Below are 72,089 nucleotides of genomic sequence, written 5' to 3' on the forward strand. Positions count from 1 at the left end.
CTAGGAAACTGGGATCCAAAGGCAGGCAGTGTAGTCAGACACCTAGACCTAGGTCCATCCCAGGCATGCTTTTTCATTGACAGTTCATTCTCTGTGAACACCTTATGGGCCCGGGTTTATTGTTTCTATAGGTTTTCTTGTGGAGTCCTTGACTTCTGTGGTTTCTTCAACCTTTCCCCTTCCCTTCCACAGGATTTCTCAGACTTCAGTTTATAATCGGCTGTGGGTCGCTGTATCTGTTTCCATCAATTTCTGGGTGAAGCCTGTCTGAAGACAGTTATGCCAGGCTCCTGTCTGCAAGTATACCAGGATATCACTAATAGTGTCAGAGGTGGGATCCTTCTCATTCCCTCAAATACTGATCTATCTTTTACCCCTATATATCTTGTAAGTAGGACAAATTGTGAGCCTAAGGTTCATATGTGGGTTGGTGTTCCAAACAAAAAGTCTTGCCTGGTTCAAGTTCCATATCCCTCACTGCTAGGAGCCTTAGGTAGGGTCATTCTCATAGATTCCTGGGAGTTTTCATTGTCCTAGTTGTCGTGGTTTGAATATGCTCAACCCATGGAAATTAGCACTATTAGGATGTTTGGCCTTGTTAGCACAGGAGTGGCTTTGTTGGAGGAAGTGCATCACTGTGAGAGTGGGCTTTGAAGCTCTGCACAGTACAGAAGAGAGCCTCCTCCTAGCCACCCATGAGGCAGCTTTCTTTTGACTGCCTGAGATCAAGATGTAGAATTCTTGGCTCCTTCTCCAGCAACATGTCTGCCTGGATACTGCCATACTTCCTGCATGATGATAATGGATGGAACCTATGAACCTGTAACCAGCCCCAATTAAATGTTGTCTCTTATAAGAGTTGACTTTGTCATGGCCCCTTTTCTCAGCAATGGAAACCCTAACTAAGACAGAAGTAGGTAACAGGGCCTGGGATATTGCTGTGAAGACCTGACCATCTTTTTTTTTTTTTTTTTTTTTGGAGGAATGTAGATTTCTGAGAAGCAGTGTGATGCTTTAAGTGGGGTATAATGGAACATCCTAAGGGGTATATGGAAGACATCAGTGATTTGAACCATGTAGCCTTGCTCTTGATGTTTCACAGGAGAGGAATTTAAGTATGTTGCTTGGAGACCTTTGTTAGGGTGTTTTGAGGAAAAATGTGGCCTCTTTTTGCCCTCCTCTGAAGAGTCTGAATGAGGCTAAGGCTAAGGTGGAAAGAATTAGATTAATTCCATTGAGGAAAGAAGTCTTAGAAAAGCCCACCATAAACTTTGAAATTTTATTTACTCTCATGAAGAGGATTTTGATCAAGTGTAGCAAGCTTAAAAAGGAAACTTAGAAAAGTTCAAATAATAAAGTAGCACCAGGAAGCAAAATGGAGCCAAATCCTATTCTTAGGGAGATAAACAGATTAAGGGAGTGGTGACTTCAGGGCAAGATCCCAGCCAGCTAAATGTATACACTGGCATTGATACGAAGGGGTAGTTATGTCATGTTAGGCATCATTATGATTTGGTTATTGTTTCCATTTGGACATAAGGAGATATGAATATATATCAAATTGCCAAGGGATAGATTGTGATGGCTATTCTTGGTTTGCAACTTGATAAAGTTCTATAATGTAAAGCTTAGGTCCAGCCATGGTGGCATGGACACCTTTAATCCTAGGAAACAGAGGCAACCATGTCTCTAAGTTCAAAGTCAGCCTAGTACTGAGCAATTTCCTCGTAAAGAACAGCTTACGTCAAGGTGTGGAACTGTCCTGGAAATTAACCTTGAACTCAGAGATCTGCTTGGCTCTGTCTCCTGAATGCTAAGATTAGAAACTATGACACTAGGTTTCTAGCTAGTCCCAGAGATAACCGACCACCTAATATATTTGACTGTCACCATGACCTCCCCCTACCTCATCTCTCCTGTTTCCTTTCTTAATCTTTCTCCACCTAATCCATCTATACCCTATGTGTAAACTATTTCTCTTTTTCAGTGAGTTTCAATCAACCACCATGTGACTCCTTGCTATATAGCTTCTTGGGGTCTGTGGTTTATAGCAAGGTTATCCACTATTTTATGACTTATATTCACTTATAAATACATACCATTTTGTTCTTTCTAGGTCTGGGTTATCTCACTTAGGATGCACTTTTCTAGTTCCATTGACTTACATGCAAATTTCATGATGTCATTGTTTTTAATGGTTGAGTAATAAATACTCCATTTTGTAATGTACCACATTTACTTTATCCATTCTTCAGTTGAGGGACATCTAGGTTGTTTCCAGTTTTCTGAATACTATGAATAAAAATGCTATGAACATTGTTGAATAAATGTCCTTGTGATATGACATAGTTAATATGGGGAATATGCCCAGGAATGGTACATCTGGATCTTGAGGTAGAATTTTTGCCAATTTTCTGAGAAAATGCTACATTGATTTCTAACGTGTTTGTACAAGTATGTAACCCCAGCAGCAATAGAGGAGTGTTCCCCTGCTCCACATTCTCTCCAGCATGAATTTTTATCTTAGCCATCCTGAAGGATGTTAAGATAGAATCTGAGAATTCTTTGGCTTACATTTCCCTGATGACTAAGCATGCTGAACATTTCTCTTCTTACTTATCAGCCATTAGATAGTCCCCTATTGACAATCTTTGATTAAATATGTACCTAATTAATTAATTAATTAATTAATTAATTTTACATCCAACTCACTGCCCCAGTGGTCACTCCCTCTCATAATCCTTTCCCTATCCCTCATCCCCTATTTCTCTGAGAGGGTGGGAACCCTGTGGGCATCTCCCTACTCTGCCACATCAAGTCTCTGCAAGGCTAGGCACATTCTGTCTCACTATATCCAGACAAGGCAGCCCAGCTTGTAGAACATATCCCATAGATAGGCAACATATTTGGGGCTAGCACCCATCCCAGTTGTTCAGGTCTCACATGAAGACAAAGCTGCACATCTGGAACACATGTGCAGGGAGGCCTAGATCCACCCTGTATATTGCCTTTTCTTCCTCTGACTGGGGAAATTAATCCATCAATGTCTGCTTAACTAGCAGTGATTTCCCTGAAGGAGATGTCATGTAAGACAATACTGATGTCTCTCCAGACCCACCAATAGTTTTCTTTAAAGCTGTAACCACACTAAGGCTAAGTAGTAGGATACTAGAGAGGAGATAGCAAGTGTAGTCCATGAGGAGATATGCTACAATACTGAAGAGCTTAATGAATTTACTAATTCTTTTAAGCAGAAGTCTTGGGAATGAATACAAAGAGGAATTTATTTAGGGGTTTAAGAATGTGGGATAATGATAGAAGCAACATAAAACTAGATCAGGCTGGGTTTATTGATAAGGGCCTACTGATTAGAGATACTTGGTTTAGTATAAGAGCTTGCACACTTTAAAATGATGTGAATGTTTGTTTGAACTGTTGGCCGAAGTATTTGCCAAAAGATGACCTACTGAAAAAAGAGTAGGAGATACATGGTATCTCTTCATTATGTAAAACTCAGTCCTCCATAGTAAAAAGGCCCAGAAGACTTGGCCTCTACTAGTTCTGTAAGTCACAAAATGGTGAGAAGTGTACGAGTAGACTTGAAGAGCTTTGTTGTTGCCCCTTTGCATGTGTCAGACTTTTGGTTTGGAGAAACTACTGTTCAGTTGGATGAATTTAAGGCAGTGGGTTTAATGGGTCTAAAATTAGAAGAGGCCAGGTGGCAGCACCAAATCACCAAAGGCAAGATCATTATAGTTATCAAAATAGGCTATATACATAAAGGAGTGTCTATACTGGCTTGACCCATATTGAACAACTGGACAACACAAGCAATATTATTGTTATGGTGTCATGACTCATAGGAACCTCTGGTATTGGCAATCAATGTTTTTATACATGAAATAGAGAAAAAGCTTTCTGCTTTTTTGTTTGATCTGTTTAAGCAGAACAATTTTTCAAACAAATAAAAGGAAACTTACATTGAATAGTGACAAAAGGAACTCTCAGCCCATGAGCCGATTTTCAGATGTGAGCCAGTTTGCAGATTCTGAATCCCTTGAGATAACCTTGTTGACTTAAGGAAGGCTTGATAAAATACCTAAAAGTTTTATGGTTATCCTTTCCCCATCCCTTCCCTAGTGACCTTTTAGCTACTTAAGCGTAACATTACACTGAATGAAAGGAAATAATCATACTTTCTGGGGTCTATTACTAGTTCTTAATTGATGCTGATTCTAGGAGACTTCAGAAAACATTGTAGTTCTCTAATTAAAGTAGGTGTTTGTGGAGATCAGGTGATTGACAGAGTTTGGGTTGAAGTCCAACTTATAGCAGGTCCAGTGGGTCCTCAAAATCCATCTTGTGGTTATTTACCCAGTCCTAGAATGTATAATTGGGAAAGACATACTTAGAAGCTGGCAGGATTCTTACATTGGTTCCTTGACCTTTAGAATGAGGGTTGTTATGGTTAGAAAAGCTAAATGGAAGCCTTTAGAGTTACCTCTGCCAGAGAAAATAGTGAATTACAAACAGTGCCACACCCCTGGAGGAACTGTAAAAATCAGTGCTCCCATCAAGGACTTAGAAACTGCATTATTTAAAAATAGTGAGGAAGATATCTGGAACAGAAGTTTCTGGAGAGATCTCTCCAAATGGGCAAAGGATGCGAAGATAGTTATTTCCCTTATCAGTGCTCATCAAAAAGTGACTTCAGCAAAGGAGGAGTTTAGTAATAAAATAGATAAGATAACCTGTTATGTGAACAGTAGCCATTTTCTCCAGTCATTCTTGTCACTACAAAATAAACCAGTAAACGAAGTGGCCAAGAGATGGAGGTTATGTAGGTGTTTGACATAGACTGTCATTAACTGAGTCTAAAATGGCTACAAATGTTGCTGAGTGCTAGATTTGCTAATGGCAGAGACCAACAATGAGCCCTAGATATGTCACCATTTCTCCCCAGCATGACCACCCAAAGACCTGGTGGCAGATTGACTACATTGGATCATTTTCTTCATGGAAATGACAATTCTTTCTCCTTACTGGAGTAGATACGTATTCTGATTATGGAAACTCCTTTCCTGCATGTAATGCCTCGGCCGAAACCAGCACACATGTCCATATCCACTGCCACACAGTATTGCTTCTTTTTTTTCCCATTTTTTATTAGGTATTTAGCTCTTTTACATTTCCAATGCTATACCAAAAGTCCCCCATACCCACCCACCCCCACTCCCCTACCCACCCACTCCCCCTTTTTGGCCCTGGCGTTCCCCTGTACTGGGGCATATAAAGTTTGCAAGTCCAATGGGCCTCTCTTTGCAGTGATGGCCGACTAGGCCATCTTTTGATACATATGCAGCTAGAGACAAGAGCTCCGGGGTACTGCTTAGTTCATATTGTTGTTCCACCTATAGGGTTGCAGTTCCCTTTAGTTCCTTGGGTGCTTTCTCTAGTTCCTCCATTGGGGGCCCTGTGGTCCATTCAATAGCTGACTGTGAGCATCCACTTCTGTGTTTGCTAGGCCCTGGCATAGTCTCACAAGAGACAGCTATATCTGGGTCCTTTCAGCAAAATCTTGCTAGTGTATGCAATGGTGTCAGCGTTTGGAAGCTGATCATGGGATGGATCTCTGGATATGGCAATCACTAGATGGTCCATCCTTTCCTCACACTTCCAAATTTTGTCTCTGTAACTCCTTCCATGGGTGTTTTGTTTCCTATTCTAAGCAGGGGCAAAGTGTCCACACTTTGGTTTTCGTTCTCTTGAGTTTAATGTTTTTAGCAAATTTTATCTTATATCTTGGGTATCCTAAGTTTCTGGGCTAATATCCACGTATCAGTGAGTACATATTGTGAGAGTTCCTTTGTGATTGGGTTACCTCACTCAGGATGATGCCCTCCAGGTCCATCCATTTGGCTAGGAATTTCATAAATTCATTCTTTTTAATAGCTAAGTAGTACTCCATTGTGTAAATGTACCACATTTTCTGTATCCATTCCTCTGTTGAGGGGCATCTGGGTTCTTTCCAGCTTCTGGCTATTATAAATAAGGCTGCTATGAACATAGTGGAGCATGTGTCCTTCTTACCGGTTGGGGCATCTTCTGGATATATGCCCAGGAGAGGTATTGCTGGATCTTCTGGTAGCACAGTATTGCTTCTGACCGAGAAACTCACTGACTTCTCTAACTCATAGTCAGAGAAGCATGACAGTGGTCCCATGCTAATGGAATCCACTGGTCTTACCAGTTTTCTCACCACTCTGGAACAGCAGGCCTGATACAAAGATAGAACACTCCTTTGAATACACAGTTGTGCCAATTAGGTAACAGCATCCTGAGGGGTTGAGGCAGAGTGATCCAGAAGGTGGTATATGCTTTGAATCAATATATTATGTATGGTATTTTTCATAGCCTAGATCCACAGGTCACAGAATCAAGGTGTGGAAAAGAGAGAATTTCCAGTCACTATTAACCCTAGTGAACCACTAGGAAAACATTTTCTTTCTGTTCTGCTGACCTACAAATTTTGTTTTCAGAGTAGGGATAATTCCTTCCAGGAGACAAAAGCATTCCATTGAATTTGAAGCTCAGAGTTTCCCCGAACACTTTAGGCTTCTGGTGCCATTAACCCAACAGTCTACAAAAAGGGAATAATAGTGATAAGGGAGATTATTGATAAAGATTACCAATGGGAATTGGATTTGTCTTCCACAATGGATGTAAGAAAGATTATGCCTGGAGTTCGGGAGATCCTTTAGAGCCACCTTTTGGTCCTACCATGCCCTGTGATTAAACTCAATGGGAAACTACAACACAATCCAGGCAGGATGAGAAGGAGCACAGAACCTTTGGGAAAAGAGCCAAAACCTGCTGAGGTACTTATGAAGGGTAGAGGAAATACAGAATGGGTAACAGAAGAAGGTAATTACAAATATCAGCTAAGGCTATGTGACAATTTGTAGAAATTGGGATTATAATTGGCATGAGTGTGTCAGTCATTTTTCGTTAAGAATGTGTTTTTACAAATATTTGTGTTTTCTTTCCTTGATTTCTTTACAATGTGATATAACATCAATTAAGGGAATATCAGTGGTATTCATATTTAAAATTTAAAATAGAAAAATTATTCCCCTTCAAAGGACCATTGTTACCTATTCTAATATTTAGTGTGTTTGCAATTGAGCAATGGATAATTATATTGTTACCTAAAATTCTAACCTGAGCATTGCTTTCCTTTGGAAATTAAATGTGATATAAAGTGATGTGATTGTGCATCAAGTTGATAAGGGGTGCAATTATGATGGTTAGTATTGGTTACCATGTTGACTACAGTTAGAATGTATTAAAACCAGTTGGCTGGGTAGTACCTGTGAGGGACTTTTTCCTTAAGTAAATAATTTTAAGTGGTACTTCACACATTTTCCCTTTTATTGAAAATAGGGTTGGTGAGCAGGGGGAGGGAGGAAGGGATAGGGGGTTTTTGGAGGGGAAACCAGGAAAGGCGATAACACTTGAAATGTAAATAAAACAAATACCTAATGAATAAAATATATTGTTTTCAGAATAAACCAATTTATTTTTTAACTCCACAATCACAATAGAGTTAGTTCAAGGAGGCCAAACACTTGCCCAGTAATCAACACTACAAGTCTCAGTGAACATCTATAGTTAGATCTCTTTCACAGCCATTCCAAAGCAATGGAGCTGTTAGAAATATAAGGTACACATTTCTACTATCAATTATACAGAACCAATTTTACATCTCTTCAGCTTGAATTTCTTTTTTTTTAAATTTTTCATTAGGTATTTTCCTCATTTACATTTCCAATGCTATCCCAAAAGTCCCCCATACCCCACCCCACTACCCTACCCACCCACTCCCACTTCTTGGCCCTGGCATTCCCCTGTACTGAGGCATATAAAGTTTGCAAGACCAATGGGCCTCTCTTTCCAGTGATGGCCGAGTAGGGCATCTTCTGATACATATGCAGCTAGAGTCACGAGCTGGTTCTGCATCTGGGCTCCCTGAGGCTCTTGGTAAGTGATGTCAGGTTTTGCAGGCTCAGCATTACCACCTCCCCTGAAGCCCCTAGTGTTGGTGTGACCCAGGGCGTGCCCCACTGCAGAGCCCACAGCCACACTGGCTACAGTGGAAGCCATTTGGGCCATCAAGCTAGTTTGCCCAGATGCAAGGCTGCAGATGGTGCAGCTGCTGCTGGAGGCTGAGCTACAGGTGCTCTTCTGGGAGCAGCCCTCATCTGAGGGGCCCCGAGGAGTCACCCTGGAAGTGCAGCTTCAGCTTCCATGCAGCATCCCAAATGCTTGTAGTCTCAGTGTTCAGTGAAGACAAACTGCCGAAAATATTGTTTAGCATATCATAAATCTTCCTCCTTTACTCCTTTCAGTTCCTCCTCGTCTGTTCTACGATCCCGATCCAACCCCAGTTCTGTCTCTCATTAAAATACAAACAGGCTTCTAAGAGATAATAATAATAATAATAATAATAATAATAATAATAATAATAATAAAAACCCACACATAGGAAAACGACAAAATAAGCAAAAAGAAGAGAGACCAATAAAAGGCACAAGAAATAGATATAGACACAAAACCTATATATCATTGTTTATACAATGATATACCCAAGGAAATAGATGATAGATAGATAGATAGATAGATAGATAGATAGATAGATAGATAGATAGATAGATCTGAAAAAAAAATTCAAAGTAAGATTTTTAAAAAAGACCCAGAATTGACGTTATGAGACAAAGAACTCGCAAGGATGTCATTAATTTTGTTTTTAATTGGGTACCTACCACTAGACATACACCTTACCCTTAAGAGTCCTTGGATTACCCAGTAAAACTGCTTTGAAGAAAACTAAATTGCCATTTTTAAGTAGCTATGAGGACATGTCGCTCTTCCTTTTAGCTTGAGGGCACCAACTCTTTTAGATCTATGCTAATCCTGTGAACACTGCCTTGGTCTTTACAAATTCAGGTATGCATAGATCTTACTGATTTAGAGGATTCTGTTTTGTTTTTGTTTTGAGTTGTTTGTCTGGTGTCCTCCATGTCCTCTTCTACTCTTATATTCTTTCTTCCTCCTTTTCCTCAGAGTTCCCTGATCCATGTGTGGAGGGATTTGATGAAAACATCCGGTATGGGTCTAAATGTTCCCTAGTTCTCTCAATCTCTGATCATTGACTGAGTTTCTGTCACTATCTGCTGCAGGAGGAAGCCTCTCTGATGAAGGATGAGCAAAATTTGAGAAAAACTTAAAGTCATTCATGGCTGCCTGATCACCTATTTGTCTATCCCTTTAGCAGTACAAATTAACCACAGTAAATACTTGTTTCTATATGAGTGGTCATACAGAGAATGGAACAAATCCACTGCCTTTCCCTCCTCTACCCTGTGTTTTCTTCATGGAAGGTCCACCAGTATCCAGGCATTATACAGACACTGTATTTTCATATAAAACCTTAAACTTTACAGATATATTCATGCATCCAGCAAGAGCTTAAAACTCGACTGTCAGTATAATTTCAGTCTCATCTGTCATATGGACTTTGAAACATCTATTTTAATGAATTTCTTGTCTCTTTTTGACAGAGAAACTTGCAGTTAATCCTGCTTAAAGTGCTATCTAGTAGGATTTTATTCAGTAGGTCTCAATAGTGTCAAATTAAAGACTATACTTTGGATTTTTTTCCATGTTAAATGTAAGATCACAAATGAGAAACAAGTCTCCTTTTAGTGTCAAAGAAAGCATATTTAATATCATAGGGAAAAAACCTATTTTCCCAGTAGTGCCAGTGCTGTAGATGAAAATATTTTTTACGATTTCTTCCCAATTCTACACTTTTTTAAAAATATTTTTTATTACGTATTTTCCTCAATTACATTTCCAATGCTATCCCAAAAGTCCCCCATACCCTCCCCCCCATTCCCCTACCCGCCTATTCCCACTTTTTGGCCCTGGCGTTCCCCTGTACTTCGGCATATAAAGTTTGCATGTCCAATGGGCCTCTATTTCCAGTGATGGCCGACTAGGCCATCTTTTGATACACATGCAGCTAGAGTCAAGAGCTCCGGGGTACTGGTTAGTTCATAATGTTGTTGCACCTACAGGGTTGCAGATCTCTTTAGCTCCTTGGATACTTTCTCTAGCTCCTCCATTGGGGGCCCTGTAATCCATCCAATAGCTGACTGTGTTTGCCACTTAAGTGTTTGCTAAGCCCCGGCCTAGTCTCACAAGAGACAGCTATATCAGGGTCCTTTCAGCAAATGCTTGCTAGTGTATGCAATGGTGTCATCGTTTGGAGGCTAATTATGGGATGGATCCCTGCATATGGCAGTCTCTAGATGGTCCATCCTTTTGTCTCAGCTCCAAACTTTGTCTCTGTAACTCCTTCCATGGGTGATTGTTTCCAATTCTAAGAAGGGGCAAAGTGTCCACACTTTGGTCTTCGTTCTTCTTCAGTTTCATGTGTTTTACAAATTGTATCTTATATCAAATTAAACCAGAAGAGGTATGTGGATATTTAAGACTAAACTTTCAGTTGTGCTTTCAAAGAAAGAGCTGAAGTTGAATAGTCCTATCATCACAGAGGAGGGCTTCAAAAGAGAAAGGGAAGGTGGAATGAAGAGAGGACTTCCATGTGAAGGTACTAGGAGGAGAGGGGTCCTGATATTGGGATGTAAAATGAATAAATGAATGAATGAATTAAAAACTGAAAGAACTGAGTTTCAAATTTTTATAGCATGTGAATGGAGGAAGATCTGTTTGTTAGGCTAAACTGTATCTTTCTCAGACTCATGCTCAAACTTTAGCAATTATTGCCAGAAATGAATCTTATCTATCTATCTATCTATCTATCTATCTATCTATCTATCTATCTATCTACCTATTTTAATTTTTATTAGATATTTTCTTCATTTACATTTCAAATGCTTTCCTGAAGGTCCCCTATACCCTCCTCCGTCCTGCTCCCCTACCCACCCACTCCTGCTTCCTGTCCCTGGAGTTCCCCTGTACTGGGGCACATGATCTTCCCAAAATAAACTCCAGCTTCTGGGTATCACAAATAAGGCCACTATGAACATAGTGACAGCCAGAAGCTGGATGCAACCTAGATGTCCCAGGACAAAAGAATGAATACAGAAAATGTGGTGCATTTACACAGTGGAATACTACTCAGCTATTAAGAGGGAGGACATCTTGAGGTTTTCAGGCAAACGGGTGGAACTAGAAAATATTATCCTGAGTGAGGTAACTCAGATCCAAAATGACATGCATGGTATGTACTCACTAGCAAGTGGATATTAGTAAAAAATATATATATATATATATAGAATACCCAAGATAACAATCCACAGAATTCAAAAAGGTCAACAATGGGAGAGAGAAGAAAGCAATCACAAGTGGGAGGGAAAGAGGGAGGGACCTAGGAGGGAAAGTGAGGAAAGTGGAGGGGGGGAATTGAGAGGGAAAAGGACTGAAGCCCTGAAGGACAGCAGAATGGACACAGGAAACCTCAGAGATAGGAGGTTGGTGGGACCCTCTAGAATGTACCAGAGACCTCGGAGATAAGAGACTCTCAGGACTCAAAGGGAGGGACCTTAGATGAAATGCCTGACAGTAGGGAGAGGGAACTTAAAAAGCCCACCTCCAGCAGGAAGACAGGACATCAAGTGAGGGATGGGGTTGCCATCTGTACTGGCTAGTTTTGTGTCAACTTGACACAGCTGGAGTTACCACAGAGAAAGGAGCTTCAGTTGAGGAAATGCCTCCATGAGATCCAACTGTAAGGCATTTTCTCAATTAGTGATCAAGGGGGAAGGCCCCTTGTGGGTGGGACCATCTCTGGGCTGGTAGTCTTGGTTCTATAAGAGAGCAGGCTGAGCGAGCCAGGGGAAGCAAGCCAGTAAAGAACATCCCTCCATGGCCTCTGCATCAGCTCCTGCTTTCTGACCTGCTTGAGTTCCAGTCCTGCATCCTTTGGTGATGAACAGCAGGATGGAAATGTAAGCTGAATAAACCCTTTCCTCCCCATCTTGCTTCTTGGTCATGATGTTTGTGCAGGAATAGAGACCCTGACTAAGACACCATCCCACAGTCACAACCCTGACCCGCAATTGTTCCTGTCTGAAATAATTACAGGGATGGAAATGGAGAGGAGCCTGATGAAAAGAAGGTCCAGTGACAGGCCCAAAGTGGGATCCAGCTCAAGGGGCGGTCCCAAGGCCTGACACCATTACTGAGGCTATGGAGAGCTCACAAAAAGGGACCTAGCATGACTGTACTCCAGAAGACCCAAAAAGTAGCTGAAAGAGTCAGATGCAGATGTTTGCACCCAACCAATGGACAGAAGCAGCTGACCCCCATTGTTGAATCAGGGAAAGCTGGAAGAAGCTGAGAAGAAGGGCAATCCTGAAGGAGGACCAGCAGTCTCACTTAACCTGGATCCCTGAGATCTCTCAAACAGTGGACCACCAAACAGGCAGCATACACCAGCTGATATGAGGCCCTCAACACACATACAGTAGAGGATTGACGGGTCTGTGTTCATTCAGAGATGATTCACCTAACCGTCAAGAGACTGGAGGCCCCAGGGAGTTTAGAAGTCAGGTTCTGTGGCAAGTTGGGGACATCCACGTGGAGATAGGGGGTGGGGAGGAAGTATGGGATGTGGAACAGTAGGAGGGTGGATGGTGGGGGGGGGATAAAATACAAAGTAAAAAATCAATTAACTAATTAAAAAAATAAAATCCAGTGTGAAGTTTTCACACAAATATTAAATTGATTATGGACACCTGATTTTGTCTACATAGCTTCTGTAACACATGAATAGTCTAGTGCACATACAAGAAAGATTCTCCATCCTTGATATTGTCTTCAGAACTGCTGAACGATTAGTAAAGGCAAATTTTAATCATTATCTCTAATCAATCTTTCTTTAACAGTATGTTTTATCAGAGAAATTAATTTGAAGTGGCAATAGGTTAATCAGTAAATTAGTAAAATCTCCTTGAGAGAGACCCTTAAGGAAGGGAGGGGGAAGTAGCAAATATTGTTTAAGATCAAGGATTTATTTATTTATTTATTTATTTATTTATGTTGTAAACATTTTCCTTCATATACTATATCCTGATTATTATTTCCCCTCCCTCTACTTCTTTCAGCTCCTCACATTTTCCTTTCCATCTGCATCTACCCTCTTACTGTCTCATTAGAAAACAAACCAGATTCTAAGGGATAAGAATAAAATAAAATAAAATAAATCTTGACTCTAGCTGCATATGTATCAAAAGATGGCCTAGTCTGCCATCACTGGAAAGAGAGGCCCATTGGACACACAAACTTTATATGCCCCAGTACAGGGGAATGCCAGGGCCAAAAAAAAAAAAAAAAAAGGGAACGGGTGGGTAGGGAAGTGGGGGTAGGGGTGGGTATGGGGGACTTTTGGGATAGCATTGGAAATGTAATTGAGGAAAATACGTAATAAAAAATATTTAAATAAATAAATAAATCAGACACAGCAGTGTGTTCCTATAATCTTAGCACTGGGGAGATAGAGATAGGCAGATCCTTAGCTGGCCAATCCGTGAACAGCAGACACACAGGAGAGCTTCAAACAATAAGGTGGAAAGTGCTTGAGAAGGATATCCAACATCAGTCTATGGTCTCCATGTATATTGTGCACATGCGCACATGGGCACATGCACACACACATATTTTTTCAAGACAAGGTTTTTCTGTGTACCCTTAACTGTTATGGGACTCAATCTATAGACCAGAGATCTGCCTGCCTCTGCCTCCCAAGTGCTGGGATTAAAGACATGTGCTGCCACAGTCCAGCAAACCCTAGTTTTTAAAATATATCAGACTCGTACCTCAAACTCAAGCAAATAAAAGATATATCATGGAAAGTATCTATCAGTTTTTTTTAGTCCTAAACTAAAGATCATCCCACTTATATTCCCCCAGTGCTGAGAGTAAGCCATCACTCATGGCTTCCAGGATATGGGGTATTTTTTCAAGTGTTAAAAATCTCCACCATCATGTTATCAAAAACCAACCAACCAAACTAACAAACAAACAAACAAAAAAAGAATAAACTAAACTAAACTAAAATAAAATAAAATAATGTAAACTAAAACCTAACACATTGGAAGAGGACAAAACAAACTAACAAAACGAAAAGAGCCCAAGGCACAGGAAACAGATATAGACACATAGATATACACATTTGTCCACACACTCAGGAATCCAATAAAAAGCACTACACTACACTACACTACACTGGAAGCCATAATGAATATCCAAAGGACTTGTAGAGTACAAAGAAACTACACACACACACACACACACACACACACACACACACACTATATATATATATATAGTGTGTGTGTGTGTGTGTGTGTGCAATAAAAATAAAAAATAATATAAAATTTAAAATAAAAATAAATAAAAACTCTGACTTAGCATCATGAAACAGGGAACTTTCAAGGGTGCTACTAATTTCCTTTTCACTATGTATTGGTGAGAATTCCATCCTACAATTAATAATAGTTTCCCCAGTTAGGTTCCCTTGTAGAAAGCTAAATATTCACTTACAAATGGTTATCAATTGGAGATAGTTGATGGGATAGGGATGGTGTCATGGAGTTGTTCTCTTCTCCTTTTAGCTATAGAGCCCCATCTGTTCCACACCACTGCAAAAGCTGTGCATGCTGCCTCAGTCCCTTTAATTTCATCTGTGTATCAATTCTGTTGATATAGAAAGCCTCATTTACTTGGTATCCTCTATCCCTTTGGGTCTTATACTCTTTTTCCCTCTTCTTCTGCAGCTCTCCCAAACACTGAGGTAAATGGTTTCCCGGAAATATCCCATTTAATATTGGATATCCCATGGTCTCTCATTATTTGCATGTTGTTTGGCTCTGGGTTTGCATATTTGTTCCAATCTTCTGCTGGAGAATGTGTCTTCCATGATTGTCAAACAAGGCCCCGGTACATTTGTATAGCAGAATGTCATTAGAAGTCATTTTTTCTGCTCCATTTTTTCCAGAATCATTTTAAGACCAAACTTCTAGGAAGTCTGTTCATGAATTCAGCTCTTATTATCAATACCTGTATTGTTTAACTCCTAATTAACAAATTAATTAATTAACAAATTAATGCAGTTAATAATCATAATTGATACTGTTCATGTAATGCAAAATTGAAAAACAGTATGGTATGTGAATTATAATTAAGTGCATCAAGGGAATAGGAGAACTATGTGAGAAGATAGAAAGTGGTAAGCATTTTAGGTCAGCGTGTCCATCAAGGGACACCATCTGCACATTTGGTTGTATATCATCAGTTGATGGAACATTTAATTGACATGAGTATATACTATTTTACTTATTATTAGTTGGTCTCTTGAAACTATCAATATTAAGTTCTCACTATGACTGTAACCTTCTAGAGTTTTGTGACTGATACTTATTTGGTGGTTTTTTTACCGGACTACTTTGAACTGATTATTTTCAGATTTCAGAGATTGGCATTGATCTTTGAGGCTCCTACTACAAATAAATGTAAACCCCTCAGAAGTGAAAGCAAATTATACCTGCATTTACTACCCTATCTGATTTTGTTCACTTACACTTTTGTCTACTTGCATTCTTCGGTCTTCTCTTTCCTTACTATTTCCATTTCTCCTGCATCTTTTCTCTTTCTTTTGTTAGTTGTTGGCTTTCTAGGGACCTGTATTTTAAGCCACAACTGACAAATTCGGTAAAATCTTTATATCCAAGAGAAATTACTTATAGATGTTCCAAATGAGATAAACATCTGAAACTTGACCTTGATCTTGGAGACTGGGTACTCTAATTTCTCAATATGCCTTATAAAGTCATTTCTTTTTCAGATCTTATAAGGTTTCTTATCTGGATACGGTCTCACCCACCTATAGTTCAGCACTCAGGGAGGCTGATGTAAGAGGGACGCTGCAAATTGAGAGCAGTCTAGGCTACACCCAGTCTTAAGGCATCCTGGATCACAGTCAGACCATGCTAAAAAATAAATACATACATAGATAAACACACACTTCTGCATGCATAGGGAGATCTTGAGTTTTCACTTTGTTTGAAAGTTTGTTAGCTGTTAGGATCAACTGATAACTTCCTAAATCCTCTTTCCGAAGAATTTTTAATCCTGATTATTATAGTCCCTATTTTTATTAGGATATATGGATTTCCTTGCAGTATCTGAGATCTAACCCAAGACAGATAGAAGTTTTAGAAAGACATAGATCTCCCTTGTAATATATAAGCCTTTTAAAACTTAACATGTGTTTATGTTTGCCTAATTTAATATATTATCCTTTCATTATTATGGATCCCAAATATTTAGAGACTTCTATAAGATGCTACAAGAAGAGGACATCAAGGTGAGCTTTTGCTTTGTGTTGGTGAATTAAAAAGTGAAAAAGAAACTTCACTGCTCCTCTGGGGACCATCATTTGGAAATGCCACCATATGTTAACACCCAAGCCACTTAAGAGCCTCTCTGTTTAGTGAAATGTCAGCGGTTGATTGGCTATGAAGATGTCATATAAAGATTCATGTATTTATAAGTCTCCAACTCTCATGCCTACGGGATAAATAAATGCTTCTAAGTAAATCCATTGTTTTGTTCCCAGACCATTCTGTAGAATATAAAGCAACTTCTCCAGTTATTATATATAATATTTTAAAAATCTGTAGAATATTAGCTCTTTTCAAAGTCGTATTTGATTCCTTGTGTTAATTTCTAATGTTGGAATTTAGTTTTTGTATGGCCTCTAGATGATGTGAAGTTATTTTGATCCAGGTGGAAATTAGGAGTATATTATGTTAAAAACACCTCAGACCAGTTCAGATATACTAAGTTAGATTTACAATGTCTGTCATGATGAGCTGAAGAGATGGGTCAATGAGTAAAGAGCTTTCCATATAAGCGTGATGGTTTAGTTTGCTTCATATTGTTGTAATAAAACACTGTGACCAAAGCAATATTGGGGGAAGCATTATTTCATCTTATAAGTCACAGTCCTTCATGAAGAGAAGTCAGGGCAGGAAGTCAAGGCAGCCTGGAGGTGGGAGCTGAAATAGGGACTATGTAAGCCTGCTGCTTTCTGGCTTGCTTGCTCCTCATAGCCTGCCCAGCCTGCTTCATTTACTACCCAGAACCACCTGACCAGGGGTAACAAGACTCAGGCTGAGCTGAGCCCTCCAATATCAATCATTAATCTAGCTTAGTCAAGAAAATGACCTAAAGACTTGTATATAGGCAAACCAAGGGAGAAGAGATTTTCTTTTTCTCAACTAAGGTTCCTTTCTCCAGATTACCATAGAGAATGTCAGATTGACAACGCCTGACCAGTACACAGGAAGACTTTAGTTTCACTCCCAAACATTTGGAAAATGGCAGGAATATCAGCACTTTTCAAAATACCAGTACCAGGGAGGCAGAGAAAGGTGAATTCTTGGGGTTCACTGGCAAGCCAACCTAACATGTCTTTCAAGATCCAAGTAAGAGACCCTGTTTCAAGTTAAAAAGTGGGAACCCTCCAAGAATTATATCTAAGGTTAAACTCTGATTTCACATGCATGTACAACTGTATGCATATGTTTACATATAAACACACAAACACACATACACACCCACATACACACACCCCTCTCAGGCCTTTAGTATGGTTGAAAATTCATAACTTTTTAATTCAAAAGTTCTAATGTCTAAACTACACCCCCCTCAAGTGTGTGTATGTGCGTGTGTGTTTGTGTGTGTCTGTGTGTCCTGATTCTGACAATAATTGAGGAGTTGAGGCTGTCCATTTATATCAGTTACTTAAATTATAATATTTGGAAGTTGTTCTGGAATCCAAAGAATAAATAGTTCCTGACATAAGGATGGTTTGATATAAGAGCCTTTAAGTTTACAGTGATGTGCATTTTGTTTAAACTGTGTTTAGATTTTGAGTTCCAACCTTCCTGCAAGGTGGGAGTCTGAGCAGTCGCAGTGCCCAGTGAGTCCTGCAAGGTGGGAGTCTGAGCAGTCGCAGTGCCCAGTGAGTCCTGCAAGGTGGGAGTCTGAGCAGTCGCAGTGCCCAGTGAGTCCTGCAAGGTGGGAGTCTGAGCAGTCGCAGTGCCCAGTGAGTCCTGCAAGGTGGGAGTCTGAGCAGTCGCAGTGCCCAGTGAGTCCTGCAAGGTGGGAGTCTGAGCAGTCGCAGTGCCCAGTGAGTCCTGCAAGGTGGGAGTCTGAGCAGTCGCAGTGCCCAGTGAGTCCTGCAAGGTGGGAGTCTGAGCAGTCGCAGTGCCCAGTGAGTCCTGCAAGGTGGGAGTCTGAGCAGTCGCAGTGCCCAGTGAGTCCTGCAAGGTGGGAGTCTGAGCAGTCGCAGTGCTCAGTGAGTCCTGCAAGGTGGGAGTCTGAGCAGTCGCAGTGCCCAGTGACTTGACTGCCCAGTGCCCAGTGCCCAGTGAGCCCCTTGACTTCAAGGACACAACTGAGATTCTGGACTGCAGATGGCGTGTTAAATGCATTAAATGTACTTTTTACTCAGCAACTTTTCCCATTTGCCATGGATGTATCAGGATGGAACTCTCGGTTTCTCCTTCACAGAGAGTCCATCAAATGTTAAATAACGCTAGAGATGTGCGTTTTCCTGATTTACTCCTCACAGAGCAGAGGCAAACTTCTGCCTCGTAAGCAGCAACCTAAGGATAACAGGTGGTTGTATGGTTAAACATAACGCAGAAAGCAGAATGGAGACCTTCTTCTCAAATAAAAGTCGGCCGCTTAGAGGCACGGTGCTTCTGGAGGCTCGTGCTATTCAATCCTCCTGAAAGCTCATGCGAGTGCATTAAAATACATCAGATCTATAGAGTCACAGGCCATTTTTAAAACAATTTTCTTCAAAACAGTTGACATTAATTTTTAGGTCTTATATTAATAGAATTAGAAAATATTAACTAAATAATGCTAATAAAAACTGCAAATGTAGCTTCTACTGGTACCCAGTCACATCACAACACCTACTGGATATTTTTGACCACAGCAACACAGATACTGTGAAATTAGTTTAGCAAAGTTAATTTAGATTTGTAATAAAGGCCAGACTGCTACCACAGAACAGAAACATAGGAGGATACATGAGTTTTATTGAAACTCTGTTAATATACATCTCTCCCTTGGGAGCTTAAGTTAGTAAATACAAGGACAAAAGTTTGTCTCTTATTGCCACTAAAGTCACTCATAAGACATTACTTTCATATCACACATGACAATTCACTGTTGTATAGGGACTCTTGTCCCCAGAGGAGAGACTGATAATGCAGTATGAAAGAACGAGACCCTGTTGACCCTCTGCTGTGAAACAATTCAGCATACATCAGAAAGCAGAAATGACAATTTTTACACAGACTTTACTAAGTGAACTTCTCTTCAGCCCATAGAAAATTTTAAATTTCATTGCAAGAAATTATAGCATCATCTCAGCTGCTCAAAATTTTTCATTAAAACCTGAGCCCATGTCTCCCTTTAGAGCACTTATTTGGTGTTCTATTTATAATGATCAGCTGTCGTTTGGAATGCCCACCAATGGAACTAGTTGACCCTAATTTTAAAACCAAAACCCAAGAATGCTTGGGAGAGCTCCCCAGGGCTCAGTTCTGCAGTGCGATTGCTTTGACTTTAAGTTCAGTTACTGTGGCTAAAGCAACAATATATTTATGCTTGATCTTTGAAATAAAGGATCCCCACTTGTCTTTGGACCTACAGTTTTACTTCTGAGTCAGCTCAAAACATGTTTTTCCATATTATAATTTTCATTTTAACAGTTGCAATTCCAAATGTTAAATAAAACTAACAAAATATTCTAGTTCTCACAAAGCAGGTGACAGAAAGTGGTATGCCACAATCATGTAGAGGATCAAGATGAAAAAAGAGAAGAGGAAGATGAGGAGGGGGAGGGGGAGGGAGAGAGGGAGGGGGGAGAGGGGAGAGGGGAGAGAGGGAGGGGGGAGAGGGGAGAGGGGAGAGAGGGAGGGGAGAGGGGAAAGGGGAGAGGGGAGAGGGGGGAGGGGAGAGGGGAGAGGGGAGAGGGAACCAGGCTGAGAAATGATTCCCTGGGTAAAGTGCATGCAAAGCAAAGTTTGAGGACCTAAGTTCAGATCTCTAGAACCTATATGAAACCAGACATGGTAGCATCTGTCTGTAATCACAGTGTTAGGGTAAAAATATGGACTGTTGTGACAAGAGAATCCCGGGAAGCTCATTAGCTTCTGTAGCAATTAACAATGAATTGTCCTATCACAAATAAGCCAAATGAAAGCATGAATAACCGGGGCTGTTCTATGATTGTGGCATTTGTGCGTCTGCACTCATGCACACAAATGTCCATGTGCACATACAACAAGGTTTGTAAGGAAAGAGAAAACAACATTTGAAAAACATCTATTTTTATGTTTCGTACTTTAAATGTCCCCTGAAAGTGAGCATATTTATGGGTTGGTAGTTGGCCAGTGTCACTACTTAGAGGTATGAGAAAATTTCTGGACATGAAGCCAGATTGGAGGAATTCATTCCTCAGATTATACCTTCAAAGGCATCCAGAATTCTGGCTGCTTTCTCTCCCTCTGTTTACTGGCCTCTGATGGATGAATAGCATCACTCCACTACATGCTCTGCATAGTGTTTTGCTTCACCAAGCCATGAAGAAATACAGGCCAGTGACTCTGGCCTGAACCCTCTAGAACTCTGAGATAAAATGAATCACACTTTCTTATATTAATGTTTTCTCAGTAAGCTGATAAAAGCTGAGTAAAATATCATGTATGGAAAGGACACAGGCAAGCACAAATATTACCATACGCAACTCTCCAAAATAATTCCTTAAAAAGCAACATCATTGCATTCATCTTAGAAATTAGGTAACTTCAATACAGAAAGATTAGGTAATCTAGATACTTTCACAAGAACAGTGTTTGGCTCATAGCTTGTGTCTTGAATTGAGATAAAACTGTGGAGCGTCTCTTCCTCCTTCCTTGATGGAGCAGCTGTCTTTGGAATCATTATATTCCTTATCTATTCGTCTCATTTTTAGAATTGCAGTATTGAAACAAACAAAATCCAAAGAAGGGGTCTTCATTGTCATGCCCTGTGTCTCTCCCTTCCCTGGAGGATGAGCAAGCCTTGCCTCTTCTCCAGAGAGATCAGCAAATACAATATGTGCCTTGGTAACTTTTCATACAATGTTAAAATCTGTGATGTTTGGTATTAAGTGGATGGCTTTGGAGTAGAACTCTTAAAGGTCAGCTGCTTGTAGGAAAAGTTACACGGGAAGGAGCTGAGATGCTCTGTGACCAAATGAAGGCAAAACAACGTGAAAACTCTGACCTTGGCCCAGTGAGTTTGGACTGGATTCTTCACCAGCCTTGATGGAGGACGCTTTATTCCAGCTTTGAAGTTCTGGATGTAGTTCAGTGGTAGAGCCTTGGTTCAGTACACACCAGGTCTTAGGCATGGTTCTTAGCACTAAAAGCAAACAGCAAACAGCAAGCACATATGCAAGCAAATTAATTCATACACAACTCTTCAGAGGATTTAGCTAAGCCACACCCAAGTACCATGTCAGTGAAAATTCTTATTCTTTTACATTTAACAAAAATTATATAACCCAGTGTTTCCCATTACCAAATGTGAAAGTGTAAGTTTATTTTAAGTGTTAGGAGCTCAACTTCAATTCATGGCCATTATTTCTTCTCAAATCCTCCAGTGGTTCACAAAAGGGCTGTATCAGTTTCAAAGTTAATATCCAGATGTAGGAAAGACAGCAGCAAAAGATGGGGTCCTTCTTGCTTATATTCCCTTTATGAGTAAAGTTTCCTCAAATTTCTTTTAGAGGAAGCTCTTATATTTGAACTTCTTAGGCAGAATGAGGCTCTATGTTAACCTTCAGAGCTTTTATGGCCAAGAAGGTTAGGTCAAGTAGCCATGATTGTTCATTCCAGTTGAGACAGGATATCCTCTGAACTTAGTCAGGGTAGGGGAAAATGGGCATGCCATCCTTGGGTGTTAGTCCTACAGAGAGAAGAAGAAAGTAAAAGGTGATTGAATGTAGGCAAAACGGGGTTGAAGGCAATAGCACTCTGATCAATACAGAAACCCAGCCACCTAATGTCCTTGAAGCTTTCCTTTACGGACTCTGAAGTATAAAATAGTAAATGACATATACTATTGGAATCCCCACTAAACTGTATGTCCTTTTGTTTAGAGGCACAGAGTTCGTACCGATGCATCGGTATTCACCTAAGACTTGTAGATGGCATTGGTGGTGCAGAGTATAGCTTTCCAGATACCAAGGAAACTAGATGTTACATGTTCCTGACACCCTAAAACTGCCTCATCCAACATGCAAGCCATGGCATATCTGTTTACTTCAATTTAATTATAAATAATTTATTATAATTAAATGGAAAAATGTAATCTTCACCAATTTGGGCTACGTTGGTTTTTTTTGTTTTTGTTTTTTGTTTTTTGTTTGTTTGTTTGTTTTTTTAATAAGTAGCCAAATAAAGATAGGGAACATCTCTCACTGCAGGAAGTTCCTTCCAGCAGGTTGCCAACATTGTAGCTACACGGGCCCCTAAATAGCTATAAATATAGAAAGCACAGCACAAACCCAAGTTTAAAATATGAGAATTTTTGGCGATCCTTTTTTGACTTAATTACATAGTTCTCAAGAATCAACGTCTTAGTCATATATGTTGTTCTTTCAAAAGATGGTGACACTGGGTAGTATTAGAAGCCTCAGGGTCTCCAGAATGTTATGAAAATTTAACAGAATTTCAACACAGCATCTCACAGGCACACATGCTCCTATTCTAATACTACACTGCTTTCTAACTTCCAATATTCTGTCTTCCTCATAGAAATGTTCAAGCCAATCACAGTTTCCTTTACCTCCACATGCATGTATATCTTATAGCAGGGCCCTTCTGTACTCTTTAGCTTATTTTATACCAGGCATAAAAGCTGACAAAGCAAAATAGTATTTCCAGAGAATCTTGAAGAACAGTAGTGGTCTAGAACAATACTGCTAAGAGCAGAGAGCGAGAGACATGTGAATTCTCAGCAGATTTCTACTGTACACCTGCTGTGGAAATTTCCCCAGCTCCTCCTGTGCAGGGAGCACTACAGCAGGAGCTAGGTGTCGCTCTCTGACAGTAAGTTCTAACTGGTAACTAGAAAGCATTTGCAGGCAGCTTCTTCATTTCTACCCTTGGATTTGCACACCAATTACTGGAGACCATGGCTTTGGACTAAGTTCCAGCCCTCTTCCCTAGAAGACCAGACCAAGTGGGATTCTGTCACATGAAATGCAAAAACAAAACCTGACCTCAGAAATGGAATTCTTTTAAAAATTGTGTTAAGTCACCTACTTTGACAAAGCAGCAGACTCAAGCCAACTGCTCAAAAGTGGCCTCATTTATCTGAGCTGGTGGAAAAAGAAAGTTCCCTCTGCTCTAATCACCTCAGGACAAAACCCTTGAAATGATCAGTTTCCTTAGAAATTCCACTTCTGCTTCCTCTCTTCCCTTACAAAGACAACCAGTGCCTCTGCCCTGTTCATTAAGATACATGCTATATTGTACACGGTAATTGTTGCCTACTTTGAGAATCACAGAAGTAAACAAAACAAGTAGATTTGTTCAGATAATTTGTTATAATGTTGTCTTTTGACAGATAAACTATCTACCATGCATCCTGACTCTGGGATGGTATATGATATGAGGTAATTATGGGATCTTCTCTCAGTTGGAATATGAGCTCAGACACAGAGTAAAAGGCAGGGGAGGGGGGCAGGATCTGATTTTTGGAGCTCAAGGCCTTGGGAGCTATTTGCTCTCTCCTATCTCTAGTGTTTTAATCTCGGTTCTACGTGAGATACAGTGAGCCTGGCTACTTCTTTCTCACATCTGGAGAAAAGAGTGGAGGGATATTATCACATTGTCTCATCATTCCGTCCAGGGTCTTCTCATGTTCCTTTGTCCAGAGTGATGTATCAGTTTGAATGAAGATGCAAATATAAGAGAATAAAAAGTGATAACACAGTTTGCTCTGAGCAGTGGCTTCTTAACAACCAACGGAAGGTAGTGACACGTGTCAAATGAAGACTGCAAAAATACAGCTGGAAGCAAACAGTGACAGATTAATGCTCTGTTGTTCTAGACTGGGACACAATAGCCTTGCCCCTCATGGAATTTTCCTGAACCTACCCATGTGCTAGGCTTCTGGTCTGGAGAAGCTTGGGAAATGTTGAGTGGATATCAGAACACTCTTTAGAAAGAGGCCAGAAGCAGTCAAGCAGACTCTAGGAGGGTTGCTTTCCTCCTCAACTATCCATCCACAGTCCTGTTTAATGAGGAGGAATGTCAAAACAAAATAATAGTGCAAATGATAAGAAAATAACAAAAAATGAAATGAGTCCATATGTAGTATATTAATTTCGTTTTAGTTTGCAGTATTATAATTAAAACCAGGTGCGGAAAATCACCAGTAGATTTTGGGTCACGTTGGTGTATGTCACACTCATGGGATCATGAAGTCCAAATAACCTGAATAACAATGCAGGCAGTGAGACAGGGGAAAGGTGACCTAGCAGGTCATGGGCTCCTGCCATTTTAAAGAGCTATGTTTCAGGCAACATTACACCCCATTTTCCATTTTCTTTTCTGTCCGGAAAATTAATTAACCCCCTGTCCTATCTTGAAATATATATCTTCATAAGAACTTATTTTCAAAAGTTTGACAATAAATTGAAATAACAACTATAATTATCCTGAAGGCTGCCAGGGCTCATAGTCAAAAACTCCAAACAGCTGATGCTAGGAGGAGCCAAAGGGCACGTTTGTCTTGGCTCATGATCTTGCTGCAGGCTGCTTGAGGTCGCCAAATACATTTCTGTCAACAGGGAGAAACGATTATAACAGAACTCATGTTGGTCAGGAAGTGTGACCAGAGTGAGACCCAGAGGAAGTGCTCTCTTCACAGTGCACTCTGAAAATGTTTCCTGAACCTCGTTGTTATGATAGCAAAATCCCCACTCCATCCTCGGACTCACCTGTAAACCGCTGAGCTGGAGAAAGCGGGAACTGAGCATACTCAGAATCCACGGAGCGATTGGGTGTGGGCAATATGCCTTTTTTCTCACTTTGTTGCTCTTTGTCTCCTGAGTAGTAAGTCTTTTATCGCCCCTACTGTTTTTTCCTTCCCGGACTTGCAGTGGACAGATCTCCTGGTTAGGCCAGAGATTCGTGAAGTGCCATGTAAGTTAATGTTCTAATAAATCGTATGGAAGCAAAGTCGTCCTGAGCTCTGGCTACCGTCCTGTATCTCATAGGAACTTCATTGACATCAGAGCTTGTCTGTTAAGCCTGTGACCTTAAGCACTGCTTTGCTCTTATCCCCTAAAATACTGACCACACCATATTGCCCATGTGAAGTTTAGGATCAAAATCAAATTGATAAAGCTGCTAATGAGTGGAATGGCTAGTGTGGAAAATGAACTTATGTGCTTTTTTAAGACTTGCTCCATTTTACATAGCTGACCATTGGCAGTACCAGAGTTTGGGTCTTTGGATTATGTCTTCTATTCTGTAAAATATTCTTACGTTGTACCAAGTAGAAGAGGAGCCTGCTCCTGGATTGAACACTGACTCTAAAATTTAGAGTCATTAGGTCTGAGTGAAGTTAGGACTGTGTTTCTGCAATGTGATTCCAAGAGGTAGTTGTATGATCCTGGTACTACAGTTTTAATGCCCAAACTTTAAAGAGCTATATAAAAGATGAATAACATGTGGTTAAGACTTGCTCAACAATGACTTGGGAATGATTATTTATAGGAAAATTTGTTGTAAGTTGTGAAAGCTTGTTTCTCCCAGGACTTCTAATACATGAGGCCAAAGAGACATGATGTGCCCTTCTGTTCATGTTGACACCCAAACTTGTTCTCAGGGAAGAGCTAGGGTAGAAACTTTACAACAAGCAATCCCACAAGTCCCATCCACCCTTGACAAAAAATAAACAAACAACCCCCCCAAACCCAAAACATTAATTATTAGCAGTTAATTACCATTAGCTCTGTCTATAACCTTTGCCAACTGATAATCTATTTTCTATTTCTGTACATTTAAGTATTTTATATAGACTTTTGCAATACGTAGCCTTTGCTGATATATTCAAGGTTTATCCCTATAAAACGTATCAGTATTTTAATCATTTTTACCAGTGAATAATGTGTAGCTATAACATATTTTGATTATCCACTCTTCACTCCTACTATTCTGGAAAGAAACTACAAAGAGAATTTAAGACAAATTGAAATAATGTACATTGCTTTTGTCTTCATTACTTTTTCTGGCAGATTTGATAAAATACCCTAACAAATCACCTTAGGGGAGCCAAGAACTGTTTTGCCTCTCCATTCAAGATTCATAATATAGAAGTCAGAACAGCAAAGGCTTGAGTGAGAGAGTCACTTTGCAATCAAGTCATACAGACAGAACAATGGATGCCCATGCTCAGCTCCCAGAGAATGGAGCCCCTAATAGTGACCGAGTCTTCTCACCTTGATTAACCTAATCACCACCATCAGTCACAGTCATGCAAAGAGGCCCTACTCTCAGAATATGGTAGAGTTCCCATTCATCTCCAAATTTTTAAACCAAAATGGCTCCTGCCTAAAGGAAATATGGGGACAAAATGTGGTACAGAGACCGAAGGAAAGAATATCCAGAGAGTGCCCCACCTCAGGGATTCATCCCACATACAGACCCCAAACCCAGACAATATTGCAGAGGTCAAGAATTGCTTAATGACAGGAGCCTGTTATAACTGTCTACTGAGAGGCTCTGCCAGAGGCTGAGCAATACACAGGTGGATATACACAGCCAACCATTGAACTGAGGATGGGAGCCCCAATAGAGGAATTAGAGAAAAGACTGAAGGAGCTAAAGAGGTTTGCAACTCCGTAGGAAGAACAACAGTATGAACACGCATGGACTTCTCAGAGCTCCCAGAGACTAAGCCACCAATCAAAGAGTACACATAGAGGAACCCATGGCTCCAGCCACATATGCAGCAGAGGATGGCCTTGTCAGACATCAATTTGAAGAAAGGCTCCCGATCCTGTGAAGGCTCAATTCCAGAGTGTAGGAGAATGCCAGGGCAGTGAAGTGGGAGAGGGTAGGTAGGAGGGACAGCACCCTCATAGAAGCAGAGGGAGAGGGAATGGGATACAGGGGTTCTGGGGAGGGAATCAGGAAAAGGGATAACATATGAAATATAAATAGATAAAATATCCAATAAAAACGTTTTCCCATATAAAAAGTTTTCCCCTTAAAAAATCTTAAGAGACTACTTGGTTTATAAATAATAGAATTGTGAGCACATTGATATATCTAACATAAAGTGTGTGCCTGTGTGTGAGTGTGTGTGTGAGTGTGTGCCTGTGAGTGTGTGTGAGTGTGTGTGTGTGTGCCTGTGAGTGTGTGTGTGTGTGTGTGTGCCTGTGAGTGTGTGTGTGTGTGTGTGTGTGTGTGTGTGTGTTATAAAGCTGAGGATGACCTTGAACTTCTGATCTTCTTGCACGGACTTCTAAAATCTGAAAGTTGCAGTAAAGTGCCACCATCATGCCTCCATCATGCTAACTGACCTAGCCCCTAAAGTTCATATTTAAAAACTTGATCTCTGAAATTATACTGCTTAGGTCAGATTCATCATTGAGTGATTAACTGGTTAACTTGTCTCTCCCAAAAAATTTCATTGAATGGTGCCATATTGCCAAATTGTGTTATTTTATTTTATTTTTTTACAATTTCTATTTTCTCAACTACAAATACCATCGTTTGCTTTAAGAATTGCTGTCTCTTGTGAGACTATGCCGGGGCCTGCAAACACAGAAGTGGATGCTCACAGTCAGCTATTGGATGGATCACAGGGCCCCCAATGGAGGAGCTAGAGAAAGTACCCAAGAAGCTGAAAGGATCTGCAACCCTATAGGTGGAACAATATGAACTAACCAATGCCCCCCGCCCTCCCCCGGATCTCATGTCTCTAGCTGCATATAAATCAGAAGATGGACTAGCCGGCCATCAGTGAAAAGAGAGGCCCATTGGTCGTGCAAACTTTATATGCCTCAGTACAGGGGAACGCCAGGGCCAAGAAGTGGGAGTGGGTGGGTAGGGGAGTGGGTGGGGGAGCGTGTGGGGGACTTTCTGGAATAGCATTGGAAATGTAAATGAAATAAATACCAAAAAAAAAAAGAAATGGAACAGCACCGTATTGTATGAAACAACCATATATTATAACAGTAATAGAATTGACTGTATTTGATCAAAACACCACTAAAATTCTGACCTTTTCTAAAATATGTCAAGAGGGGGGGAAGAACATAAACAACCAGTATTCAAAAGTTAAAAAAAATGCCTAAAAAATGAAACCATCAGCTTGTAAATCAAATATACAAAAAAATAAAGATGTTGCCAAAATGCTATTAAAAAAAAAAAGAGTTGGTGTATTTCAAGCACTTAAATATACCAACTAGTATTTTATCTATTTTAATCCACTATAACATATCAAAATACCAGATTCCACGTAGAGCAAAGGAATTAAGGGATCAATTATCCCTATTTTCCTTTGAGTTGAGACTAATACACACCATTGTTACTGTTATTTTTAGGCAGCATATTCTCCTTGAACTGAGTGTACTCTTCACCTAATCAAAACATTGGAATAAGATAGGCATTCTACACAGAAAGTGTCCCTCCCCTCCCCTCCCCCAAGTAAAAGATCAGACCTTTCTCTCCAAGTTCCATTAATTGCAAACAAACAAACAAATGAACAAAAAAAATCTTACATAAACAAACACAGCCAACTTCAACTGTAGAGCCCATTTTTGTTTGAATGACAAATGTTCCCCACAGGCTGCATTTGAGCACTTGGTTCCCAGTTAGGGGCACTGTTGGCAAGGTTGTTGAACTTTTGTGAGGTAGAAGTTTGTGGGAAGACTCATGTCCTTGAGGATAGACTCTGAGGTTTTACAGCACAACTTCACATCCTGTCCTCTTTGTGTTTTCTGTGTGTGAAGGAAATGTGATCAGTCAACTTCCTGACTGTGAGAAGGACCTCATGCCTCTGTTTGTCATGTCTTCCTGCTGTAATGGGCTGTATCCATTCTGCAATAGTTTGCCAAAATCAACTTTCTCTCTTAACTTGTTCTTTGTCAGCATAGTTTATTACAGCATCAGTGGTCCATTAAATACTGGCTATTAATAAATCACCAAGACTAAATTCAGGCCATCATCATATTTCCATGGCAAGTATTTATTGATGAAGACATCTCTTCCTGCTTCATACTTTTATTAGTAAAAAGACCCCTTTTACATTGCTAAAATTGGGGATCAATGGATGGATTCTGATGGGAAGAGAAGGAAAATCATATAACCCTTTTAAAGTCAGTTGGCCTTGTTTGTGCCTGTAATCCCAGAGCTATGGAGACAAATCTAGGAAGCTTGTTGGGGCTTACTTACCATTCACTCTAGCTAACTAGTAAGCTTCCGGTTCAGCATAAAGATCCTATTTTTAAAAATAAACTTGGATAAGTGACTTATGAAGACACACAAATATACATACGCTTTCACACAAGTACAAAGAGGGAAGGACAGTAGAAAGACAGTAGGCTCAGGGAATACAAATAAATGTTCTGAACCAAGGAAAGCTTTGAAAGTGTATTTATTTTCTTCATTGAAATTTAAAATGCCAAATGGGTGGAAAACGTATCCATTTACTCATTTTTCTTGATTTTTTTTCCTGGAAAGGATACATTAAGAAAAATATATGTGATATCTACAGAAAATGTTCGCTACAAAGGAAATCTCTAAACTAAAAAAGAAGAGATAAAAGCATTTGTTGCCATGCTGCTCAATGTTACTGAAATGAGATTACTACAGTGAGGAGAGATGCTGTCTTAATGCATTCAGCCAAGGAAGCGGCTCAAGGATGGTTGGGAGTTTCCCATTGCCCCTTTTAAACAGTCTTGTCAGTCTCACAGCCTCAAGGGATGTACAAAATGTAATTACCAAGGCTTATGATAAGACAGAAATGAAATCCATAAGCAGAAAGGAATTTTAAAATGCCAGCCAGTTTCCAATGTCTATCTAAAAGGTTTCCCATGAACTCCAATCTTGGTTGACAATGAAACTATCCTCGCCATTTCTATCTGTGTCTTAGCTAGCTAGAGTTTTCTATAGGATGTGAAGTTACGATAGAGCAAGAAAGTAAACTATTGTAAGGGATTGATAGGGATATCTACTGAATTTCCCTCAAGTCTTAAACAAAAGCTTCTGACGAGAGTTTTTCGGAAGTGCCTTGGACTATTCCAGAAGTGGGTTGACTCTAAAATGAGTGGAGAAGATAAGAAGGAGTCATACTTTATCCAATTCCCTTGAAGTTATAGTTTTGTGGCTAATGATGCTGGCTGGCCCAGGGCTGGTGGTTATCAACATCAAGTGTGACATCCTCCTGTTGGCCAGCTGGATATGAGTGGTGTTGAGTGAAGTGACATGCTGGCCCGAAGACAGGGGAGTCTTTTACCAAGCTTCACAGGAATGTTGGTTTAATCTGAATTGTTCAGTCAGTTGTTAAAGCACTTTAATTTTAAGAAGGCAAAACCTATAATGTTTCACTTTTTCCTAAGTTTTTCTCTTAATTCTGAAGGCAAAGAGAAAAGGAAGAATTCAACTGCAGCTTAAACACAGTTTCTTCTTCCTCAGCATTCACTAAAATGTTTCTACTTTCAAATACAATTTAACTGAGTATTTGGGCTCTGAGTTTCATCTACTCCAAGCCAAACAAAAACTCGAGGAAATCAAGCAAGCAAACAAACAAAAAAACTCCAAACACAGAGAATGGAATATTAAACCAAAATCTTAAACATTAGGAAAGCTATAATAAAACTATGTCTTCCATGCAGCATATGAAAACATAATCCATCAGATTTTGGATTGACTAGAATTGAAAGTGAATTTTTATCACAAGATAATATCATAATCTCTATCTCTTCTTCACTCTCACTGCTCTCTCATATTCTACATATTACTGATTTGGGAATATCTGTTAGGCCCTGGAATATGACCCTGATATGCATCATTTATTAGCTCACAAGAGTTTCTGGAAATGGGAAGAATTACCAGTATGAACTCTTGAAAATCACCAAGATATGCCAAAGAAGAGTAATGAACATAAGCACAAGCTTGAAAAAGCACAAGCAGGCACTAATCCAATGACTCTCAAGTCAGGGGGAGGGGGATTAAAACCCATAGGCAAGTGAGTGAAGGCAAAGAAGCTATCAAAATGAACCCAGTTCCTTACTGCCTATTTACACAGAACTCCCCACTGACTTTACTGAAGGGCTATGAAGAGGACCCAAGTTGTAATATGTATGTTTGCATGACTGGTATGCACTGATTAGCCTCCATAAGTACACAGTTATATGCATTCAAGAATTGTAACAGGGTAGTCTTTTATTGTTAACTGGACCTTTAATTGAGTAAAGACTGTAAGTTCACATTGGAAGGAAGGGAAAAACCTCAATTATGAATGTGTTTGCTTCAGGCTATTCCTTCAGAAGTCTTCTTGCTTATGCTTGCTACCAACTATGCCATTCCCACATTCTGTTTAAGCAATAAGGGAGCTGAGTAAGAACACATAGAAACAGTTTGGTTTCCCTTTTGCTCCATCACAAGGTAGATTATGCCCCAGAAATATTCATTGAATTCACATCTAGAAACTTTAGAAATACAAAGAAGAGGACATGGTGTAGACTTTTCCTAGACTGGTGCTTGCAATTCAGACTCTATGAGCCCTCCTTAGTTGATTGAGTGGACCATGTTCTCATGGTATCCCTCCATCCCCCCTGACTCCGCTTACTTTCTGGCTCAACTTCCACAAGATTCCTGGAGTCCTAGCAGGGGCTGTAAGGGGGAAATCTTATGAAGATTTCCATTGTATATTTTTTTTCTCTGAATAATGTCTGCCTGTAGATTTCTGCATCTGTTTTCATTTGCTGCCAGGGGAGGCCTTTTTGATGACTGGACTAGGAACTGGTCTATGAGTGTACTTGAATAACATTGGGAATCATTTCATTGACTTTTTGTTTATTTGTTTTTGTTTTTGTTTGGTTTTAGGCCATGTGTGTTTGGATAAAGTCTGTGTCTCTGGTCTATTCAGTCTTTATTTCCTGGTTATGCAAGTAGTGTCTGACTCATAGTATGAGCCTCAAATTAAACCAGACACTGGATGGCTACACCTATAAGGTCTGTGCCACCATTATAGCACATCTTGCAGGCAGGATTATAGGTTAAAAGTTTTCTGGCTGTGTTGTCAACATTTCTTTTTCTGCAGCCTGTATAGTACCTTACCACACCAAAGAGAATAGATAATGAGGTGAAGACTTTATGGATGCATAAGCTGAATCTTTTTATATTCAGTGAACATTTTGGATGTTGTTCGCAGCAATGGGGTCCAGCGATCAGTTTCAGTGACCAATTCCTTTTCATAGCACTAGAGAGGGCTGTTTAGAGATCTCCCTGACCCTTTCAGACAAAAACTAAACCAAATGCAACCAAGTCCTACCAATCAGAGCCTTGCCTGGCTATAAGAGATGACCAGTTTAGACTTTATATCCTCCACAACTAGGAGTCCTCACTAGGATCACCCTTACAATACAAGGAAGTTTCCAGTTTACTAGGTTTCCACACTGCAAATGAAATAACACCCAATTGTAGCCATCCTTCCCTGAACTTACTCCCTCCATCCCGGCCTCCTCCATCTGATCCCTTTCACTCCTGTTACCACCTGCCCTCAGTCCACACATAAGGCTCTTCTATGCTCCCTTCCCTGGGAGATTCACGCATCCTCTGAGAGCATTCGTCTTTTCCTACTTTCTAGGTCTACTTATTACAGCTTGACTATCCTTTACTTAACAACTAATATCCACTTATAAATGAATACATACCACATTTGCCTTTCATGATCTTATTTACCTCAGGGTGATTTTTTTTTTGTAGTTCCAGCCATTTGCCTGAAAATTTCATGATGCCATTTAATTTTAAAAGAGCTGTGTAATGCCCATTGTGTAATGTAACACAACTACTTTATCCATCCTTCAGTTGAGGGACATCTAGATTGTTTCTACTTTCTGGTTATTATAGATAACGCTGCAATGAACAAACGTGAGCAAGTGTCATCATGGAAGGATGGAGTGTTTTTTGGATATATGTCCAAGAGTGGTATATTTAGGTCTGGAGGTAGATCGATTCCCAATTTCCTGAAGAAAATTGGTTTCCATAGTAGTTATACAACGTTGCACTCCCACCAGTAATTCAGGAGAGTTTCCCTCTCTCCATATTTTCACCAGCATGATCTGTCACTTGTGCTAGTGATCTTAGCCATTCTGATAGGTGTAAGATGAACTCTCAAAGTAGTTTTGATTTGCATTTTCCTGATGGCTAAGGACATTTATTTTAGTGTTTCTCCGCCAACAGAGAGTCCTCTATTAACAATTCTATATTTAGATCTATATCCGATTTCTAATTGGATTATTTGATTTTTTTTGGTATCTAGTTTCTTGAGTTGTTTGTATATTTTGGATATTACTTCGATATAAAATGTGGAGTTGACAAAAATCTTTTCCTGATCTGTAGACTGCCATTTTTAATTTGTGGTGTATTTTGCCATACAGAAACCTTTCAGGTTCAAGAGGTCCCATTTATTAGTTGTTGATCTTATGACCTGGCATACTGTTTAGAAAGTTTGTCTCCTCTGCCAATATGCTCAAGGCTATTCCCTGTTTTCTACCAGGTTTAGTGTAACTGGTTTTATGGTGAGGTCTTTGATCACATTGAACTTGTTTTCTGCAGGGTGATAAGTATGGATCTATTTACATTCTTCTGCATGTAGACATCCAGTTAGACTAGTATCATTTGTTGAAGATGCCTTGTTTTTTTTCCATCATGTCTGTCTTGCTTCTTTATGAAAAATCAGGTGTCCATGGGTGTGTGGATTGGTGTCTGTGTCTTCAAGTCCATTTCATTGATCATGTCTATTTATATGCCAATACCAGGAGGCTTCTAGTACAAATTGAAATCAAACATGGTGATACTTTGAGAAGTTCTTTTATTGGTCGGTATTGTAATATCTATCATGGAATTTTCGTTTTTCTATATGAAATTGGGAATTGTCATTTCAAGGTGTGGAAATAATTGTGTTGGAATTTTAATGGGGATTTCATTGAATGTGTGGATTGCTTTTGGTAAAATGGCCATTTTACTATGTTAATCCTACTAATCTATGAACATAGAAGATTTTTCCATCTTTTTTTTTTCTTGGATATTTTCTTTATTTACATTTCAATTGTTTTCCCCTTTCCAGGTCTCCCCTTCAGAAACCCTGTTTCCTATCCTCCCTCCCCCTGCCTCTATGAGAATGCTCACCCACCCACTCTTGTATTAATACCCTGGCATTCCCTACAATGGGGCATCAAACACCTTCAGGCCCAAGGGCCACTCTTTCCACTAACGTCCAACAAGGCCATCTTCTGCCATATATGCAGCCAGAGCCATGGGTCCCTCCATGAACTGTACCCTTTGGTTGGTTGTCCAGTCCCTGGGAGCTCCAGAGGGTCTGGCCAGTTGACACCATCTTTTGATAGCATCTTAAATTTCTTTCTTTAAAAATTTGCATCTGTGTCAGCTTTATTGTATGGTGGATTACATTGACTGATGTTCTTATATTGAACCTATGTTTCTCTTCCCTCCTTTCATCCTAGCGCCCAACCCCTGCTCTACTTTGCACCCCCATCGACTCCTCCTATATTACTACTAAGAAAGGGGTGGCCATCCATTTATATCTACCAAACAAGACTTGACAAGGCAAGCAAGTATGAGGAAAATGGTCCTAAAATCCAGCAAAAGAGTTAGAGTTACCACAAGAAGACCACTCTACACAATTGGAGCATATACATAGAGGGCTTCCTAGAGGCCAGTTCAGTCTTTGTGGGCCCTATGAGCCAAGATTAGTTGATTCTTTGGGTTTTCTTTGGGTAACCTTGACCCCCCTGTCTTCTACAATTCTTCCTTTCATTGCACAGGTATTCCTGAGCTCGGTCTAATGTTCAGCCATGAGTCTCTGCATCTATGTCCATCAGTTACTGGATTTATTCTCTGGACCATCTTAAGGATACACTAGAAATAAGAACTTAGTGCAATGTGGCTTCCAGAAACCAGTGTGGGTGACCCTAGCTAAGACTCCTAGCCTTCTGGGATATAGAGCCTCAACTGAGCATCTTCTGTAATCAGGCAAGACTTCCAATGGAGGGACTGGGACACCAACCCTGTCACATAACTTTAACCAACAATTTATCTGGCCTACAAGATGTGCTGAAGTAAAGTTGGCATAGAAATTGAGGGAGTGGTTATCCAATGTGCTGGTCCAGCCTGAGACCCATGCAAGAAAAAAAAAAGTGTAGTACATCCCTGATACTCACAGGAGGGCCAGGACCTAGGGACTGGATATATATATCCAAAAGAAAAAGAAAGGTCATGAAACTGCCTACATTCTGCTTTATTCATAGATTGGTGCCTAACTCTTTTGTTAGCAGAAAGGCTTCATCCAGCAATGGATGATCTTTTTGATGCATTCTTGGATAGATATGTGTATGAGTTGAACTGGTCAGCTCAGCCATTAGAAAATTCCACCAGACTCCACAACCCCCTTTCTGGAAGAGACAGATCAGAGTATATAGGCCAGAAGGGAGAAGCTGAGTAAGCCCCTACTACCTTACTCCCTAAAGACCAATCAGTTTTACTGGTGCACTGTTCTGCCAATCATATTGTATCTAGGTTCTGACTCTATTATGCCCCACCCCTGCCCAAACCATATAGAAACTTGCAGAACAGGCACCGGGGTTCATTGACTCACTTTCGGGTCTGGGAGGACCCTAGTACACCGGAACAATAAATTCCTCTTGTGTTTTGCATCGATTCCAGCTCCTCGTGATTCATCTACTCAGGGGGTCCCTGGTAGGCTAAGGCTTGCCAGAGTCTTACAGAGTTTTATTGAATAATTTTAATTGTGTGCTCATAAGGGAAATTTGTCAATAATTCTCTTTCTTTGTTAAGTCTTTTAGCAGGTTTGAATATTAAAGTACCTGTAGTCTCATAAAATGAATTGAGCAATGTGCCTTCAGTTTCTATTTCTGCGATAATCTTAGGAGTATTGGCATGAAATCTTTGAAAGTCTGGTAGAATTCCATACTAAATCATCAGGACCTAATTTTTTTTTAATAGTCAGGAGTCTTTAATGATTGCTTCTATTTTCCTATGGGTTATAGGTCTATTTAAATTTTTTATCTAGTCTGGATTTAATTTTAGAAAATGGTACCAATACAGAAAAGGATTAATTTCTTTTACAGTTTCTAACTTGGTGGATTTTAAAACATGTCATCAGGATTCTTTGGATTTCCTCTATATCTGTTGCTATGCTCCCCTTTTCCGTTCTGATTTTCTTAATATGGGTGATCTCTCACCATCTTTTAGTTTTGTTTATCTATCTTGTTGATTTTCTCAAATACTTTGCTTCACTAATTCTTTGTATTGTTGTTTTTTGTTTCTATTTTATTGATTTCAGCCCTCCTTGGTTTGATTTTTTTTTATTGCTGTGTACTTCTCTTATTTGTTTACTTCTTTTTGTTCTAGAGCTTTCAGGTGTGCTGTTAAGTTGCTAGTATGAGATCTCCCCAATTTCTGTTTTCTATGTAGGCTCTTCATGCTGTGAATTTAGTAAGATTTTCATTGGGTCTTATTGGGGAATTGATACCACTGATGATGAAAGATATCATTGATCAATAATTGTTGATTTCTGTTATTTTCTTGTTGGTGTTGGTGGTGGTAGTGGTGGTAGTGTGTGTGTGTGTGTGTGTGTGTGTGTGTATGCATGTGTGCACATGCATGTGTGTCTGTGCACTAAATTCCTTAATTTGGTTTTGCTAGTTTGAGATTATTTATTACTTGTGTTTTCATGGTATAATTAACCTTCTTGGGTTGGAGTCTTCCTTCTCCAAACTTCTATGTAAATATATGTTGTTTAAATTCAACTGTATCATAAAATATCTTATATTTTTCATCTATGGTGATTGAAAGTTTTGTGTGTATCATAATCTTGGCTGGACTCTGTGGTTTCTTAGAGCCTTTAGCACCTTTGCCTAAGACCTTCTGTCTCTAAGAGTCTCCACTGAGGAGTCAAGTGTAATTCTAATAGGTTTGTCTTTGTATGTTACTTGGTCTTTTCCTTACAACTTTTAATATTCTTTGTCATATGTCTAGTATTGTGAAGGGTCTTCCTTTCCTGATCTAATCTATTTGATATTCTGTGTGCTTTTTGTACATCGATGCATCTTATTCTTTATGTTAGGAAAAAATTTTCCTATGATTTTTTGAAAATGTTTTCTGGCCCTTGAGCTGATATTCTTCTCCTTCCTATATTCCTATTATTCGTTGGCTTGGTATTTTTATAGTGTCCCAAACCCCAGATTTCCTGGATGTGTTGTATCAGAATTCTTTTGATTGAAAAATTTAGTGGACCAATGTATCCATGTCTTTTATCTTCTCTTCCATGCCTGAGATTCTCTCTTCTATCCCTTGTATGCAATTTGTACAGCTTGCCTTTGTAGTTTCTGTTTGAATTCCTAAATGTTATGTTTCCAGAATTCCCTCACTTTATACTTTATTGCCTCTATTTCCATTTCAGGTCTTAAATAGTTTTGTTCATTTCCTACAACTGTTTGGTTTTTTCCTTATATCTTTAAGGGATTTATTAATTTCCTTCAATTGTGAGTTTGTGTTTTTATGGATGTGTGTAAGGGATTTATTCACTTTCTTAGTAAGGACCTCTGTCATCTTCACATAGTTGGTTTTAAGGTCATTTTCTTGTGCAAATATTCTGGGTTTGATATGGTAGGTTTACTGCCTGTTTCTTATTGTGTTGTTCTATTTGAATCTAGACTTCTGCTTTCAGGATGAGTACAGGTATAATTGCTGATTTTCAGGTTTGTCATTGTTGGGTGTGTGTTTTGTTCCTTGGCTTCTGTTTCCTCTTCTATTTCCAGAGAGTATGATGGCTGTGAGTTATCTATTTTACTGCCTGCTTCCCTGGTATGTTCACAGATAAAGCCTGCTGGGAATGAATGGTAGGATGCAATGATAAGTAAGGAGAAGGATGTTATGGGATCCAAGGGGCATTGAGGGGAATATGAGAAGCTAAAGCTACTCTTCTGTTGTAATTCTAGGGACAACTCTGAGAATGCTAGATGAAAAGAGAGAGTAGATAAATCTGTGGGCAGACCAACTGGTCTTTTAGCATTTAAGCAAGGGGTGTCCACTTAAATTGGTATGTGGCAAACAGATATGGGTTGAGGGCAGTAAGGACAGGGGGGTTGGTCTGTGAGATCCACAGGATATGTTGAGAGAGGGCGATGAAGGCTGCACTAGAGCCTGAGGGATTGATTCTGCTGTAGAAACAGAGATGGTTCTTACTTTCATGATGTCAGTGATCATCTATGCCTAGAGTCTATATACCTGAAGAGGGCAACAGATCTCTGACTTATGATTGTATTGTCATCTTCATTATTGATGGCACAGTTTAAGCAAAGGCTATTGCCAGAGCTATTTTTATATCTTGTAGGCATGCATAAAACCAAAATATTAAATACCAAATTCATAACTCTACTTCTAATTCCTAAATATTGCCAGATCTCAGGCCACCTCTAAGGAATCCCCAAGTTTTCTGAGTGTGGTCAGAGGAAGATTGTAGCACAACCGGGACAGGATCGAACCTCATTAAAGAAAAGGGAACAAAGTCTGCTCTGTACACCAAAGTCTTGCCATTCCTATTGTCCCTGGAGAGTATACAGATGCCACAGTTCTCTTCTTCAGCATTTGCCCCATCCACAGGAGCACTCCCATACTTTTCCTGGTGAAGCAACTCCCTCACACACAAAAATCTCCTCAAATTAGTGGTAATCACCATATCCTCTTAAAGTGGTCATGCTGCTATAAAAACTGCAGGTCAGGGGCCTTAGGGCTATCATGTTACCCCAGTGCAATTCTATACATGATTCTCTCCATGGAATCAGCTTTCAAGTGAGCAAGCAGTTTCTGAAGTTTAATGCTCTAGTTCAAAATCTCTTCGCAGAGCTTGTAGAATACCTTTACTTCTGTGCCTTCTGGTGATGGGAATGTCCCTGTTAAATGTGTGGGCTTAGGACTGAACATAAAATTTTGCTCATGGCATGAAGAAATAATAGATTTCACTCAATCCTTGTAATTCCATGCGTTTTTCTAACATGAAGCATACAAAACCACACAATGATCCCAGAACAGGTGATCTGAACAAGGATGACTCAAACAGACTTCTTCCTTAGCCTTCCAATATTGGTGAGTTAATAAATAAGGCTTAGGTGACAGTGGTGTGAGACAGATGTGTAAGGAACAGAAAGAGTGCTGCATGACGATTGTGACTTCAGGTTTAGAGGATCTAATTCCCTTTTCTAGCCCCCAAAGACACCTGTATACATATGACTCAAACATATACACTCAAGTACACTTAAGCACACACGTAAAACAAGTAAGCCTTTTTGTAAAATCCTACCAAACAAAAGTAGGAGAAAAAAATCAGAATTCAGGGCATTGTTTGAAGAAATACGTTTAATTATCAATTACATGAAATGAGCAATATTATATTTTCAGAAACAAAGAAGTCATTCAAAATTCAGAGTAATTAATCAAAATTCAATACCACTCTAATTTACAGAATAGATAAAAGAAATAAAACAGTAAAGACACATGCCTACTATTGATTACATGACTATCAGAAGCAAAACCCACTCCCGGGTGTACAAAAGTATTCAGGTCCCCTGTGATTACAGTTCAGGTGTGGAGCTAGCTCTGGAGGTTTGACTTCTGCTGACCTCACCAGAAAATGTCCATGGGTGCTGGATAAAGCAGGAACTAGTACATTGATTTCTCAGCAAACCTTAATAACTCTGGAGACCTTAGACTAAATTAATGATCGGTACAATTATCAAATTGTGAATTATTTTACAGATCATAGAGATTGCACAATTTACCTGATTAAAGAAATTTGTTTTAGAAGCATAATGACTTTCTTTTGCATCTGAGTTATATTTTGCCCCCCCCAAAAAAAGCCTCTAGTTATCTGTAATTGACAGTCTTAAAATTCAGCCACTGTTTCAGTCACTGTACAGTTCTTTAACACCCATCTGTATTAAAGATTATATCTCTGTTTCATTCTAGTTGGGTTTTTCACATGTCACACTTCTATAACAGTTCAACTAATGTTTTCAAAGACTGGAGTCTTAGACGAATTTAAAGACTTAAAATCACACTTGATTACTATAAAAATTAGGAACCGTGTAGCAATCCTAATTTTCAGATCTGCAAATAAGTAGATATGTGCTATGAATGACTAATTCTGTCTCTGGGTGTGATCTTTATTATGTCTTTAAACACTCAGCTAATTCTAGTGAATTCTAATTGTCCATTGTAGTATTTAATTCTCTGTCCTTTATTATATAGTCACATAAATGCAGGGTCAGCATTTATAATGTTTGGTAATTTCTATTTGGTTAAACCAGAGATAACCATATCCCATGAGAAGTTTATTGATGAAAAGAAACAGCACTTCTTTATATTGTGTGTCACATTTCTAATCAATTTAAACAAAAAGAGGCTGAATTATTCACTTTAGGTAATCACAAATAACAGTAAAATATCTCCTCCTGGGCTGTTATGTAAAAACCCAGCCACTGGTTCTTTTACTATTGCACTCTTAGAGTTACTTGGTGCAGTGACCCCAGTGCCGAAGACTGCTGCTTAAACTAGATTTTATAGAAGAATGTGTAGTGTGTCTGAGTGACTTGGAGTGTAAACAGGCTTAGGAAGGGCAAACACAGAATCCAGAGGCAACACAATAGACTGACCTTCTCATCAACCCTTCTTCCTCCCCCTTCCTTAACTAAGTCAAGTCAGGAAAAGCCAGAGCCGCACCAGAACAATGAGTGAAAAATGACCCTGCTAGCTGTGGATTTGCAATGCCTTATTACTTAGCCATCCCGTCTTGTGCATCAAAGAGCACAGAGTAAGGGAGACTGCAGCAGAATTGAAGAAGAAAGGGAAGGAGGTGATTAATTGGCAGTGTGAGATCTGGTTACCAGCCTGGAAAACAAGAGCAGATGCATTTGCATGATTACAAAATGAAATGCCTTTCAAATAACTTAATCTCCAGGAATACTCTGCTATATACATTTGCTTTTAATTCCTCAGGGATAGGCAGCAGAGCATGAGGTCCTTTGTTTACACACTATATATGGATAGAAGACACGGGTCTGTGCATGTGCACTGGTGGGAGCCAAGAGGATTACAGTATTATCCTACCATTGTTTTCTGCACTACAGCCACTTCAATCTACAGAAAAATGAAAACAGAAATGGGGCCCAGGAGATTCTTAAGCTCAGGCTGCTCCCATCCATGTCTGTATTGCTGACATTGATGGAGCCCAGAAAGCAGCATCCTTTCTTTAGGTTACATCCCAAACCTTGTGTGGGCATGAAAGAAATATATATATATATATATATATATATATATATATATATATATATATATATATATATTTCACCTCCACCAATATATATACATATATACATATATATATATATATGTATATATATTGGTGGAGGTAAAATCACCCAAAAGACAGTCAGGACTTTTTTTTTCTCTCATAAAACTAGAATTCAGCAAAAACAGACATAACAATATAAAGTTTCCATTACAGTTCAAGTGTTCAAAGCCAAGCAGTCTTGGAAGTGTTTATGGTTAGTGCTGGGCAATAAAGCCTTTAAATGCAGCTGCTTGGACTAAATATGAATTTAAGAAAAGATAGGAAAACTGCTCGTCCCTCCCTCATGCTGAGCTTCCCGGGCCTGGGACAGCAGAGATTTCATTTTCCATCTGGCATAAAAGAAACCTGGACCTGCCCCAGATGAATTAGTCAAAGTGCCTCCAATGTGTCATGGCTACGGGGCCCACTTTTGTGCTGGGCGAAGTAACCCTGGGCCAGTTGTCAAAGGCTGAGTTTCATCAGGTAGCAGAGGCCGTGAAGGTCAGACATGAAAGTCAGAAGACTGCCTTATAGGGTTACAGTGAGGTCAGGTGAAGTCGGATAATTGTTCTCCATTTCAAGGTCTGGGCAGTGAGGGTGAGGCAGGATTATTAACAAGAGGGATGACTACTGGCTTTAGGGAAAGGTTCGGAAATGCTTGCCTGAGAAAAGATGGCTATTAGTATTCCCCTAATGACAGATGAGGAGAGTCAGGAGGAGAGGAGAATGGTTGGGCTAAGAGCACAAGTGTAAAGGAAAAAAGTGATTTCCACCCTGGATTAGGTTCTGGCTCTTAGCATGTTATTCAGGTCTTCTGGGCCTGCCCTCTCAAGGACTGCCCACTCTTTCTCAGAAGCCTCAGAGATCAAGCGAGGAGCATTATTTAATATATGGCAAGAAAGTCCTCATATCTCCTGAACTTCCTTTCTGCTTTAAGCAAAGGTGTACTTTACTATTTTTGTTTTATTCTTTGTATGTATTGAAAACTGTTGAATGAGAGCCAAAACAAACAACTAAGAAAAAGGAGCAGAAATGACTACTCCTTCCCTATATAAAAAAGTATATTCATGTATACCCACATTTAAAGTTATACACCCTCGCACATCCCCAAGAATAATTCAAAGAATAACTAAAATTTAATGAGCTAATGTATTAGAATTCTTTATGGTAACTTGTGTGTGTGTGTGTGTGTGTGTGTAAAACAAAGAGGATTAATTACATTGGTTTATACGATTTGCTCTACGAGGTCAAACTATGGCTGTCTCATATTGGAAAGGTCAAAAATGCAGTACAGTAGTTGCTCAATTCATAAAGCTGTGTGCTTTAGTAGTATCAGTCTGGCACTAAGGCCTGCAGAGTTCCCAGAAAGCCACTGGTCTTCTGCCCAGTGGAATTACTGAGTTCAGATATCAGTGAGTAGATGCAGCAATAATAGGGTAGAGGAACGTGCCAACAATGTGAAGACAAACAAGTAAAAAATACAATCTTCCTTCTTCCTATTATCTAGGATACCACTAGAAAGATACATCACTCATTTAAGATGAGGTCTCAGACTTCAAATAATCTGAGGAATAAAATCCCTCACAGGAACGTTCCATGCTTATTCTTTAGTTGATTCCAGATCCAGTCAAATGAAACAAAGAGATTAACTGTCACTGCTGGGGGCTTATTTAAAATCAGAGCAATCATTCATATTTTCCAAGGAAATGTGGTAGAAATAAAATGGGTTTTCTCTGTGGATTGTCTGATGATTTAGGAATCACCAAACAATCTGGGCCTTCGTTTAAAGCAATGTTAATAGAGTACTTCCTTAATCTGTTTAAGATACTATCTAAGACTAAAATTAAATCTAATGAAATCGTTTTGAATATAAGATGTCCCACACAGGCTCATGCGTTTGAACACATGGTCTCCTCCTGGTGGTTCTTTTTCAGAGAAGTTAGAACCTTTAGGAGGTAAGATAAATCTTTGATGGAAGAAGAAAACCACTAGGGGCAGGCCTTAAAGTTTAATAGGCACAATTTCCTATCTTCCCTCTGCTTCTTAAAAGTTTATATTGGACTGCAATGCAGTAAAGTGATTGTAAGACCAGACACCTCATACACCTGCTACCATACTTTCCCCGTCTTGACTGACTGTACTTCATTTTAAACTGTATTTGTATTTGTTTGAAAGATGAAAGAAATACAACCAGAGATTCCAATGTTCCTCTTTCTCTTATCCGTTTGATCTCATCAGGACTTTTACTTTCCTGTCCAGCATTGTCTCTTCTAAAGTGGGACTGAAGTGAGCCAACATAGAACTCTGTTCCACATAGTAAACCATTGCATGAATGCTAGTACACCTATGAGCTTTATTATAGAAAAAATTCAAGCCTTACATTGCTACGTGTGACTGACAAACCCAAATCATGAAGTAGAAACACAATATGGTATTGTCACAGCATCTGACTGAATGATAATGTCATAAAGATAGACATAATGTCATAAATTAATATTCTAAGTAGAATGGTAAATATGGTAGTTAAGGAACACTTTCTAGATGTCTACAAAGTTATCATGAAAATAAGAATGCATGCTTCCTGTATTGTGTTAGTCAGAGTCTTTCTTTCATAACACAGCCAGTGGAGTCCAGTTATTATTTGTTAGAGTTACAAATAATTAAATGAGTTTCTAAATGGGTGTGGTGTGGGAAAGGGAAATCTACTCTTGGCAGCTACCTGATGAAGAATGTTCCCTAGAACTAAGGTAACTCCTACTTTCCTTAACACGAGAATGAGCATATTTCTTAAAGGAAATGTTTCTTCTTTTTTGTTGTTTTTGCTTGTTTGTTTTTTGTTTGTTTATTTGTCTTCGAGACAGGGTTTCTCTGTATAGCTCTGGCTGTCCTGGAACTCACTTTGTAGACCAGGCTGGCCTCAAACTCAGAAATCTGCTTGCCTCTGCCTCCCAAGTGCTGGGATTAAAGGAGTGCGCCACCATAGCCCGACTTCTTAAAACTGCTTGTCAGTATAATTTGGGTTTTCTGGCTTTTCAACTGGGGTCTTTAGCTTATTGAGTCTTTGCCTCAGTAATTAAAGGTATTTTAATTAATATGTTAATTTTTTAATTTATAAATTCTAATATAATTACTTATTTTCATTTAGGAAATCTAACATGTATGAAAAAATGTATAGGGATATTAGATGGATAAAATATGGATTTACAGACCTTAATAATAAGAAATGATTAAATGTTGCCATCCCACAGTCACATCTCTGATCATACTTGTTTGTGTCTGAAAGAATTATATGGATGGAAATGGAGAAGAGACTGAGGAAAAGAAGGTGCAACACCAGGACCAAATTGGGATCCAGTTCAAGAGGAGGGCCCAAAGCCTGCCACTATTACTGAGACTATGAAGCGCTCACAAAAAGGGACCTAGCATGACTGCACTTTGGAAGACCCAACAAGCAGCTGACAAGAGCCAGATTCAGATATTTACACTCAACCACTGGACAGAAGAAGCTGATCCCTGTGGTTGAATTAGGGAAGGCTGAAAGAAGCTGAGGAGAAGGGCAATCCTGAAGGAGGACCAGCAGTCTAAATCTGGATCCCCAAGATATTGCAAACAATGGACCGCCAAAAACAGACAGTATACACCAGCTGATATGAGGCCCCCAACACACATACAGTAGAGGACTGCTGGGTCCAGGTTTAGTCAGAGATGATGCACCTAACCCTCAAGAGACTGGAGGCCCCAGGGAGTTTAAAGGTCAAGTGAGGTGGGGGGTGGGGGCATCCATGTAGAGATGGGGTGGGGTGGGAAAGAGGTGTGGGATGTGGAGCAGTTGGAGGGTGGATGGGGGGCAGGGAATGGAATAAGAAGTGTTAAAATTAAATTAAAAATGTAATTAAATTAAAAAACAAATAATAAGTATTTTAAATGTAAAGATGAACTATATAAGTAATGATAAACAATATAAACAATGAACCATATAAAACATGTGATAATCATAAATTCATTACGTACAGATAACTGTCCTGGAAGACTGACTACCTTCTGGGTGTTTCAATAGGAAATACGAAGCATTCAGTATATTTATGAGTTTGTGACTAAGGCCTTTTTATTCTAAACTGTAAGAAATGTCGACAGGATGAAGAAGATTTTGAGAATGGACCTCTAGCAGTTTCCAAATTCAATGGGCCAGCTGTAGGAAACAGGAAACAGCAGCAGGCAGGTTCCTGTCATGTTAAAGCCCTTCCATAAGCCTTGGGCCTTTAATCATATTCCCTGCATGGGCTTGGGAAATTGGGAATCCCCATGCTTCTGGACAGGCCTTATGATGAGGAGTCATCATGCCTCAAAAGCAGCCAGTGTTTCCACTCCTAGGCCTGTGTAGCATCAGACGATTTTGGTTCTAAAGATCTCGCAGATCTCTGAAATTCTCCTGTGGACAATGGTCTGCAGTTTCTCTTTCTTTGTCTTTATAGATTTCTATCTTTTTTGAGCCTCAGCTCTATCCATTGTTCCTGCCTAATTCCAATCTCTAATTGTGCTACTGCATCTTCTACAGTTATCAGACAGCTGCTCTTTCATGACTATAGCCAGGCCTGCTGACTGTTGAGCTATCACTAGTACTAATGCTTTCTTGTTTCTAACACTGTTACTACGTGGCTATCTCTTTGTCATTCTCTTGTTACTAGCTCAGTCTAAGCTATAAAGGAAAAGAACACCTGAGAGAAATACTCCATTGGGTTCTACACAGCTATACTAGTGGAACCAGGACAAGAAGACACTTCCTCATTTGTTCACCAAGGAAGCCTGGATAACCTATTATACAGGGAGAAAGGGGTATTTACACTGATTGCAGAAATGCATGCATTCAAGGTGAGGGATTATATTCGTAGTAGTCACAGAAAACTTTGTGTGTCAAGGAGGGTTTGTATTTTCACAAACTACAGCAAACCTCAGGGAACTGAAAGTCTGTGTTTGCAACATTCTTTACAATGTCTCTTTTGCACTAGTCAAAGCAGTTCCTAGGTTCCTGGAGGAAGTGCTCCTTCTGTCCTTTATGGAAATGGTTACAGAGTCATTTAGAGTTCAGTGACAAATGTGAAAGAAGACTGCTATAAACTGTCTGAGCAGTCTCATTTATGATAACCCCTTTGGAGTCAGAATGATCAGTTGTGATTTTGGTGAGTTTTCTCAAAGCATAGGTGGGGTGTTCAAAATGATCAGAGTACAGAAGAGTATGTCCTTCTGTTTGATGAACAGTGCTTTTGCTCAGAAGAGTCAAAGAAGAAAAAAGAAGTGTTGTCAGGAAATCAAATTCTCCTTGTCCAACTTTATTTCCAATTGACTGGAGATAAGCATCAAAAGGCATGTTTCCAGAATGACAACCTCCCTCTACACACCACTCAAAATGGTAATATCATAAACAGGAAGCCATTGAAGGGAACTCTTACAAATTATGATAAATATGTGGAAATGTAGGTCTCCATAACTGATGGCTTCTGGCTAGGGTGTAGGTGGGGAAGGGCTCAGTGTTCTTTAAGGGGACTGGCCACTGGGAGGTTGACCATGTCCCACTGAGTATGTGGGCAACAAAAATTAGATTTGTGGTTTTTTGGGGAAAGGGTGTCACAAGTGTAGGGAGGCAGACCTTTGAAGACTGGAAAGTGGGTATAATTGGGGTATATTTTGTGAAATTCCCAAATCATTAATAAAAGTATTATGTTGGAAAAAATTATTAGGTATTTTCTTTATTTACATTTCAAATGTTCTCCCCTTTCCTAGTTTCCTCTCTGAAAGTCCCCTATCTCCTCCTCCTTCCCCCTGCTCCCCACCCCACCCACTCCTGCTTCCTGGCCCTGGCATTCCCCTATACTGGGGCATAGAACCTTCACAAGACCAAGGGCCTCTCCTCCCATTGATTACCGACTAAGCCATCCTCTGCTACCTATGTAGCTACAAGTCCCACCAAGTGTTTTCTTTGATTGGTGGAAAAACATTGAGCAGCTTAAAGAGCTGTATGTTTAATGGTAACAGTCCTTAGTAAATGTAGAGAGGTTTAAGGCTGCCCTGTTCTCTAGGGAGAGATGACTCCCCTTCATCTATCTCATGTACACACACATGAAACTTTGCCTTGGCCCTTTTATGCATACAATTTAGCATTGCTTCAAGTGTGTATTTTATTATGTGAATATTATATGCAAAAAGAAACACTTCAATATTATGTAAACATAAAAAAATTAATTATTTTCTAACCAAATTTTTTTACCCTGTTTACATAGGAAGGGTGATGCTGGGAAGCAAGTTCCTTTGATTGCATGTTATAATCTGCACAGCTTGTGATATGTGACAAAAGTGCTCTAAAACAAACTAGAGGGCAGCCATGTTCTTTCCCATACTCTGTGACTCCTGTCCTACCTTTCTTGTTTCCTTTCCTGGAGAGGTCGCAGACCTTTCCTGGCTAGGCGATTGCTCATCCTTCTGGTACTTTTGGCAGAGAGAAGGCCAAATACATGTGAGTAAAAATGAGTAAGAATCTAAATTAGAACTGAAGTCGGTTTAATAACCCCAAGTTCTCCTCAAAATAAGCTACTTTAAGATACAATAAATACACACACACACAAGCTCTGCTTCTTGCCTTATTCCATCCATTTGCTGTGAACTTTATTTTCTTCCAAAAACATGGAAGTAGGTGATCTGTGTTAAAGTCATTAGAATCACCTTTCCATGCCTAAGAGTATACCACTGAGATCTGTGTATGGACACACCCCATCCTTTGTAATATTGCTGCAAAGCCGAGTGCACATAATAGGCCTTGGGAGCCAACAGTGGCCAGAGACCATTCTCCTACATTCCTAGCTAAGATTTTAATTATTCTTGTAAAATCTCTGAAGGAAAAAGGACTTCCCTGTATGGTTTTTGGGGTGTCCAGGTGGTCCCTGATTGGAATGACTCTTACTGGAGCAAACTCAAAGATGCAAATTTAGAATGGTATGTCCTTTTCTTGAACAGAATGCTTCTGTTATAGTCATTCTGTGTCATCAAGAACCCCTACAGTAAAGTTCAGATCCTTATCTATGAAGTCCTAGCTCTCACATCTCTTTGCTGAGCCAGAGGATATGACTCAGATCCTACTCTTCTGCCCAGCAGCTGAATTCCAAGTGTCCCAGGCATTTATGCTGCTGGCTGCATGCAGGCTATGAAGCAGGATACCATTATCAATAGCTCTAAGCCTAGTAATGCTTAACTAGCTTCCTTACAAAAGCACACACACTTTAGAAGAGTAGGAATATCAGAAACTTTCTACTCTGCTAACAAAACTCATATGAATTCGAATGCAATGAAATTTCAAACTAGCATAGATTCAAACTAGCTGAATTTTCAAACTAGCATGTATCGCTCATTAAAAAAAAAAAAAACCTTTGAAAAAAGTCTGGCATTTTCATTTATAGAATAGAATAATATAGTGACATAAATTTCTTCATAAATAAAGAAAAATACTGTGAACAACTAACCACTGTTTTATACTTGAAAAGAATGGAGACTTACCTTAAAATTTCAGTTTCCTGCTGTAGTATACCTCATTTCACAGACTACCAAGTCTCCTGAAAATTTACTCATAGTCAAACAACTGTTCTGCAGTTTTTATTCTTATTTCCCCTGAAAAATTAAGTTTGGAACCCTAAAGAAATCCTAAAATTACATAGAAAAAATTTACCCTTTTAACGATTTCTTTAATTGCTACAATACTATATGACAAATCACCCTAAAGTCTGTGGTTTTAAAGAGAAAGTGGTAGGTTTTGATCATGTCTCCAGGTCAGCGATTTTGATGTGCTCAGAGGGACTTGACTGTACAGTTCTGGTCTTAGCTGGACTCACTAACCTTCATGAATTTACGAAACAGTCCCTAAGGAAATCAGTCAGGACAACTGAGGCCTTTTGATTTTTAGGCATTTGGCTTTCTTTAGCAGGCTAGGTTGGCTTTGCTATCTTGGTTTTTTCAGTGAAGCAAGAGACAACCAGAAAGAACTGAAGGTTTGTTTGTTTGTTTGTTTGTTTGTTTGTTTGACAGATTGTTGTGTGTTTTGCAGGTTGTGTTTATGCTCAACTACTAACATACATTTGCTAGAACAATTTTGAGTGAAGCTCATATTGTTGGGGACAGAAGGCAAATTGTGAAGTCTTGTGGCTGGTTGGCTTCAAGGAAGAGAGAAGAGAACCACAGTTATTAATATGTTAATTTTAAGGCAGCATCAGATTTCCATGTGACAATGTTAGCAGCAATAATCCAGATGAACAAGATAATTCCTGTTTTGAGATGTAATTGAGTTTAATTCTCTGAAGTACTACAGAAGATTTAAATATATATATATTTTTCCTTGACTGGTTACAAAATTCATGGTTGGGACCCTTATTTTAGATTAAAAAGAGCAAAGCATGCAAAATAAACTAATACAAATTGTATACGATTTAGAAATACTTGTAAGGAAATTTAAACCCAAAGAAAGGAGAATGCATACAAGTTTTATGCTAGGGATGATAGCCATGTGGACAATTTGGTCAAGTGTTCTAAGCTATAGGGCTATGATTCTGCCCTGTAGAGAGAGGGGTAATCAAAAGAGAGAGACTTAGAGACAAGTGCCCCTTTCTTTGGCTAAACATTGAAGGAGAGATCTTAAGATAATAGATACCACAACCAGGCAAGTGATACACAGCTTTTGGGAGGCATATATGGCAGGGGTATCATCAGATGTGTGACTCAAGTCCAATCCATAAAACAAATTCCAGGACCAGAAACACAAACAAAAGAGGTGGGAGACCCCTAAGAACACCCTACTTGAGGAAGGGAAAAACTGAACAGACCCAGGCAAAGGAAAGTCTTGCCTCCCAGAAAGAGATTTCACAATCTTGAAAACTTATCTCTTTGTTAATTTAACATGCCTATTTCCAGGTTTTGTTTCATTCTTTTCTATAGAAGGGTAACAGCTGTGGGGGTGGATGGTCGGGGAGAGAAGCTGTGGCTTTTTCTTTCCATTTTGCTAAATTGTAAATAAATCCATTTTCTTTCGCTAATTCTGAGTCTTAATTTATTTTAAATAGGAAACTGAGGCAGCAGATTTCTGGACCTGCCTGTCTTGATTTGGACAAAGGACTATAAGCTGATGACAGTAAACCAGGGGAAAAGACCTCAGGCTGATGTTCAATTCCTCTATGTGCAAGTCTTCACGAGATTGCTTCCGCCATTGACCACAGAGTGGGTATCACGGAATGAGCAGCTTGTGACCCTTCATGAGCAAGCAGGGGCAAAAGTGCTCTGGAAGTTGGGCTGTTTTCTCTAATGCCCAGCTGCTGCATTGAAGGAAAACATGACCCAAATCCTTCAATAATACAGGAAAGAATGAGATTGACAGCACATTGATAGAGCAGCTTCATGTGGAAAAATTAAGAAGCTTTCTTTCACAGCCTGAAGCAGGATGATATCTTCATTTGTAGGCACCTGCCTTTCCTGTTCTTTCCTCCCTTTTCAGTGTGTGTGTGTGTGTGTGTGTGTGTGTGTGTGTGTGTGTGTGTGTGTGCACGCGTGTGTGCATGTGAGTGTGAGAGTGTATTTTATGTTTATTGGATATTGAGCAGAAGCCCTTTGCCTTGTGAAGTACTCAACCCCGAGATATATTGCCAACCATATTGCTACCTTATTTTGACACACTCTGTTCAGATACTTGAATATTCCCAGCTGTCTTGCTGGGTGCTTGTTTATTTGATTGTTTTGTTGTTGCCTTCTTTCCACACAAAGGCTCACGAGGTTATTTGGGCTGGTGTTGAACTCACTGTATAGTTCAGGTTGGTCTAAAGTCTGTGTTCCCTCTGCCTCAGTCTCCTGACTAGCTGTAATTGTATGCCCAGCTCTCTATCCTAGGTTCCTATTAGCTAAGGGTAAAGGCTTATACTTGGGAAGATAACTGTGGTGAAGTTAAAATGGAAGAAAAAGAAGTCAGTCAGACAGTGCTATCGGCTTACTGGTTTACATGAAGCTAAACTCACAGTGAGGTCTGATAACCATGGCAAGTTAGAATATTTCCAAAGGTCACTCAGACCTGTGTGCTGCAATTAAAATCAAAATTAAGAACTTAAAACCAAGTATTCCTTTCATTTAAAATAATTCTGGGCTAAGAGTTAGTTATGTCTCAGAAGTTAGTGATTGTTATATAACTGTAAGCCCAATGCTTTGTGTCTGAAATCCTAGCCTTTCTTTGGCAAGATGGAAAGTGTAGATAGTGGAACCACTGAAGACTCACAGGATGCTCAGTGGAGACTGTACCGTAGAGAAAGCCACAAAGTGGGCATGTGTCACACAAGGCAGAAGATGGGGCCCTAATACCTGAAGTTGTTTTCACATGTGCTGCAGCCCATAATCACATATATGCATACCCACACAGACAATACACAGATGAGCACACACACACTACAACCCCCCCCCCACACACACACAGATAGACACACACATTTATTCATTTTTGTATTTGTTTAGTTCAAAGTTTGCTATTCAAGGGCACCACATGAAGTTACTAACTTCTTATACAAGTCTCTGTCATTCAGTTCTTCCAACAGAACTCCCATTGGTCTTTTCCTTTGTGCTATGTGTATTTATCATTTCCCCTGGATTGTTTGATGTTTGAGAAGAGAGCCCAACTTCACTTTTGTTCTGTGTTTACACACTGTCCAATTTCTAGATCTCAATAAATGCATAAGAAATAATAGGAAATATGTAGGCAAAGTAGAAAGATATGTATGTGTTAGCATCGTAGATAAAAAAGAAAATCCAAGACATTTCAAACTCAAAAACTTCTTCATCGAGAAGCTTTTAAAAAGTCCACTTTTAAACATGACAGACAATATAAACTATATGTTTTTATGTACCCATGCTGGGCATTCAATGCATGAATGTTTCAGAACACAGATACAAACAGATTTCATGTTTTTATTAGTAAGAACCAGAGAAAATCAATGTCAGGGACTTATCAAACAAATGCAGGACCTCCCCCAGGATAAGCTGCTTTTCCCAGAATTTTCAATTAGAGAGCAGGATGAAAGCGAAGATATGCATTACATATCCAATCCAAGTCAGCTGATACAAAATCAAAGGCTTCACTAGGCATGCGGCAAGTGTTTAATATTTTCTTGAGCCAATTTAGACCCGCATACATTCCCTCCTAACTGCCTACATGCTGGTGTTATGGTACCTTCTGGAATGCACAAAATGAACCCACTGCCATCTTGCTTGCTAATGAATTTATTCTGGTTTAGTTATAACTCCAAAACATAAAAGGGTCTTCACTCACTTCTGTTAATTGGGTGTATATGTAATAGGGGAGTTATCTTCTAAAATTCATAATAGAATTTGAAAATTGCTCGAGGAAAGTAGCTGTGATGATTTCTTGTCAAGGCTATTACACAAAAAGGACATATTCTGTAGCCCCAGATGAAGGGTTTAATTATCAGGCTGTGTGTCACACACTAACTGTATTTAGCCCAGTGGAAAAGGGCTGTCAATACCTAATATATAATTCTCCAAGTATCAAATGTCAGGCTAAACACTATCATTCTCAAAAGAGCACATTCAACTGGGAAAGGAAAAGCTTTCTCATGGTAGAGCCAGAAATACCATAGAATGCCATCAATAGAGAAATCAGGATGAAGTTGAGATGTGTGGGTTATGTGGCAATTATTTCAATTTACTTGGATTGCAATGTTATTGTATTTAATATAAAAATGCTGAAAATAGCCCTGAAGAGGAAATTAATGTGACCCGAAAGAGGGCAATGAGAGTAAGACTGAAGGGTGATTGGCAGAAGGAAGGATTTTAAGTAAGGAGATCATATATACAACTTAGTTACCAGATGAGCATGAATGATTCAGTATCCGTGGGAACAAATGAGTTCATGATTATTTCCAGGTTTTGGATGTGTATAGAACATAAAAGCAAGGGCAGATGTAGGGGTTGGGGGGAAAGTCGATGCTAATTTTTTTAGTGCATTAGATTTTTCATGTGGAAGATTCTGATAGTAGAGAAATAGTAAAAAGAAAGAAACCCTCCAAAAGCTAAGGAAATAATTGTGTAATGAAGAAAATGGATTGGCCTAAAGGGACTGAAGATGTGTTAAATACTAAAAATATTGCCATATTAGTACATGGGATTGGAAAGAGGGTTCTTAAATCTAACTCCATCAAAGTACCAACATCTAATGGGTAAATGAAGGAAGAGGGGTTATGAGATAATGGAGAAAGTGTGTCTTAGTTTGAAAAATGTGCCCAGGAAAAAATTATGCATGGAAGTTTGGGCAGGATCAATTTTTATAGAAAGTGCTTCTCACCAATGATGCCATGGAATTTCAGACAGGGGGTATAGAGTTCAGAGTGTCAGACATCATTGTGCATTTATCCTTGAATTGTTATCTGTAAAGTTAATTCAATCGCCTTAGGACCTTGGTTTTCTCCCATAGAAAAGTTTAGTCCACTGGCCACTTCGTTTTAGGCTAATTCAAATTAAGTATTTTGAACATGAGGACAGTTTCTTGTGTTTCTATATTTAACAGCACTTAACACATAACAAAAAGAATAGAAACCATATATCATTTAACCATGGCAATCCTGTAGAAGTAATTTAGAGAATTTCAGGTGTCAGAAACCTTGTATCTTCCTTGACAAGGAGTTCTTAAGTTATATAAAATTTTGGTACTTGTCAATTACCACATATATGGCTGGTTTTAAACTACTAAGATACTAAGGAATTAGGCCAGATTACTATTTATAGAAATGTTAAACCACAGTGGTCTATTAAAAGATTCTTTACTGTTATAGACAATATTAGCTCCCTAAAGTCTATCACACACACGGTTTTGTGGTTTGATTGCATTTTCTTGTATTGTGAGGTGTGGCCTCCAAAGATCAATTAGTCTCCTGGTGTTCATTCATCAAGAAGGAAATCTTATGCAGCCTTTGGCGAACATGCTCACTTGCCCTTCTCCTTTACAGTATTTGAGGTTTCTGTGTGGAGATCCTTCCCAGCTCAAATATGAACACATTGGTTTTGACCTTCACAGGACAAGTATAAATTTCTATACTTTGTAAACTACCCAACCTTAGATATTCTGTTAAGGCATCATGACTTTGAAAAATACATCTCACATCAATTACTGTAAGAACCAAGAAACATAAAGTATACTGATGAGCTTGTAAGTCGTAATAGAATGTCACTCAACGTTTACCTGTAAAATATCATCTGTTATAGATCCCAGAAGTCATGTCATGGCCTATACATTAAAGATAATAATCTTGGTATTTGAAATCTTTAAAATCTTCAGTCATTGGAGGGCTTTCCTAGAAGGGAGCTGTGGGACCCAGGGTTTTTACTTTGATTTTTTGCTTCAGGGCATGAGCTGAATTCATATGTACCACTCTAACCTTTTCACCATTGCTATTTGCCATCTGCACCAATGATCTAAAAAAAATGGATGAATGAAACATCCATATCCATGAATCAAAACAACCTCTTGTTCTTTATAAGATAATTATAAATTATCTTATAAAGGAATTGTCGTGGACTTATGCTGGTTGCTGGTCTGATGCTGCTTGTATTCATATGTGAAATTCTGTATCCCAAGATGGGATTGCCTAAGGATGAGCAAATTACCACTTACAGCCTCCTTTGTTGTGTGATCTTCACACCTCAATTTAAAATACCTTCTTAAATAAAAATAGCTACTACCAATTACCATGAAAAATAAAGAGCAGTGGAGTTTGAGTTACTGGTCTGGGGATCACAGCTAGGGACCAGAAGAAGGGGTAGGGTGAGAGAGAAAGAGTGAGGAGGAGGAGGAGAAGACAGAGATGGTCTCTATTCATCATGATGGACCAGAAGTACTTGTCAAATGGAAATGCTTGCCCAGGACACCAGATTGCTGAAACAGAAATAACTCAGGAAGATTCAGACAAGTATTTGGGGAATAAAGTTTGGGGAAATAGTCAATCCACTGTTAGAGAATTGGATTAGGGGTAATCCTCCAGTAATTTTTCAGAGGCTAATAAATAAATCATAGTTTGAGTCTCATTCATTTGAAGATAAATGGGGATAAACATACATCATATTATTTTACAAACCTACTTTGATACCATAAACACAGCTTAATTAAGAGTAAAAGAATAGGATTAAGAGAAGAGGAGACCAAGGAACTATACCCACAACATTCATGATAGCAAACATGGACAAACAGAATCAAGCATTTACTGTTAAGAAGTCAAGTAGGTCTCCAGAGAGACCTAGATACATGCTACTGAGATTACGAATCTGATATTCCTTAAACAAGTATCTTTATATTTTTGTAAAATAGTTAGGCCTGGAGAGGTGGCTCCGTGGAGGCTCGTGCCTGAGTGGCCTGAGCTCTATTCCAGTTCCCATTTGGCAGAGGACAAGAGCCATCTTCTATAAATTGTCAACTGGTCTTTACAAGCACTCCATGCAATGCTCTGTAAGAAACTAATTTTCTGTATTAAAAAGCAGTCAGGTCTCAAAACAAGCAAGCTAGCAGTACATGCATTTTATACAAAATAACAGTTCTTTGGAAATTGCTCTAAATTATGATTTTATGCAATAGACAAGCATCGTAAAGAGCCATAAAATAATGTAAAACAAGTATTCATGAAAATTATATTAAATGGAGGACTGACTGTTGGGTTTGGAGTTTCACTTGAGGTTAGATGCCAGTAAGGAGGTTGTTTTGGGGGCAGGCGGTTTTACTGCTTTCACCTCTTACCTGTAACTTGAGAATGTGTTTGAGACACTCAGATCTAGACAGATGAAATGCTTGTTAAATGTTCATTAGAGGTGGGTGTATTTTTTTGATGGATCTTCTGTAGGTTACCTTTCCTGTTACAGTACCTTTTTCTGAATGTCATTAAATCTGAAAAGAATGGGATACAACAGTCATTAGATTACATTTTCCTGAAAGAGCTTCATTAACTGGAAGAGAAATATCACTTGATCATGTTTGGGGTGGAGTCACAGAGAACAATCATTAGAAAGAGCAAAGACAACCCTTGTTTTTGTTTTTGTTTTGGCAAATTTAATGGCTTTTCCCCTCAAATTAAAATTGCTATCTGTGGAGTTGGAATGACATTAAAAGGACATCTTCCATTTTGCAGACTTAGTCATATAGGCAAATTGATGGAACTTTCTAAGTCTCATCTGCCAGGAGGAATAATGGTAATAAATTCTTAGAGTTGTGGCACCAAGGAAGGGAAAGAAGGTAACAATGAGATTTAAATACCCTCCTTTGTAGCATAAAATAGAAGAGGGAATTCTGAAAACTCCGAAGCATGTATAGATAAGGAAATGTGTTGACTTGCATTGTGTAAATGTCAGTCCTGGTTTGGTGGTTTATTTGGTCTGTGACATTTTGTTAGTTACTTAACCATCCAAAGAGCCATTGATTTGTCCAAAAAGGGAAGGAAATAACACCTCCTTCATTATACTGTGAAGACTTCAAATGAAACACTGTATTAAAGTAGTCGCACTTCCACTGAAGCAGTGGATTTCAGTGCTGGCTCATCACGTTGCTCAGCTTTACAGCTGCATAACATTTTTCCAGTTGAGCAGCATAACTCCCTATATGCTCTTTTATATGTACTTCATTGTTCTTTATAGTTCTAGTTATAACAGTGGATAGGTTATAACACCATTATAGTACATTCCTTCCAGAATCACGATTCCCAGGACAAACCATTTCAATGAATATTTGCTGGATTGAATTGGCCCCAGCTTAGCAGTCTGAAGATGAATTTCTAGGGGGCACAAATTGAGTATCTTCAGGATACTTAATGATGTCCTCACATCAAATGTGTGGGACAACATATATATCAGTTGATGTGAAGCTATGTTTTAAGCTGATATGAAATTCAGTTAAATATTCCAATAGTGTTTGTTTTATATGCACCTATATAACACCAACAATAAAAGACTAGATACAACCACTTCCTAAGAATCGCCTTTCTGGTCCTATAGCTGTTTCCCTGTTTCAGTATGTACAATTGGTGTTAGTATAAAAGATGTCCATGCTATACAAATGATTTATGTCAGATTGTCATAGTGTAGCTGTAATTAAGCAACATAAGATGAGATTTTAAATAATCAGTAATTTAGCAATATGAGATGAGCTTTTATACAATGTAAATTTCTTTGAAGGTCCTAGAAGAACTTTGTGGAAAATAAGCTAATATTTGACCAGCTAAAATAATACATGCATTGCTAAAAGGGTATTTCAAGTGATATATCTGTTATTTGAACTTGAACAAAGAATATGACTAAAATATACTACATTCATAGGGTCATCAGTTCTCCTCTAATGGTTCTATCTGAAAGAATATTCCTTAATGACATAACTTATTTCTTAAATAATTTCACATAGACAATCTGTGGGGCATTGTTTTAGAAGTTTAGAAAGGCCAGGATACAACAGCCCATTCTTGCTAGTAATCATTAAAAAATGATGCTAACTGACACAATCTATTCTAAGATTTTTTCAAACATAAACTCATTTAATCAAAACATGATTATCTTGTGGAATAACTATTGGGTTGGTTAGTCAACTTGCCAAGAGGAAGAAGGAAACCCAATATAGAAAATGTCTTTGTATGTAAGGCCTATAGGCACATTTCTTAGACATTTTCTTGATTGATGTGGGAAGGAATTGAACACTGTAAATGAACACTACTTGGTAAATGCCATGAGAAGAAAATAAATATAGCCGAACATGAGTCTGAAGAGAAAACAAGTTGTCCCATTGGTCCAGGGTCTCTGCTTCATTTCCAATTTCCAGGTTTCTGCCTTGAGCTTTTGCTCTGGTTTCTGCTAATAATGAACTATGATCAGGACAGGTAAGCTCACCAAAACCTTTCCATTCCAACACATTAGTCTATGGTGCTTTATCACAGAAATAGAAAACATACTGGGACAGCTGTTAATTTTGCCCCGCTTTAAATTAAAATAACCTCTAGTAAAGACATGTGAAGTAACTTGTCCTAGGCCATAAGGATTGTTAGGAGCAAAACCAGGTTGACTGGCCCTACATAGAACATCTCAATCATTGGATTTTAATTCACTCTCAGTACAAAAATGCCACTATGCTGAGAATTGAGAGCCACTAAGATTAAATCTATACCTCATCTTAAATGAGCTACATAAAACCTCAATTACTTCTTAGATTTTTACTTTAGAAATAACAGTACCCCCATTATCCTATAGAGAATATTACATGAATATGTTCAAATTACTCTGGTTTCCAATAGTTTTTAGATGCTAGCCCATAGTAGTCATTTAATGAATATTATTTGTGACCAAATTTAGTTACTTTTGACTTTTTGTAATATTTCTTGATAATGACTTGATAAGTCAGTCATTTTAATATGTGATATTTTTAGCTACAATTCCTCTGAAAAATACATATAATTTACCTTAACAGATTCATTGAGTATTGAGGGAAGAAAACAAGCAGGCAAACAAACATAAACAAATGTTGGGTCCCATTTTGGCCCTTGTTTGGGCCTTGAGGAGAAACAGGGGTCTGGCTTGAGTTTTAAGACCTGTCTCAGTCATATCCGTTTCCGGGTGATTCAGCAAGACCTGTTTGGCCCTGCCTCTGCCTTGCCAGTGCTGATGTAGAGCTTTGCCATTGGCCTTGTCAGTCACTCCATACCTTCTGTCACCCTTCCCCGCCTCCTACATCATCTTTTACCACCAAAAATTCCCCTGCATATGTTCAGAACTTATATAAGTGAGAGGCTGATACCATAAAGTTGAGCTGCTTCCACAAGACTCCCAGCTTGGTGTGTTTCTTTTGGACTCTCAACACTCACCATTCTGTTCAGCCCTGGAGAGACCCCGGTGGGACCAGGACCTCTCTCTCGTCACCTGGACCTGCGGGCAAAGAGCCTGCAAACAAAGACAAGTTTATTTGAATGAACTGTATGGTGTGCATGAAGCCAATTCTAAGACAGGGCACTGATGTGGAGGGAAAGTGTAGGCCTGGAAGGATGGAGGTATTTAAGGATGGAGAGTTAGACTTCACTGTGAATGAAACAGAGAATGGTGTGAGAGAAACAAATGAGGGTATGCCAAGACTGAAGTACCACACTCCTTCAGAAAGCTGTTTCTTCAACATCAATGACTCATACCATATGTCCATACTACATTTGAGCTGAAAGCATACAAGATCATGCTAGTACAGACCACAGTTGTCTCTTCTTTTTTTCTACTATCATCCACAGTGATGGTAAATTGAAAATATTTTAGTGTCATTTCTAATTTTCCATATCAGCATATCAAAAGCAAGCTGGACATGGTTGTTCAAACTGGTATTTCTGTCTGAGCTCTGTGGGACTCAGCAGCTCTTGTTAAGAAAGTGCTTTACCAATGCTGGGGAAGTAAGCACGGACAGAGATAACGCTAACAGCATTTATTATACTGGGTCAGCCCTGATTTTGCATAGTTTGGAATTTCATGATGTTATATTATGGAGCTGGATATCATTAAGAGAACTCAGAAACATGCTATTCTAGTAAGACTTCATGTGAAAAGGAGGAATTATGGGGCTGAGATTAGTCTTCACACATCAGATTTCATAAGGAAACTGTTCATAGCTTTTTTTTTTGCCATTTCCAAACAGGACAGAAAAGTCTTTCTTGGACATTTTCATACAGGGTCAACACTATGCTACATGATGCTCAATTCCCAGCTACAAAAGAAGCATAGACTGTATTAGCCATGGAAGAAATGAATACAAACGAGTGTGTGAATTCATTCATAGATGTGGCACAAGCTAAGTCAATCTGCAGTCACAGGTAGATATAATGAAAATCTCTGTATCATAATTAAGAAAGATGATGCCCAGACATATTAAGGAACTATCAGAATGTTGTACCACAAACAAGAAGCAAAGTTAAGATTTGAACTTAAAGCGTTGTCTGACAAAAGCTGTGTGCTTAGCAGGTTACCACCCTGCTGGCCTTCCATCTTAGTTCTTTTGGCCCTTCTCTCTCAGATTAACCAGCAAATTTGTTGAGAAGTTACAATAAACATGTACAATGACATTTTTACATTGTATAGTATTTGCCTTGTATCTGTGTGCCCCACAACAAAGCTATTTCTTTGAGAGCTAGAATCTTTTTGTCTGAATTTGCATGGGTTGAAGTTCCACGTGTTTGTTGGTTAACACTAATTGAACTGACAGATTCAAGTTATTATGTGATAAGATATTAACAGTCTGCTAATCAAGTTTTTGGGTAGTTTAGAGAAAAAAATATTTCTGAGTCAAGAAAATTCTCAGAATAATAAGATATTAAGTCTGAAGAGTAAAACTTAAGTTAGGTAACTGAATATGAGATGAAGACACTCATCATTCCCAACTGGAAAAAATCTGAGGATATATTTTGAGAAATCAGTACAGATTTGATAATGGGATAATAAATGCAAGCCCTGAAAGAACTTCAGTATTGAGAAAGATGTAGGATAAGTGAGAGCACTGGCAAAAATTAAAGTTATTACACTGGCAGTTGAAAGAGATCTTTATTAGAAGCTTCATGCAGCCTATTTCTAAAATGTAGGCATTAAAAATGGACTAAGAGAAAAGACCAGACAAGACTGTAGGAACAAAAGCAAAGAATAGAGATAGAGGAGAATAATACCAGACCATAGCGATTCTACTTTAATAGAATTTGAGGATATTAGAACTCATGTAACAATACCTAAACATGGACTTAAAGTAACACTAGATTTAAATTTGGTTGAGTGCCAGTGCTTGGTTTGGAATTAGAAATTTGGGTAAGATATTTTTAAAGGAAGAAATATGATTTTTTTTTCCAAAATCACTTGAAAACTAAGCAAACCAAGACACAGACTAGGTATCCCGATATGGGGATTCCACATCCATAACACATTAGCGCTAATTTGGTTATATTTGAGGACAATGTATTGATATTGAACATTTAGACTTTCTGTTCAGATTTCTCTTAATAGCTTTATATGCTAGGAGTTCCTATAGTGTCATATGGTTGAATGTGAACTGTTTTCCACCAGTTTTGTGTTTGAATGTTTAGTCCTCAGCTGATGGTATTGTTTTAGGAGGTTTTGGAACCATTGGTTAAGGAAGTAGCTCTCTGGGCAAAGGGCTTTCTGGTTTATCACCTGGGTTCATCTTCCTGTCCCAGTCTTTGCTACCTGGGCCCCATGAGTGTGAGAAAGTATACTCACATGCTTGCCTTCACAGCTGTAATCAAGTCTCTTCATTGCCTTCATTACCATTGTGGACTGTACTTCTCCAGTGATGAGTCAAAACAAACTTCCCCCTCCTCTAAGTAGTGTCACAGTAAGAATTCACTCCTAGCTAAAAGAAACGTAAGCCACGTTTCTTTAGTTTTCTTTCCATTCTCATCACAGGTCCCTGGATTGGTCACAGTCCAACATTTCTGTGGTCTTCTGCAGCTGTCAGTTTCCTGCCACAGTGCCTTCCCAATGAGATGACCAAGAGGAAGTACAAATCAACCCAAGGATTCATGAAAAAAAATCAGAAAGACTACCAGGTCAACCTGCTTCTGCAAATATGGGATGAAATAATAAATTCAAGAGAGAAGAAAAAATATATTCAGACCAGTAAACACAAATGAAAGGCTTTGGGAAACAAAGGGAAAAAAGTCAGATGTGACAAATAAAGACATTTAAGAATATTAGACCAATGGAATAGAATTGAAGACCCAGAAATGAACCCACACAACTATGGTCACGTGATCTTTGACAAAGGAGCTAAAATCATCCAGTGGAAAAAAGACAGCATTTTCAACAAATGGTGCTGGCACAACTGGCTGTTATTATGTAGAAGAATGCGAATTGACCCATTCCTATCTCCTTGTACTAAGGTCAACTCTAAGTGGATCAAGGAACTCCACGTAAAACCAGAGACACGGAAACTTATAGAGGAGAAAGTATGGAAAAGCCTCAAAAATATGGGCACAGGGGGAAAATTCCTGAATAGAACAGCCATGGCTTGTGCTGTAAGATCAAGACTTGTCAAATGGGACCTCATAAAATTGCAAAGCTTCTGTAAGGCAAAAGACACAGTCAATAAGACAAAAAGGCCACCACCAGATTGGGAAAGGATCTTTACCTATCCTAAATCAGATAGGGGACTAACATCCAATATATATAAAGAACTCAACAAGGTGGACTCCAGAAAATCAAATAACCCCATTAAAAATGGGGCTCAGAGCTAAACAAAGAATTCTCACCTGAGGAATACTGAATGAGAGGCACCTGAAAAAAATTCAGCATCATTAATCATCAGAGAAATGCAAATCCAAACAACCCTGAGATTCCACCTCACACCAGTCTGAATGGCTAAGATCAAAAATTCAGGTGACAGCAGATGCTGGCAAGGATGTGGGGAAAGAGGAACACTCCTCCATTGTTGGTGGGATTGCAAGCTTGTACAACCACTCTGGAAATCAGTCTGGCAGTTCCTCAGAAAATTGAGATCCCGCAATACCTCTCCTGGGTATATATCCAGAAGATGTTGCAACTGGTAAGAAGGACACAAACTCCACTATTTTCATAGCAGCCTTATTTATAGTAGTCAGAAGCTGGAAAGAACCCAGATGCCCCTCAACAGAGGAATGGATACAGAAAACGTGGTACATTTACACAATGGAGTACTACTCAGCTATTAAAAAGAATGAATTTATGAAATTCCTAGGCAAATGGATGGACCTGGAGGGCATCATCCTGAGTGAGGTAACCCAATCACAAAGGAACTCACACAATATGTACTCACTGATAAGTGGATATTAGCCCAGAAACTTAGGATACCCAAAATATAAGATACAATTTGCTAAAAGCATGAAACTCAAGAAGAACGAAGACCAAAGTGTGGACACTTTGCCCCTTCCTAGAAATGGGAACAAAACACCCATGGAAGGAGTTACAGCGACAAAGTTTGGAGCTGAGATGAAAGGATGGACCATCTAGATACTGCCATATCTGGGGATCCATCCCATAATCAGCCTCCAAACACTGACGCCATTGCATACACTAGCAAAATTTTGCTGAAAGGACCCTGATATAGCTGTCTCTTGTGAGGCTATTCTTGGGCCTAGCAAACACAGAAGTGGATGCTCACAGTCAGCTATTGGATGCAACACAGGGCCCCCAATGGAGCAGCTAGAGAAAGTACCCAAGGAGTTAAAGGGATCTGCAACCCTATAGGTGGAACAACAATATGAACTAACTAGTACCCTCCGGAGCTCGTGTCTCTAGCTGCATGTGTATCAGAAGATGGCCTAGTCGGCCATTAGTGGAAAGAGAGGCCCATTGCTCTTGCAAACTTTATATGCCTAAGTACAGGGGAATGCCAGGGCTAAGAAGTAGGAGTGGGGGGGGGGAGTAGGGGGGGCATGGGGGACTTTTGGGGTAGCATTGGAAATGTAAATGAAGAAAATCCCTAATTTAATAAAAAGAATATTTACCCCTAAAGATGGCAAATGAAGAATTATTAGAATCAAGCTTCTAACAACAAGAAAATTATAGCATGTCTGATTGATGTTACTTATGTCTCCCTTCATGATCAATTTAGAGAACTATGAGTTTTTTAGGATCTCAAAACAACATTGTAGAAAGTTGGTGATTTCAGGCTGGAAAATTGTTCATTTAGTAAAGACTTGCTGGATCAGAACATAAGCATGTGTTCGAAATGCTTAAAACCTGACTATACTTCTATGCATTTAAATCTTAAGAGACAGAAGGAGATGAGTACTTGGGTCTTACTGAACAGCCAGACTTAGAGTAATCATGGATCTCTAGGTATGAGAGAGAGAGAAAGAGAGAGAGAGAGAGAGAGAGAGAGAGACAGAGACAGAGACAGAGACAGAGACAGAGACAGACAGACAGAGAGCTTATCTCATGAAATATGGTAGACAGCAGCTCCTGGGTAACAACATTCACCTTCACATGCATGCACACATGTTTACAACCTATTAAATAATATAATAAATATTGCATTAAATATGTATCTGAGTGTTTTATTTGAATGTATGCCTGTGTACCATATGTGAATCTGGTGCCTGTGGATGCTAGAATTGAGTATTAGATCCTATGGAACTGTAAGTTCAAGGAAGTTACAGATGATTATGAACGACTTTGTGATGCTAGGAATCAAATCAAGAGCATCCAGGGCTTGTAGCTGATGAGTTTTCTCTTACAGCCCCATTAGTCAAATTTTCAATGCAAGTGACCCTTACTCACTGGTTGCTTCTTTGCCACAGAAGGACAACATTGTGTCAAGAGATTATGACCTTCCAAGGCATCAGCTTTACACCCGATATGTGGAAGACTATTTTGATTTTCTATAACTCAACACATACCAAATGGCTCATCTGAGGTTCCATTTTATATTTAAGATTCTTGGGTATTTTAAGTTACATCTTTGTACATTGTTTCTTAGTATAATTGCTTCTTAGATAAAAGATCATTATTCCCCTGTCAGAATTGTTTGTTTCCTGTATAGTCTTTAGTATGATAGTCTAGTCTCCCAAGGAATTTTGATATTGTGCCATAAAAAGTTTGGAAACTTGAATAGGTAATACACATGAAGTAATATTGAACATTGGTGGGAGTTAAGTATTAGCATTTCAAAATACTAGCACTTGAATATCTTCCCAGTAAAATCTGTCTTTTATTAAGAGGGGACAGCGGGAAGTGGTAGTAGTAAACTAAAATTAGTAAGCAAAAGATCCTTTTGAACATGGATCCTACTGGGGTATCTTCTGGTCATATGTGTAGGCTCTTGACTCTTTAGTTCTGGGCTCTTCTGTTTATTTGTGAATTTCTCCTCAATGTTTGTAAAGCTTTCTAACATAGTCCCATCCATCTCCTGCTTCACTGTGGCAATCAGCATGATGCCCACGATCAGTTTTAGCTTTTGCTCCATTTCACTTTTATTGCAGCTTTTGATAAAGAGATAAAGTATCCAATTAAAATTAACAAGCAAAAGATCTCTTCACTTTCCTAGGAATCAGTTAACAGTTCGGGAACACATCTATCTTAAATGCCTTGTGTAAACCAAGAGAGACTATCTGTATGCAGTCATCGTGCTCATCTTTGATTACAGGAAATCTAATATGTGAATAAGAATATGCATAGTAAAGATACAACAGACATATTAAGATTCAGGTAAAGTCCTAAGGAAGCTTAGAGAAAGTAAGATCTTAATTCCAAACAGGGTTTCCATTTCAATTTTTAAATTAAAGTCAAACTCCATACTGTCTTGTGAATTGATATTTGCTCTCCTATGGCAGCCATCTGGGTCTGGGTTATGCATTAGCTTGTAGCGATAAAGCACCAGAAATGATGGATCTGTGGAGATGGAAAAAAAATCACATAAATTCTAAAAGTCTTAAAAACAATTCTCAAGGGTGACATCTTGTCCTACAAACCTGATATTATAACTTCACACTACCATTTTATGGCATGTAAATCTTAGGAACTATAAGGGAAGGTTATAAATTGCTTGATCCTATAAGATAATCAGGTGTCCTTGGGCAGACCTTCCCATGTCTCAGTTTCTCAGTTGTAACATGAGGGGGTTAGAGCTCAGAATTTCTGATCATTTCAAGGTCTAATATCCTGAGACTCTAAGACTTTGCACATGGGCCATTTTTCATATGACCAATTTTCATTCCATGAATAAATGTTGCCAGGTTTCCTGCTCCACATAAGGAGACTCTATAGAAGTAATTAGATCCCCATGGAAAAGTAATGCCCTATATATGTCCCACACCTCATAAATAGTCTACGGTGAGCATTTGTGCATCCTTTGCAAAGTAATAAAAAATTGACATCTCCTAGTTTGCTCAAAACAATCTTTTTCTTATTAGAGATTCAGAGATTATGCTCATTTGCAAGTTGTTGACACAGAAGATACAACCTGGTCCTAAAAACACACCAGTTATTGGTGAAAATAGCATTACTATGCCAAGACTACATAGGTACCTACACAGCAGGCTAGTAAAATAAATTTTAATAAGAGCAGATGAAATAGGAAATACAAGGCTCTTATTTGTATATGTGACATAATCTTTTCACTATCTTCAATAAATCCACAAGCTAACTAAAAATCCTGTGTATTTTTTCAGTTGTTATTTGGTGCCTCACTGACATAGAAAACCTAGCAAGAGACAAATCATATACTAAATTGAAGATGCAAATATGGGTATTAACAGCACACAATGTGGTTGTTTTACCAGTAAGTCTGACTAGCACACACAGGCATTATACTTTCTATGTTAGGTACTGTCTCATCCTCTTACACAATAAACACTAGAGGAAGGAACCATGCTTGATATTCTAAATCTATCAGGATGTCTCTAACTCTGAAAGTCTTCAGACATAAATATTTGGTGATTGTTTTCTGAATGGTTCGTTGGTACCAGATGTGCCCAAGTGAAAGAAAACCATAAACACCCATGAGAATGCCCAGTATAAATACACAATTCTCCTTAGTCTAATCTTAGAAGTTTTCATCATTGTGGAGGTCTTTGAGGTAGGTGCTTTTGAAAGCATTTATGTATATCTTGTTATTTGTTACCAACATTGTCTGTGAGAAATGGCAGCCTCTGAGTCTTGGAAGCTACTTCTATTTAACTTCAGGTAGAAGACTGACAACTATCAGAAGAACTTTGGGTGTGTACATAACACTAGTGATTTTCACACTAACCCTGCCCCTCCTTTGATCAATTGATATAAGGTCATTTTGTATCCTCTGTTGTCCTGATGATACAGCAAACACACCTATCACCAGAAGGAATTGAAAGTTAAGTAAATTAATTTTAATTTATAACAGTTTGATTAAACATTTTAAAACTGTTAAATACATAGCCAAAGCCTTCCTTGGTGGTTTGGTAAGATGGCTAACTAAGACATTCTAAACCATGTCTCGAACTATTCTGCTCTCCACATTGATAGTAATTTATGATGAAAGAAAAGGAAAAAAAAACAGAACACATGTTCCTACTGCTTTATATTACATATTCCAGGAACACGTCTGCAAATCTCATCATGCTTTGTCAGGAGACAGAATCCAAGCATCATATATTCACTCTGATTCCTCTACACCATAATGAAGTTACTCTTCTCCTTCTAAATTAGTCAGTTTACCCATGGTCCCCAGGGTCTCCAGGCAAGCATTTCATGGAGAACTGCATTTTATTTCTCTCAGGTCTCGAGATGATCGGATCACTGGTTGAGAACATTATTGGCAGTGAAGTTAGAGAGTCTGGCTTCATAATCAACTGAGTAATGACTCTCTCTTGCTTTATCTGTGTAATGAGAAAAGAGGCAGAAATGCCACTGGGAGCATTTGAGCAGTATAAGAACAATAAGATAATAAATGCTTCTCTTTTCCACAAGTATAGGACAATTAGCTAATATGGGAGACAGAGACCTGCCTGAGAACTTAATTTAGAGAAGGTTTATAAGGGTCATGTTGTAAAGTTCGAACCAATTCCGTGTGGATTGGAGCAGAGATCTCGGTAGATGACTTTTCTTTAGGAAAACGTCTTATGGAGCCTTTCCATAGGGTTTTTGAGGCTTGGAGAGAATGGGTTTATTTCTGTGAAATAAATGGGTGTCTTCCAACTTTCTGGCTGCAGTTTCCTTTCTGAAGTTCCTGATTCTGTAACCTCACTGATTTTGATACTGAATTCATATTACATGGGTCTCTATCTATGGAGTGAGTATAAAAATATTAGGAAGAAAGTGCACAAACACAGCCAGCTACACAGGTATAGGAGAAACAAAAGGCAAGCTGATTAGTAGCTGTAATCTTCACTTCCCCAAGAAATCATGTGGTCACTCAAAAAATAAAAAGGAAGGACCACACAGAAGGATCTGTAACCAGCTTGACATTTTAACTACAAAATCTTTGTTTCTTTATTTTTTGTTTCTTTAGATTTATTATTATTTTAAGTGTGTGTGTGTGTGTGAGTGTGTGTGTGTGTGTGACTGTGTGTGTGTGTGTGTGTGTGTGAGAGAGAGAGAGAGAGAGAGAGAGAGAGAGAGAGAGAGAGAGAGATTTTTAAGACTGTGGAAGTTAGGGGGTATTGGATCCCTGGGTGCTAGTTATAGGCAGTTGTAAATGCCCTGACATAGATGATATAAACTTAACTTGGATCTGCTGCAAGAGCTTTATGTATGCAGTCTTTTTTTTTCAGGCATTTTTTATTAGGTATTTTCTTCATTTACATTTCCAATGCTATCCCAAAAGTCCCCCATGCCCTCCCCCCCACTCCCCTACACACCCACTCCCACTTCTTGGCCCTGGTGTTCCCCTGTACTGAGGCATATAAAGTTTGCAAGACCAATGGGCCTCTCTTTCCACTGATGGCCGACTAGGCAATCTTCTGATACATATACAGCTAGAGACACGAGCTCTGTAGGGTGCTGGTTAGTTCATATTATTGTTCCACCTATAATGTTGCAGATCCCTTTAGCTCCTTGGTTACTTTCTCTAGCTCCTCCATTGGGGGCCCTGTGATCTATCCAATAGCTGACTGTGAGCATCCATTTCTGTGTTTGCAAGGCCCCAGAATAGTCTCACAAGAGACAGCTATATCAGGGTCCTTTCAGCAAAATCTTGCTAGTGTATCCAATGGTGTCAGCTTTTGGAAGCTGATTATGGTATGGATCCCCGGGTATGGCAGTCTCTAGACAGTCCATCCTTTCGTCTCAGCTCTAAACTTTGTCTCTGTAACTCCTTCCATGGGTGTTTTTTCCCAATTCTAAGAAGGGGCAAAGTGTCCACACTTTCCACTTCGTTCTTCTTGAGTTTCATGTGTTTTGAAAATTGCACCTTGGGTATTCTAAGTTTCGGGTGGGAATATCCACTTATCAGTGAGTAGATATCATGTGAGTTCTTTTGTGATTGGGTTACCTCACTCAGGATGATGCCCTCCAGGTCCATCCATTTGCCTAGGAATTTCATAAATTCGGTCTTTTTAATAGCTGAGTAGTACTCCATTGTGTAAATATACCACATTTTCTGTATCCATTTCTCTGTTGAGGGGCATCTAGGTTCTTTAGAGCTTCTGGCTATTACAAATAAGACTGCTATGAACATAGTTGGGCATGTGTCCTTCTAACCGGTTGAAACATCTTCTGGATATATGCCCAGGAGAGGTATTGAGGGATCCTCCAGTAGTACTACGTCCAATTTTCTGAGGAACCGCCAGACTGATTTCCAAAGTGGTTGTACAAGCTTGCAATTCCACCAACAATGGAGGAGTGTTTGTCTTTCCCCACATCCACACCAGCATCTCTATCACCTGAATTTTTGATCTAAGCCATTCTGGCTGGTGTGAGGTGGAATCTCAGGGTTGTTTTGATTTGCATTTTCCTGATGATTGAGGATGCTGAACATTTTTTCAGGTGCTTCTCAGCCATTCAGTATTCTCAGGTGAGAATTCTTTGTTTCACTCTGAGCCCCATTTTTAATGGGGTTATTTGATTTTCTGGAGTCCACCTTGTTGAGTATTTTATATATAATGGATATTAGTCCCCTATCTGATTTAGGTCTGGTAAAGATCCTTTCCCAATCTGGTGGTGGCCTTTTTGTCTTATTGACTGTGTCTTTTGCCTTACAGAAGCTTTGCAATTTTATGAGGTCCTATTTGTCAATTCTCGATCTTACAGCACAAGCCATTGCTGTTCTATTCAGGAATTTTCCCCCTGTGCCCATATCTTTGAGGCTTTTCCACACTTTCTCCTCTATAAGTTTCCATGTCTCTGGTTTTACGTGGAGTTCCTTGATCCACTTAGAGTTGACCTTATTACAAGGAGATAGGAATGGATCAATTGGCATTCTTCTACATAATAACAGCCAGTTTTGCCAGCACCATTTGTTGAAAATGCTGTCTCTTTTCCACTGGATGATTTTAGCTCCCTTGTCAAAGATCAAGTGACCATAGTTGTGTGGGTTCATTTCTGGGTCTTCAATTCTATTCCATTGGTCTACTTGTCTGTCGCTGTACCAGTACCATGCAGTTTTATCACTATTGCTTTGTAGTACAGCTTTAGGTCAGGCATGGTGATTCCATAAGAGGTTCTTTTATCCTTAAGAAGAGTTTTGGCTATCCTAGGTTTTTTGTTATTCCAGATGAATTTGCAGATTGCCCTTTCTAATTTGTTGAAGAATTGAGTTGGAATTTTGATGGGGATTGCATTGAATCTGTAGATTGCTTTTGGTAAGATAGCCATTTTTACTATATTGATCCTGCCTGTCTATGAGCATGGGAGATCTTTCCATCTTCTGAGGTCTTCTTTAATTTCTTTCTTCAGGGATCTGAAGTTCTTATCATACAGATCTTTCACTTCCTTAGTTAGAGTCACGCCAAGGTATTTTATATTATTTGTGACTATTGAGAAAGTTATTATTTCCCTAATTTTTCTCTCAGCCTGTTTATCCTTTGTGTAGAGAAAGGCCATTGACTTGAGTTAATTTTATATCCAGCTACTTCACTGAAGCTGTTTATCAGGTTTGGGAGTTCTCTGGTGGAATTTTTACAGTCATTTATATATACTATCATATCATCAGCAAAAAGTAATATTTTGACTTCTTTCTTTCCAATTTGTATCCCCTTTATCTCCTTTTGTTGTCGAATTGCTCTGGCTAGGACTTCAAGTACAATGTTGAATAGGTAGGGAGAAAGTGGACAGCCTTGTCTAGTATCTGATTTCAGTGGGATTGCTTCCAGCTTCTCACCATTTACTTTGATGTTGGCTATTGGTTTGCTGTATATTACTTTTATCATGTTTAGGTATGGGCCTTGAATTCCTGATCTTTCCAAGTCTTTTATCATGAATGGGTGTTGGATTTTGTCAAATGCTTTCTCCGCATCTAATGAGATAATCATGTGTTTTTTTGTCTTTGAGTTTGTTTATATAATGGATTACATTGATGGATTTCCGTATATTAAACCATCCCTGCATCCCTGGAATGAAACCTACTTGGTCAGGATGGATGATTGTTTTGATGTTTTTTTGGATTCGGTTAGGGAGAATTTTATTGAGTATTTTTGCATCAATATTCATAAGGGAAATTGGTCTGAAGTTCTCTATCTTTGTTGGGTCTTTCTGGGGTTTAGGTGTCAGAGTAATTGTGGCTTCAA

Source organism: Mus musculus, chromosome 13 (genome assembly GCF_000001635.26).
Source record: "Mus musculus strain C57BL/6J chromosome 13, GRCm38.p6 C57BL/6J".
NCBI classification, from domain to species: domain Eukaryota; kingdom Metazoa; phylum Chordata; class Mammalia; order Rodentia; family Muridae; genus Mus; species Mus musculus.